Genomic DNA, 72,089 nt, shown 5'->3' with positions numbered 1-72,089 from the left:
CTACGCTAATGTAGTGCTGAATGTTGCATTTTATCTGGAAAGTTTGCAAGAGCAGATAATAGTAAATCAGGGAAAAAGATTCTGTTCAGAGCTCAGTCTCCTTTTTCAAAAGCTGAGTAAAGATAAAACTCAAATAGAAAGTGCTACTGATATTAGAAAACTTTTAGATGTATGTTCAGGACGAACACAGTTTTCTCAAAATGAACAGCAAGATGCACACGAATTTTTGATGTATTTTCTTCAGGTAGTGGAAGAAGAAGGAGTTCCCATTGACATTTTTTTTGGTCTCTCTTATAAATGGGAACATAGTTGTGATAATTGTTATAATATATCTGGCTCTATTGTTGATAATGAAAGGTTTATTTATTTGACATTGCCAGAGAGTAAAACAGTCACTTTTGCAAAATTAGTTAAAGATGCTAATCATAGCATGAAATGTGGTGAGTGTAATTCTGACATGTTATCAACATTAATTTTAAGGGAATACGGACAGTATGTAATTTTAATGATGCAACGATGTAGAGCTGATGGATCAAAATTGGATACTTTAATAAAGAAGTTTACAGGACAGCAATTATCAATTTCAGGAAAAACTTTTGTAACTGTTGCAATAATTTTCCATGATGGACCTACTGTTACTTCTGGACATTACACAGTTTATCTAAAATGTGAAAAAGGCTGGACACTGTGTAATGATTCCCAATTGATTTTCAAACAACGTTTGCCTTTTGATTTAGCAAATTCCTATCTAATCTTCCTGAAACCTAAATTTTAGAGAGATTTGGCAAGATCTGGACAAAATAATTTTACCATTTTACTGGATTACCATTGCAATTTTGTAGAAAAAAGATTTTTAAAATTATCATTTGGCCTAAAGGAAAGATAACCAATTGTAATGTGGACTTTTTTAAATTTTAATGCAATTTTGAAAAACCAATAATTTAGAGATAATCGGTAACTTCTGCACATTTTAAATTATGGAATGCTATTGGACTGCCATTGGAAATTTTTTCAAAAATGATTTAAAAAATTACTATTTGGCCATGTGGAAAAGTAAGCAATTCTATTGTGGACTAAATAAATTATTCAAAAAATTTTCGTGAACCAAAATGTTACAGAGAATTGGTGAGATCTGGACAGATTAAACTTTAGAATTTTAATGGTTTTCCCTTGGAAATTTATTCCAGGAAAAAAAAAAAAATACTATTTGGCCTAAAGGAAATAAAATCAGATGTATTTTGGAGTTATTTGAGATATAATATTGTGATTATACTTCTGAAACAAACATATCAGACGGTATTTTAAAGAAAAAAGTATTGTTTTTAGATGATATTTTTTTAGAATAATATGCATTTCTGTAATGATAAGTTTAAGTGAGAAGAGATTCTGGGCTTTTTTAATACAATCTTTGTGATTGTTAATTTTTTTTGCCCGCTGTAAAATGATGAATGCAATTGCTTTCACAATTAATAGTGAAATGCAATATATTCTGAAAACAGCAAAAATAAGGCAAAAATATTTTTGGGTAAAAAATGTAAATATGTGTACTGTATTATAAAATGGTTTAAAAATATTAATACTTTTTTCTTTATTTTCAGATCGATATAGAAAATTTTCGGAAACTACAACCATTTTAAAAACTATTTTTAAAAAAAACAAATGAATAAATATTTTTTTGAGTGAGTATGGTAAGTTAAAAATAAAAATTGTAGTCTCTCAAGGACTTTGTAATGTGATAAATGATTTTTAGTGTTTTTTTTTAAAAAAATAAAAAAAAGGTACGCTTACCGTACGCGTACGGTAAAAAAAAAAAAGAAAAGTTTTTAAAAAAAAAGAAAAAAAAAGATGAAAGATAAGGTTGGCTCTTAAAAGAACCGTTGTGTTCATGCAGGGACAGAGGAAAGAAAGATTGGGAATATTAGACGGTACGACAAGTGTGCTGATCTATTTTACTGTTCACCAGGGAAACACTGGTCTCCCTATAAGTAATTAGATCGTGACAAGTGGCGCACCGTACTTCAACCCTCGCAAACCGAGGGTTAATTTCCAGAGGGCCAGCAAAAGGAGATTCTCCCCCCACAGATGAAGGGCTCACCTGACCTGCAGAAGAAGGAGTCTGCCCTGCAGATGATGGTCCAGGCTGAGCTGCTGTGGATGTACTGGCTCGTCTTTCTGAAGAGTTACCTCCAAAAAGATGACCATGTGTCCTTCTGTGTACATCCTGGAGGTGTCTCTTCATGGTGTGATTCCCAAAGGAATACTTCCTGTTAGGATTACCTCTAGAAAGTACACGCTTACACAGCTTGCAAGTAACTAAGGGTGCATTCACCTTTTGCTGGCCTTCTGGAAAAGTAAAATAATCCCAAACATAAGAAGGCTTTACTCTACTCGCTCTCTGCCTCAAGACAGTGCTGCTGGTGCTAGCCTCACTCTCAGAAGAGCTCTGCTGTTCTGCCATCGTATCCCAAAGACAAACCAGCTCCTTCTCCCAAGGGATCACAAGCAGAAATGAGGGGAATGGGTGTGGTGTAGGAGAGTTCTAGAACTGAAAGTAGTTTTAACCAATCAAAAGTTGTGTTTCATGATCACATGACCAACCGTACGCTTACGGTACGCTTACGGTACGCTTACGGCAAAAAGTACGCGTGCGCGTAAAAAAGACACGCGCTTGCGCGCATGCGCATAACAGTCACTCCCCGGCACTTCCGCGTAACGTGCGCGTGTTGCGTAAGCGCGCACGCGTCCCACGCGCAGTACGCGCGGCTACGCAAAGTACGTAACTATACGCAAGCAGCGTAGATAGATTACGGACGTTGCGTAAACCGTACGCTTACCGTGAGCTTACGGTACGCGTACTATAAAAAAAACAAAAAAAAAAAAAAACCAACTGGAAATAAATTTTACATGTTTATTTTAAAAAATATATATAAAAAAAATATTTAAGGATTTTAAAAATTTAAGCATAGTCTTTATAAAAGATAAGAAAATTAAATTAAAAATATGTTTGAAAAAAATGAAGAATAAAAAAAAAAATAGCATTTAAAAAACCTTGCAAATTCACTGAAAAAACCATGGGTTTCACACACGTTATAGTTAGGAATTAGCATTTAAAAAACCTTGCAAATTCACTGAAAAAACCATGGGTTTCACACACGTTATAGTTAGGAATTAGCATTTAAAAAACCTTAGAAATTCACTGAAAAAACCATAGGTTTCACACACGTTATAGTTAGGAATTAGCATTTAAAAAACCTTAGAAATTCACTGAAAAAACCATAGGTTTCACACATGTTATAGTTAGCTGGACATTTTACTCGTAAAAAACCAATGAAATTGCCCCGTTATAGTTAGTTCAGCTAACTATAACTCGCGCGCCCGCAATCCACTGCTGATGACGTCACATATTACATCACTCATGACATGGTCAGTGACATCACTCATGACATCACTGATGACATCTCAAATGACATCACTGATGACATCACTGATGACATCATCCTTGTGATAGAGTGGCAGACCTCCTCTCACCTTAATATAAGCTTTGATACACACATTCAAAAATAGAGACTAAAAATTTCAAAACAATGGACATACCAATACCAGTTACAACAACCTCTTCAGTAATTCTAAGATCCACATACACATCCACTCATTCACCAACAGTCCTATACAGTCACTCATACATGTACTCACTCATCATATGTACTCATACATCTATACATCCTGTTACACAATGCCACTCATCCATAGAGTTACTCACACACATAGTCACTCATGCTAATAAAGAATAAAACATACATTTACTTGCATATACAGTAATACACACACCACCATACTTACTTCTACGGAAACTTACACATACTTAGTCTTTTAAACAATCACTTATAGAAACACATACTTATTCATACAGGAACTCTTTCAATCTCTCCCTCTCACATATACTCACATATATACACCAATAGTCACATATACTAGTTTAAAACATATGTAGTTACTCCTGAAGACACTATTGAGACAGTCATTCACTCACTAACACACCCATACACACACTCATCCACCCATACAGTCCTGCACACATGCTGTCTTCAACACATACAAACAGTGAGTCACTCATTCATGCATCTATGCACTACGTAATACCCCCCACCGTACCATACAGACACTCAGACTGATACTCAAAAAAACAACTAATAACCTATATAGACACCCATGTAGCTACTCACCAACCCATGCAGCCACTTATACACAAAGTGAGAGATACACTTAATCAGTCAGTAACACAATCAATTTTTCAAAAACAAATCATCCATTTAGACACTTATATACCCATTTATTCTTCCATCGACCTTGAGATACACATATATAAAACATATTTAATTTTCAGAAAAACACACATTCACTGGATGATGTCATCAGTGATGTCATCAGTGATGTCATTTGAGATGTCATCAGTGATGTCATGAGTGATGTCACTGACCATGTCATGAGTGATGTAATATGTGACGTCATCAGCAGTGCATTGCGGGCGCGCGAGTTATAGTTAGCTGAACTAACTATAACGGGGCAATTTCATTGGTTTTTTACGAGTAAAATGTCCAGCTAACTATAACATGTGTGAAACCTATGGTTTTTTCACTGAATATATATATATATATATATATATATATATATACATATACATATATATATACATATATAATCTACTGGCGATAGTTATAGTTACAACCTAGTTTTCATAGGAAATCTCAAAATTCTATTTTGAATAACTTTGGCGCCGGTTGACAAATCTTCGCGAAATTTTCAAAACTAATGGGGCGCTCCGTTCAGCTCCTACCCTGAAAGTCTCGGGGTCATTCGTCAAGCGGGGGCCGAGAAAAAAGGGGGGTCCCAAAACGCATTTTCCCCATGCATTTTTCCATAGGACCTTTAGACACAGCTACAGCCAGAACGGCTGAACAGAATTACTTGAAATTTGGCAAAGAGGTAGTCCTCAGGTCAGGCATGTGCCTTTTGCATATATGGTGTAAATCCGTTCAGTAGTTCCTGAGAAAATCAAAAGTAAAATCATATACATATCTGGGCGGAGCCTAACCACACATCTCATTGTGAGATCTGATTGGCTGTCAGCACTTCATCCAAGAAGTGTTGGCAGCCATCTTGGGACCAATATACATGATAGCACCTCATTAAAAAGCATTGCAGTTAATAGAAGGTTTTAAGACTTTAGTTACATTATAAATCATTTGTTGATGGTACCATACTCATTTTAGGAATTGTAGTATGTTCTAAGGTGATTTTACCATGTGAAAAAGCCTTCTGCTGGGATATCATGAATCATGTTTGAGAGAAAACTATTTTCACATGCTTTTCCCACAGAGGTTTGGAAGGTGATCTATAAGCTAAACTGAGAGCATATTTTCTGTAAATTCACATTATCTTTCTTTCTCAGTCATGTGAGAATGAAGTCTGACATTCTCAGTAAAACATGTACATCCAACAAGGGCAGAGACTGTCAGTTGATTCCTTTGTGTTCTACTGCAGCTTCCCAGAGTGTTCCAAAGAACAACTAGAGCGCTAACAGTCTTACTTATGGCAAAGGTATGGCACACCTGCAGCCATCTTGATTGGAATAAAGTGGTAACATTTAAAACATTTAATTTGCAAAGGAACAAAATGAGGGGGTTCATTTTGCCATAGAAATTATGACTAGTGCTGCAGAAAGAAAACTTAGGGTACATTTTGACTTCCCTGGTGAGCAGTAGCTTTACTACAGTGATCTAATGAGGAACTAGAGTGCTACCATTCAGAATTTATGGCAAATGTGTCACATCTGAATGCCTTCTTAATGGAACCAAAGTAAACAAGCATTGAAAATGCAATAGGTCTCGCCCTCGTTTAAGTTAGAGCAATTCTGTTTGTAATTAGGTGGCTTTTTAGCTTTGCTTTTATTAGTGTTTTTCAAAATTTCATGTAAATAACATGCATATCTGTATATGTATGCATGCATTTATATTTGTATTTATATCGATATGCAGATTATATATATGTTTATATATGTATGTATATACATATATATACACATACATATATATAAATGCATATATGTGCATATGTGTGCGTGTAGAGAGAGGTAGAGAGAGGTAGAGATGTAGAGGTAGAGACGTAAAGGTAGAGAGGTAGAGGTAGAGGTAGAGAGGTAGAGGTAGAGAGGTAGAGGTAGAGGTAGAGAGGTAGAGAGTAGTAGAGAGAGAGGTAGAGAAAGGTAGAGAGGTAGAGAGTAGAGGATGAGTAATAGAGAGTAGAGAGAGAGTAGTAGAGAGAGTAGTAGAGAGTAGTAGAGAGAGTAGCAGAGAGTGAGTAGGAGAGAGTAGTAGTGAGTAGTAGAGAGTGAGTAGTAGAGAGTAGTAGCGAGTGAGAAGTAGAGAGTAGTAGAGAGTGAGTAGTAGAGGGTGTAGTAGAGAGTAGTAGAGAGTGAGTAGTAGAGGGAGTAGTAGAGAGTGAGTATTAGAGAGTGAGTAGTAGAGAGTAGTAGAGAGTGAGTAGTGGAGACTGCGTAGCAGAGAGAGAGTAGTAGAGAATGAGTAGTAGAGAATGAGTAGTAGAGTGAGTAGTAGAGAGTAGTAGAGAGTGAGTAGTAGAGAGTAGTAGAGAGTGAGTAGTAGAGAGTAGTAGATAGAGAGTAGTAGAGAGTGAGTAGTAGAGAGTGAGTAGTAGAGAGAGAGTAGTAGAGAGAGTGAGTAGTAGAGAGTAGTAGAGAGAGTAGTAGAGAGTAGTACAGAGTGAGTAGTATAGAGTGATTAGTAGAGAGTAGTAGAGAGTGAGTAGTAGAGAGTAGTAGAGAGTGAGTAGTAGGGAGTAGTAGGGAGAAGTAGAGAGTGAGTAGTAGAGTGAGTAGTAGAGTGAGTAGTAGAGAGCAAGTAGTAGAGAGTGTGTAGTAGAGAGAGAGTAGTAGAGAGTAGTAGAGGGTGAGTAGTAGAGAGTGAGTAGTAGAGAGAGTAGTAGAGAGTAGTAGAGTAGTAGAGAGTGAGTAGTAGAGAGTGAGTAGTAGAGAGTGAGTAGTAGAGAGTAGTAGAAAGTGAGTAGCAGAGAGAGTAGTAGAGAGTAGTAGAGTGAGTAGTAGAGAGTGAGTAGTAGAGAGAGAGAGAGTAGTAGAGAGTGAGTGGTAGAGAGTAGTAGAGTGAGTAGTAGAGTGAGTAGTAGAGAGAGTAGTAGAGTGAGTAGTTGAGAGTGAGTAGTAGAGAGTTGTAGAGAGTAGTAGAGAGTGAGTAGTAGAGAGTGAGTAGTAGAGAGAGTAGTAGAGAGGGAGTAGTAGAGAGAGAGAAGTAGAGAGAGAGTAGTAGAGAGTAGTAGAGAGTGAGTAGTAGAGTAGTAGAGAGTGAGTGGTAGAGAGTAGTAGAGAGTAGTAGAAAGTGAGTAGTAGAGAGTGAGTAGTAGAGAGTAGTAGAGTAGTAGAGAGTAGTAGAAAGTGAGTAGTAGAGAGTGAGTAGTAGAAAGTAGTAGCGAGTGAGTAGTAGAGAGTGAGTAGTTGTGAGGAGGTTCATTTTGCCATAGAAATTATGATTAGTGAGGAAAAAAGAAAAATTAGGGCACATTTTGAGTGACTTATCAAATTCTCTTCTATTTCATTAAAAAATTCTGACATGCAGACTGAAACATGCACTTTCAATACCAGCAGCAGACTTGCCTGGTGAGCAGTAGCTTTACTACAGTGATCTAATGAGCAACTAGAGTGCTACCATTCAGAATTTATGGAAAATGTGGGACACATCTGAATGCCTTCTTGATGGAATCAAAGTAAACAAGCATTGAAAATGCAATAGGTCTCGCCCTCGTTTAAGTTAAGTTAAAGCAATTCTGTTTGTAAATAGGTGGCTTTTTAGCTTTGCTTGTATTAGAGTTTTTCAAACCATACCATACCATACATACCATGCATATGTATGCATATATGTATATGTTTGCATGAATTTATATTTATATAGATATGCAGATTATATTTATATGCTTATATATTCACTGAAAAAACCATAGGTTTCACACATGTTATAGTTAGCTGGACATTTCACTCGTAAAAAACCAATGAAATTCCCCCGTTATAGTTAGTGCAGGCAACTATAACTCACGCGACCGCAATCCTCTGCTGATGACGTCAGATATTACATCACTGTATTTAGACACTTATTTACCCATTTCTTCTTCCATTAATCTTTAGCTATACATATATTACAAATACTTATTTTTCATAAAGACACATATGTCATCAGTGATGTAATATCTGACGTTTTTTACGAGTGAAAGGTCCAGCTAACTATAACATGTGTGAAACCTATGGTTTTTTAAGTGAATATATATATATATATATATATATATATATATATACATACATATATATATATATATAATACAAACTCCAAAGAAATGGAATGTCGACGCTGTGTCGTTTGGAAAATAATTTTATGTCAGCTGAAAAGAGTCAGACGCGTTTCGCCTGCCCAGTAGGCTTGCTCACTAACAACTCCAGTGGAGTTGTTGGTGAGCAAGCCTGCTGGGCAGGCGAAACGCGTCTGACTCTTTTCAGCTGACATAAAATTATTTTCCAAACGACACGGCGTCGACATTCCATTTCTTTGGAGTTCGTATTATATTACTGGACCGGGCTTCGGACGTCCATTAACGCCGACGCGCCTTGCGTTTAGGAGGTGGTGGGCTGCAGAAGCAAGTTTGAACCCAATATATATATATATATATATACACATATATATATATTACCTACTGGCGGTCGCCAGTAGGTAGTTATAGTTAGGACCACGTTTCCATAGGAAAACCTCAACATTCTATTTTGAATAACTTTGGCGCCGGTCGACGAATCCTCGCGAATTTCTCAAAATAGGTGGGGCGCTACGCTCCGCTCCTACCCTGAAAGTCTCGGGGGGATCCGTCAAGCGGGGGCTGAGATAAAAGGGGGGTCCCAAAACGCGTTTTTCCCATGCATTTTTCCATAGGACCTTTAGAACGAGCTACAGCCCGAACGGCTGAACAGAATTACTCAAAATTTGGCAGAGAGGTAGTCCCTAGGTCAAGGAAGTGCCTTTTGTAGGTTTGGTGTAAATCTGTTCAGTAGATTCTGAGAAAATAGCCTTTAAATCAATATATATATCTGAGCCCGCTTACGGTACGCTTACCGTACGCTTACGGTAAGCGTACGGTGGCGTGCGCGAGCGCGATTCTGATTGGCTCTTAGATCTTAGTAAACATTCGAATCGGCCAAAACCAGGAAGCGGCGGCCGCCATTTAGTGTATTTCACTCTGAAAAAAAAGAGTGAAAACAAGGAAAGGGGGCAATGAGGAGAGTTACAGACCCCCTAACATTTGTAAGGGGGTCAAAGAAGGACAGAAAAGTACAAAGAAAACATTTATTGATTTTAAAAAAAATCACGGGGTACGCGTACGGTAAGCTTACGGTAAGCGTACGGTAGGAAAAAAAAAAAAAAAATGAAAATCAGATTTAAGTGTTTAGATATTAGGGGGCTCTAAAAAGAGCCGTTGTGTTTATGAAATGATTTTTTAGTGGTACCTACAAGTAAGTACCGATGCAGAGTCTAAGGTTCAAGAGGAAGACTCTGTTCCCTTCATCATTGAAGTGCACACCATCTCCTCTATAAATGTCTTGCATGTCATAACGCAAGTTGTTGTGGTAAATGGCACCCATACCATAGTCACGGAGGAAAGCAGAAACAGATTTGTTGACGTGCTTTCTTGCTTTGTCATCGCACTGCGTGCCCACCGTGCGTGCACGGCACTAACTGCGTAAAGTGGGCGCGCGGTGCGCGAAGCGCACCGCGTGCTCACTGTGCGCGCACGGTGCGCGAAGCGCACCGTGCGCGCACGGAACGAACTGCGTTAAGTGGGCGCGCACGCCACGAATGGCGTAAAGTAACTTAGCATTTAAAAAACCGTACAAATTCACTGAAAAAACCATAGGTTTCACACACGTTATAGTTAGGAATTAGCATTTAAAAAACCTTGCAAATTCACTGAAAAAACCATAGGTTTCACACATGTTATAGTTAGCGGAAATTTTACTGATAAAAAACCAATGAAATTCCCCCGTTATAGTTAGTGCAGGCAACTATAACTCACGCGACCGCAATCTTCTGCTGATGACATATGTGTCTTTATGAAAAAAAAATATTTGTAATATATGTATAGCTAAAAATGTATGGAAGAAGACATGGGCAAATAAGTGTCTAAATACAGTATTAGCATCAGCAGAGGATTGCGGTCGCGTGAGTTATAGTTGCCTGCACTAACTATAACGGGGGAATTTCATTGTTTTTTTTATCAGTAAAATTTCCGCTAACTATAACATGTGTGAAACCTATGGTTTTTTCAGTGAATATATACATACATATATATATATATATATACATATACAATGCATCTATTGGATACGCCCACTCAGGCAGGACTTAAAAACACGCTGTCAGCACAGCGTCACTGCTGTTCACCTGACTTCCCTCCTCAATCCAGCCAGTGAACAAGGGACATTGGTCCAGAAACGCGTATGGCAGAAGTAATTACAGAACGGGGGAACTGCTGAAACTTACCGGCTTGTGTTGCTGCAGTCTGCCAATAAAGAGTTGAACACGCAACGTGTGGCGCTTCCAATTGAGATTCTTTTGCATGTGGGATATACATATACATATATATATATATAGTTATAGTTATAGGGAAAAACTCATTTCCATGGGAAAAGCAATTTTTGTTTTGCAATTTTTTGTTTGCCAATAACTTTGGTGCTGTTTGACAAATCTTTCAGAAATTATCAAACTTGTATGACAGTCAGTTCAGCGTGTGTCTTGAAAGTTTTGGGGTAATTCGTCAAGTGGGAACCGAGAAAAAGGGGATCCCAAAGCATGTTTTCATCATAAAATTTTCCATAAGGATTTTAGAAACCACTACAGCCCAAACCACTAGACGGAAATGCAACAAATTTGTCAGAAAAGTAACTTTTGATCTGGAAAGTGACCTTTTTGTGAACTGGTGTAAATCCAGTCAGTAATTTTGAGATATTAATGAAAATCAAAATTTGTGTACATAGGGACACAAAGGCTTCGCAAACCCTCCCAATCTCGTGCAGAGATTTGATTGGCTCTCAACACTTCAACAAGGAAGTGTTGCAAGCCATCTTGGGACTTGGCTTCAGTTGAATCCCAAAAATGTTGCAAAAAGAGAACGGGGCAGTGTAGGAATACTCTGATCCCCAGGTAGCTGTTTGCTTCTGCTTGGTGGGAGCTGCAAAAACAAACATAACTCCGCTTTCTGCAAGCGGGAACTGTCAAACAGCTCCTGCTTGCAGAAAGCAGAGTTTTCATCTGTTTCCCTGTGTGCAAATACGCATGCAGGGAAACAGATGGTGCGCAGGGAAACAGATGAAAACATTGCTCATGCTTGCAGGGAGCTGCATTTCCAGCTGCTCCCCTTGTGCAAGAGCGAGAGAGGTAGAGAAAGGTAGAGAGGTAGAGAGTAGAGGATGAGTAATAGAGAGTAGAGAGAGAGTAGTAGAGAGAGTAGTAGAGAGTAGTAGAGAGAGTAGCAGAGAGTGAGTAGGAGAGAGTAGTAGTGAGTAGTAGAGAGTGAGTAGTAGAGAGTAGTAGCGAGTGAGAAGTAGAGAGTAGTAGAGAGTGAGTAGTAGAGGGTGTAGTAGAGAGTAGTAGAGAGTGAGTAGTAGAGGGAGTAGTAGAGAGTGAGTATTAGAGAGTGAGTAGTAGAGAGTAGTAGAGAGTGAGTAGTGGAGACTGCGTAGCAGAGAGAGAGTAGTAGAGAATGAGTAGTAGAGAATGAGTAGTAGAGTGAGTAGTAGAGAGTAGTAGAGAGTGAGTAGTAGAGAGTAGTAGAGAGTGAGTAGTAGAGAGTAGTAGAGAGAGAGTAGTAGAGAGTGAGTAGTAGAGAGTGAGTAGTAGAGAGTGAGTAGTAGAGAGAGAGTAGTAGAGAGAGTGAGTAGTAGAGAGTAGTAGAGAGAGTAGTAGAGAGTAGTACAGAGTGAGTAGTAGAGAGTGATTAGTAGAGAGTAGTAGAGAGTGAGTAGTAGAGAGTAGTAGAGAGTGAGTAGTAGGGAGTAGTAGGGAGAAGTAGAGAGTGAGTAGTAGAGTGAGTAGTAGAGTGAGTAGTAGAGAGCAAGTAGTAGAGAGTGTGTAGTAGAGAGAGAGTAGTAGAGAGTAGTAGAGGGTGAGTAGTAGAGAGTGAGTAGTAGAGAGGTCTGGGGGTAGAAAATAAGCAAAATAAAGGCCAGAAACGAGCAATAAGAGGCAGAATATAGGACAGAAATGAGTAGAAAGAGGCAGAATAAAGGTCTCAAATGAGCAGAAAGAGGGAAGATAAAGATGAGAAACGAGCAGATAGAGGCAGAATAAAGGTCAGCAACAAGCAGAAAGAGGCTAAATAAAGGTGAGAAACGAGCAGAAAGAGGCATAATACAGGTCAGAAAAGTGTAGAAAGAGGCAGGACAAATGACAGCACAGAACAGAAAGAGACAGAAGAAAGGTCAGAAGGGAGCAGAAAGAGGCAGAATAAAGGTAAAAACAAGCCGAAAGAGGCAAAATAGAAGTCAGAAACCAGCAGCAAGAAGCAAAATAAAGGTGAGAAACAAGCAGAAAGGAGCAACCTAAAGGTCAGCAAGAAGCAGAAAAAGGCAAAAGAGAGGGCAGCCAAAAAAACGAGCAGGAAAGGCAAAACAGAGCAGAAAAATGAGCACTCAAACACTCACACAACCACTCATAGACCCGCTCAGACACTCTCATACCAACTCAGAGACTCACACACCCACTCACAGACTTACTGAGACACTCATGCACTCACTCACACACTCACTGGCAAAGGTTAATGATTACATTAGGCAATAATTGTTGTAAACTTAGAAATTCTATTTAAAAAAATGAAGGTTACAGGGTCATTATAGTTAGGACAGAACATTTTAAAAAAAAACAAAGGTCACAGGGAAATTATAATTAGGAAACAGAATTAAAAAAATCTTAGAAATTCACTGGAAAAATAGAAGTTTACAGGGACAGTATAGTTAGGCTCAGACTTCACTCGTACAAAACCATTGAAATTCAGCAGTTGTCGTTACCTGAGCTAACTATAACTTACAACCCTGCAATGCACTGCTCATGATCTCACATATTATATCACTCATGACATGGTTATTGACATCACTGATGACATCTCAAATGACATCACTGATGACATCATCCACAGACCCGCTCAAACACCCACACACACCCCTATAAACCCTCTCATACACCCACTCCCACACAACCACTCACATACTCATTTACAGACCAATACAAATACTCACACACCTACCCACTGATTCATAGAGCCACTCACACATCCACTCATTCAAACAGCCACTCACACAATCACTAACCCATACAGCCAATCATGGACCCACTCACTGACCAACACAGGTACTTACGCATCCAGTCATGCAGACATATACACTTACACACCCAATCATACACCCTTACAGCCACTCACACATCCACTCAATCACCTATACTGAAGCATACAGAGCCACACACTCACCTATACAGGTACTTACACAGTCACACAGTGTGACTGGGTGAGTATTTGAGTGGGTCTGTGAATGGGTGTGTTCATCTGTCAGTGGGAGCATGAGTCTATGAGTGGGTGCATAAGTATCTGAGTGGGTCTGTGAGTGGGTGTGTGTGTATCTGAGTGGGTGTGTGAGTGGGTCTTTGAGTGGGTATGTGAGTGGGTGTGTGAGTGTCCAGGCCACATTTGAATGGGTGGGGGACCATGCGGTGGCAACAATAGGGGTTCTTGGCCCCCAAGGACCTTCAGCAACCAAGGTGACATCATCTACCAACCAATGGTGCACTAGGAGTGCATTTGCAGTGTGGTTGAGAAAGGAGGTGGGCCTCCGACGAGGTCTCAGCAATCCCACTGTGTGGGAATTACTGGTGGCAACAATAGCAGTTCTTGGCCTCCAAGGACCCTCAGCAGCCAACGGGAATATATCCTCCATCCAGTAGTACACCAGGAGGTGTGTTTGCACAGTGGTTGACAAAGGGGGTAGACTTCCATTGAGGTCTCACCAATCCCGATGTGGGGGACTTACTGGTGGTAACAGAAGGGATTCTTGGACCCTAACTACTCTCAGCATACAAGGGGACTTATTTAGGGGTGGCACAACAATACTCCGCCCACTCACGGAACCCCGTGGAATTTGGCAGAGTTTTTTCACAACTGTGCAGAATTTCATGGAGTGAAACTCCGCGAGTTCTGCTAAGGCCTAGCAGAAAAAGGAACAATAAAGGTTAGCAATAAGCATAACGAAGCAAAATAAAAGTCATACGTGAGCAGAAAACAAGCAGAACCCACTCAGGCACTCATGCACCCACTCACAGAAAAACTCAGACACTCACAACACACTCAGACACTCTTGTATCCACTCATAGACCCACTCAGACACTAACACACCCACTTACACACCCAGTGAGACACTTACACATGCATTCCCACACCCACTGAGACACTCATGAACTCACTCACATACTCACTCTCAAAGGTTACAGATTACAATTAGCAAATGACTTTAAAAAACACATGTAAATTCACCAAAAACACCAAAGGTTACAGGGACGCTACTGTTAGGAAATAGAATTTTAAGATGGCGGGGGGGAAAAGGAAGATGGCGGACTTGACTCCGCCGCTAAAGGATGCTCCTTAGTGCCTCTCCTTTCCTGGGTGGGCCTTATCATTCCACACTTGTACTCGTACTCGTTATGGCAAAAAACCTGAGGAACTTGGCTACCCCATTTACTTACTCGAAGGGATGAAACGGACTTAGCTTCTGGATTTTTTTTTTTTTTTTTTCTAAAGGAGGCTCTGCACTTACCCTCTTCACTTCAGATGTGCCGCATTGTGCAAATCAGCGGAGCGGTCTACGGCAGCCGCCTTGTTAGTTGGAGCCTGGGTCTAAGCCCTGGCCTTGTGCGCATACCTTCTACTCTCAAGCGTCGATAGAGTATCGGCAGCGCTAAGGGGCTGCGAAGAAAAGAAGATAAAGAACGGTGGGACTTTGACTCAACAATGGCCCCGCCGTGAAACACCCGGCGCGGACGGGCTGGACAAACCGAAGGATCTGAAACCACAACCGTTAATGGCAGTTTAGCGGAGGCAATGGACGGTGTGGGAGGCGCTCAACAACTGGCTTTGGCAGCTAATAGCAGTGATAGCGCATACGGGTTGGAGCCTACCAGTACTGGTACGGATAGTCATAACTATAATACCTCTCAAATGGGCAGACCTATTTTGAACTTTCTTAGATCTGGTGGTGCCTCGACCCTCCTCCATGCTATCGGCTCAGAGTCATCCACTCCGGGTCTTCAACTAGCTGATGCGATGAACGCCACAATTGAGTGTGGAATGGGGCGGCCTGACGCCTCAGTAACCAATACCTCTACGGTGGCGAATCTGGGTCTGGCGGCTGCTCCACATACAGGTGAGCACTCGGCGGATGACGACCGGGATGAGGAGGCAATGGCGGCTGGTCCGATAGGCGGTGAGAGTGCATTCGGCGATCCAGGGGCTACCTTTGCAGACTGTAATTTTGGGTTTGCGGGTGGTTTAGATAGTGGTTTAGATAGTGGCAGCGGGGGCAGTCAAAGAGAAGGACCTGGAACCTGTACCAGCTACTGATTGCCCCGAGCCACATGACAAGCGGAACAGAACTAAAGGAGGCTCTATTAAATTTAATGAGGTTGCACCAGAGGCTGAAAAAGTAATTAAAAGTAAAGGGACAAAAAACTCTGTTGGTAAAGGAAGTAAAGGCCGTGGCTTGGGCGGTGGCGCTAAGGTCCTAGTATCAGGTGCATCAGGGGCTAAAGGAACTACTAAAACTCCCACAACCATTTCCAAATCTGATCCAGGAGCGAGCCCATTGCGTAAGTGGGTGTCGTCAAAGGGCGAGGTAAAATCATTAGTAGCCCGTCTATCTAACATTGGAGGAGCATCTAGTCATCTGAAATCTCTAACACATCTAGAGCGACAAGAGTCAGCCTCAACTTCAACGGCGGCTGAGGTAACTCATTCTGACTCAATAAACTCGAGTGTAAGTTTTGTTATGGATACCTCTAATGTCTCTGCTAAAACATCAAACGCGGCAACTGCCCCCAGAGCCATACAAGATTTGAGTGACTTTACTCGGATATCTCTGGAAAAACTCATCACTCAGGCAGCTGAACTGACCTCTTCTCTTGCTGGTCCTTCTATTTCTGTACCAACTCAAGCAAATACATCGGCTCTAGGTACCTCAAATGTTTTGCACGCATCCTTGCCTCCACTGCTTTTTTCCACTTCCTCTATCTCTGCCAATGGGGGCCCCGTGAACAGTAGCAATGAAAGTCTCCAAACTAAACATACTCTTCAGGATGAACCCACATTATCTACAGTGTTACAAGTCCTAGCTACACATCATGAAGAGGCACAGAGCTTCTTCCAGCAGGCTAAAGCAGATAGCCCAGAGATCAAACAGGCCCTTGCTGAGGTGACCACTAAGGTCTCGAATCTTTCACTTGAGGTCTCGGACCTCCAACAACGGGTGGCCGAAGTGGAGGAAGCTAATGTCTTAACATGTAATTCAAGGCCCATGACCTCCAGATGACAGCCATTCAAATTAAGATCGAAGACCTGGAAAACAGGCAAAGACGCTGGAACTTGAGGGTGTTTGGAGTCCCTGAAGGCAGGGAAGGATCGGATCCACGGCCTTTTATTGTTAGTTTGTTCCAAAAAGCCTTCCCTGATTTGTCGGATTGGGACATGGACACTCAAATTCAGCGGACACACAGACTTCCCTCAATTGTGGCCAATCAGAGTAACCCAAGCTTCTCACGACCAATGTTGGTCTATATAGGGAATTTTCTACTTAGGCAGGCTATCTTTTATAAAGCTCGACCAACAGCTCCTGTCCAATACGATTCAATGTCCATTTTTGTCCGTCCTGACCTCTGCAAACCTACCATGGAAAGAAGATGGCAACTCAGAAAACTGATGGATACTTTTAAAGCGGCTGGTACACAGGTGTATTTGCAGGACCCAGCCCGCCTTAAAGTTATAAAAGACGGGCAGGCTTACTTTTTTTTTAATGAGCAAGAGGCCAGGAATGCTTTTCTTTACTGGGGGGGAACCTTCCTTGGGATTCGGAAGGGAAACTTGCTAAGGCTAAGTTGGTTCAGAATGTTAGGGGGGGAAAAAAGAAAATTGCCAAAAGTTATTTAAAATAGAGACGTCTGGGCATGCTAGGAGGGTACTGTGGGCTCAAGGCGGGGACAATTGGCTGATTATTATGTTTAATCATGTCTAAACTTAAATTAATGAGCTGGAACGTGGCTGGTTTGAACTCTCCCTTGAAGAGGCGATTGGTATCGAAAGAATTGAAAGCTTATAAGCCACAGATTGTAGGGCTAGTAGAGACTCACTTGGCCTTTAAAGACCGTGGTCTCTTTGAGAAAATAGGGTTTGATTTGATTACTTGTACCACACAAACTGTTTCAATACGACGAGTTGCTATCCTCAAAGCTAGAACATTTAAAGCTTCGGTTCTCCGTACATCATGTGATAATAAGGGTAGGTGGGCAATCGCCCAACTTTTGGTATATGGCAAAAATTAACGATTTGTATGATTTATGGACCTAACAACGATTGCCCTTGTTCAGAGCAGTTGGAGTGGGAGGGCGAACTCGTTGTCATGGGTGATTTCAACTGTATATTGAACCAAAGCTTGGATACTACTAATACCTCGGGCCGGTCTAGAATGATACAGACGAGAGCTGCCATAAGGGATTTACTTCATATCCACCAGCTGGTGGATATATGGCGGGCAGTTGATCCAGCAAGCCCTGGCTATACTTTTTTTTCTAACCCACACAGGCATTATTCTAGGATCGATATGGTTTTCGCTAATCAGTCCAGAATCGAAGAATCTTGTATAGTGGTATGTCAGAAAATCACTTCAGACCATAATCCTTTATTATTTACTAATCAGTGTGGTACTGACGCGAGAGGTCCTACAAGGGTTTCTCATTTCCCAAATATCTACTTAAGAACTCAGACTTTGTCCAGCGTATGCAGGGACTACTTGCTGAGTTCATTAATAATAATTCTCTAACTGCACCTTGGGCTATAGTTTGGGATTGCCTTAAGGCTTATGTTAGAGGTGTGACTCAGCAATACCTGTTTGAACAGAACAGGGAAAAGCTTAGGAAGCTGGAGTCTGAACGGAGGGAATATTCTGATTTAGAGCAATTACATGCTAATGCTATTCTTATGAAGGACGTAGGCGAAATTGAGATCTACCAGCAGCTTTTATCAGTCAGGGCTAAACTGAGTCGTAAGCTAAAGGAGAAAGTGGCGAACCAGTACTTTAAATTTAGAACCCAACAGTATGAGTACGGGGAAAAGGTCGGGCGCGTCCTAGCATACCAGCTGGCCGATCAGCGGGCTAACACACATATTAAGAGTATTAAGGGAAGGGACTGCCTAACTTACAATAAGACGACGGACATACTGGAACAATTTAGACAATTTTATACTGACCTCTATAGCGATAATTCAGCTTTCGACCAGCATACAGCTATAGACTACATTCGGGATAGTGAAATCAACTCATTAGAACCATACATAATGGCACTAATGGATAGGGATGTGGGCAAAGAGGAGATAGGGGCTGCCATTAGGGCCCTACCCTTAGGGAAAGCAGTTGGCGAGGATGCTATTCCTCTTGTGTTTTATAGAACATTTGGAGAGATCCTCAATCCGTTTTTTTTTAAGTTGGTCAACGATATATTGGAAGGTGGGGCAGCACCCCCCTCTTGGAAATCGACAAATATAGTCGTTTTTCTCAAAAAAGGAAAACCATCAGAGGAAACAGGCTCTTACCGTCCGATTTCTCTCATTAATCACGATGCAAAGATCTTCTCTAAAATTCTTTCCTTAAGGTTAGCACCATTTTTACATTTAATTGTAACGGATCAACAACACGGCTTCGTCCCTGGGCGGGATACTACGACACATATTAACACCGCAATTGCCGTGTTTGACGTCGCCTGTCAGATGGGGGTAAAATATCAATGGTTTGCTTGATGCCGAGAAGGCCTTTGACCGGGTTACCTGGGGGTCTCTTTGGTCAACAATGGCAGAAGTAGGGCTCGGTCGGAGGTTTATCACCGCAGTTCAGAAATCGTATATAAACTCCACGGCGGCAATTAGGCTTAATGGCTTAACTTCATCTTCTTATAGCATTCAGAGGGGCACGAGGCAGGGGTGTCCTCTATCCCCACTCCTGTTTGCAATTTACATTGAGCCTTTTATCCGTCATCTATTACATAACCCGAGTATTATCCCGGTGTCTTTCAATAACGTAAGTCTTAAAGTCACCGCGTATGCGGACGACATCGCGGTCTACACTATTAATCCTATTGTGGCAATGGGGGAGACGATTGTGGAGGCACGGCGATTCGGGGCTTTCTCGGGGTACAAACTTAATTCTAATAAAACTCAAACAATAACTAACTTTGAAATCATTCCTGACACATTATCTCTAGGCGTCACTCGAACAGCTACATATCTGGTGGGTTAACCTTTGTAGTCAGACAAATAAAATAGTAAAACTAAATTATGAACCCTTACTTAAGAAGGCTGCTGCCGACCTGCGCAAATGGCACCAATTGCCTCTCACATTTTGGGGGGGATGCAATACTGTTAAGATGAACATTTTGCCAAAATTTTTATATCTTTTCAGGGCTATCCCATTGAGGGTCCCCTTTTCTTTCTTTAAAAGACTCGATAGTATTATTGGCAGCTTTATTTGGGGTTACAAAAGGGCTAGACGTGCTATTAAGTTTTTGAAACTGCCTTATGAAAGAGGTGGTTTTGGACTCCCAGACTTTAAGCTATACTTCTGGGCAGCCTTTGCCAGTCGATTGCAGAGTTTGCTTAAAGGGTCTGGTATGTCTCAAATTTGGTTATCATACCAGCTGGCGTGTGGGCTAGAGTACAGGTTTATAGTGTGTAAGATGTCTGACCCGAACTACTTCAAGCGGGTCCGTTTTAAGATAGTGGGACAAGCAGTCCGGATCTGGCACGATATTGTAAGTGCATACAATATTCCGGAATTTCATGAACTTACGTATCTAGGAGGCAATCCGCGACTAGGAGCCCTTTTTGATGACTCAGTCTGGAGAAGCTGGCAGCGTTGCGGAATTACTCAATTAGGGAAACTATATGACTCGGATGGCTTTAGATCCTTTTCTTCCCTCAGAGGCGAATTTGGAGTTCCGTATAATTCATTTTTTAAATTCTTGCAAGTACGGGACTTTTTCATCAATGGAAAAGGCTTAGTTGCTCTTAGTGGACTTAGTAAGGCTGTCCGTTCATTACTACAGGTAACTGGCAGGGGCTGTATAGGGAAAATCTATAAGAATCTTTTGTTGGAGTCAAGGGATGATGGTGTTCAGGCTGTAGAAAAACAAAACTGATTTTTTGGGATAGCTGTGAGTGAAGAAGATCTATATAGCTCTCTGACTACGATCAACACTGCAGTTAGCTCTATAAACTTAAAACTCCAACAACATCGAATGTTGTTTCTTCTTTATTACACACCTGAAGTCATTACAAAATGGGCTACGACCAACTCTTCACCTAAGACACACTGTCCCAAATGTTTACTTTATGCAGCTGATATTAGACACATGTTTATTACATGCCCAAAATTTGAACACATACTGGGTTCAGGTAACTGAGGAACTGTGTAAACTGGCAGGTAGGAATATCGTTATTTCTGAGAAGGAGATACTCATGGGTTTAATAGACGACTCTGGCCTAATATCGAACGCTCTTTTCTCCATTATTATGGCCTGTTGTCGTCTTGGTATTGCAAGGGTTTGGATTGAGACGAAATGCCCGACACTCACGGAGATGCGGCTGATACTGAGGGGGGTTTATGAGATGGAATTGGCGCTCGCCAAAGCCACGGGCACCTCCTCTTGTGCTAAATTTGAACGTACTTGGTCTAGCCTTCTTTGGGACTAATCAAATATTGTTGCATTGTTAACACCTTAATCTGCAAGTCGCTTGCTGGCTATGTTATATTGCCGGCTGTGTGCTACAAACTGTTTATTTTTTTATTTTTTATTTTTTATGTAAAAATGTAATTGTCATTACTGTATTCGCAATGTACTTGCGATTGGTGTCTGCTTATCTGCCCTCATGTCTCCCTGTCTGTTGATACCATTGTTTTCTTTTCTCCATTGGCAAAATAAAGAATAAAAAAAAAAAGGAAATAGAATTTTAAAAAACTTAGAAATTCAATAAAAAGACAAAGGTACAGGGATGATATAGTTAGGAATATATCTTTAAAAAAACCTTAGAAATTCACTGAAAAAACAAAGGTTACAAGGACATTATAGTTAGGCTCAGATTTCAGCAATAGAAAACTATTGAAATTGAGCAGCTATAGTTACCTGAGCTAACTATAACTTACAGTCCTGCAATTTGCTGCTTATGCTTATTACATCACTCATGACATGGCCAGTGATATCACTGATGATATCTCACAAGACATCACTCATGACATCATCCACAGAACCACTCACATACCCATACACACCCCTATAAAACCTCTCATACACCCACTTCCACACAACCACTCACTGATTCATAGAGCCACTCACATATCCACTCACTAATACAGCCACTCATACAACCACTAACCCATACAGCTAAGCATGCACCCACATCAATACAGCGATTCACACATCCAGTCCGACAGACACTAACACACCCACTCATACATCCATACAGTTGCTCACACACTTGGTCAGTCACCCATACAGATACTCATGCAGCCACTCACTCACCCATACAGTCACTCATACAGCCACTCACTCACCCATACAGTTAGTCACCCACCCACTCACTTACTCATATAGTTACTAACACATTTACTCACTCACCTATATAGTCACTGGCACAAGCACACACTCACCCATATAGCCACTCTCATATTTACTCACTTACCCATACAGCCAGCCACACATCCACTCATTCACCAATACACCACTTATGCACCCACTCACTCACCCATACAGCCACTCACACACCCCATCACTCACCTATACTACATCTCACATACCCACTCACTCGCCCATACACCACTGACACACTCACTAACACAGTTACTCACTCACCCATACAGCCACTTAAAGAGCCACTCACACAGCCACTCACTCACTCATATAACCACTCATACACCCAAAGAGCCACTCAGACACTTACTCACACATGAATACACACACTCACACAGCCAATCACATAATATGTTTTATGATAAGTATCCCTCAGTAGTACGCAAACTCTACTCATTTAACTTTTGTAGTATCTTAGTCAATATCTTTAACTCTCAGAAACTTTTAGAAAACACTCAACATCAAGAGATGATGTCATCAGTAATGTCATTTGAGATGTCATCAGTGATGTCACCGACCTTGTCATGAGTGATGTAATATGGGAGGTCATAAGCAGTGCATTACGGGTGTAAGTTATAGTTAGCTCAGGTAACCATAACTGCTGAATTTATATGGTTTGGTACAAGTGAAATATGAGCCCACCTATAATGTCCCTGTAACAGTTTGCTTTTTCCGTGAATTTCTAAGTATAAAAATATATATATTTCCTAACTATACCGTCCCTGCAACCTTTGTTTTTTTGGGTGAATATATATATTACCTACTGGCGGTCGCCAGTAGGTAGTTATAGTTAGGACCCTGTTTCCATAGGAAAACCGCAACATTCTATTTGGAATAACTTTGGCGCCGGTCGACGAATCCTCGCGAAAGTTTCAAAACTAATGGGGCGCTACGCTCCGCTCCTACCCTGAAAGTCTCGGGGGGATTCGTCAAGCGGGGGCTGAGAAAAAAGGGGGGTCCCAAAACGCGTTTTTCCCATGCATTTTTCCATAGGACCTTTAGACACAGCTACAGCCCGAACGGCTGAACAGAGTTACTTGAAATTTGGCAGAGAGGTAGTCTACAGGTCAAGGAAGTGCCTTTTGTCGGTCTGGTGTAAATCTGTTCAGGAGTTCCTGAGAAAATAGCATTTAAATCAATATATATATCTGTGGCAGCTTACGGTGCGCTTACCGTGCGCTTACAGTAAGCTTACCGTATGCGTACGGTGCCGTGCGCGAGCGCGATTCTGATTGGCTGTTAGATCTTAGTAAACATTCGAATTGGTCGAAACCAGGAAGCGGCGGCCGCCATTTTCTCTCTCGCACTCTGAGGGGGGGAGGAAAAACAAAGGGTGAAAACATGTAAAGGGGCAGGTTAGACAGCTCCTAACCACCTAGCCTTGATTAAGGTGTCCCAAAAGAACCCCCAAGGCAAAAAATTAAATTTTATATTTTTTCGAAAAAACGCCGATTACGCTTACCGTATGCGTACGGTAAAAAGTAATTATAAAAAAAAAATTATCCACATTCCCCCCCCCGTGTGCAAAAGCTGCCCGGAGGGCACCTTATGTGCATGTCATATATGACTAGTGGAACATTTAATAGTTTACCTTTCACAACGAAGCGCATAATATGTCCTCCGTGTGCAGACGGTGCGCGAAGCGCATCGTGCGTACATGGCCCATCCAGCGTAACGTGGGCACGCGGTGCGCGTAGCGCACTGCGTGCCCAACGTGCGTGCACGGCACTAACTGCGTTAAGTGGGCGCGTGGTGCGCGAAGCGCACCGCGTGCTCACTGTGCGCGCACGGTGCGCGAAGCGCACCGTGCGCGCACGGAACGAACTGCGTTAAGTGGGCCCGCACGCCACGAACGGCGTAAAGTAACTTAGCATTTAAAAAACCGTACAAATTCACTGAAAAAACCATAGGTTTCACACACGTTATAGTTAGGAATTAGCATTTAAAAAACCTTGCAAATTCACTGAAAAAACCATAGGTTTCACACATGTTATAGTTAGCTGGACATTTTATTCATAAAAAACCAATGAAATTCCCCCGTTATAGTTAGTGCAGGCAACTATAACTCACGCGACCGCAATCCTCTGCTGATGACATATGTGTCTTTATGAAAAAAAAATATTTGTAATATATGTATAGCTAAAATTTAATGGAAGAAGACATGGGCAAATAAGTGTCTAAATACAGTATTAGCATCAGCAGAGGATTGCGGTCGCGTGAGTTATAGTTGCCTGCACTAACTATAACGGGGGAATTTCATTGGTTTTTTATGAGTAAAATGTCCAGCTAACTATAACATGTGTGAAACCTATGGTTTTTTCAGTGAATATAAATATGTATATATATATAGATATAGATTACCTACTGGCGGTCGCCAGTAGGTAGTTATAGTTAGGACCACGTTTCCATAGGAAAACCTCAACATTCTATTTTGAATAACTTTGGCGCCGGTCGACGAATCCTCGCGAATTTCTCAAAATAGGTGGGGCGCTACGCTCCGCTCCTACCCTGAAAGTCTCGGGGGGATCCGTCAAGCGGGGGCTGAGATAAAAGGGGGGTCCCAAAACGCGTTTTTCCCATGCATTTTTCCATAGGACCTTTAGAACGAGCTACAGCCCGAACGGCTGAACAGAATTACTCAAAATTTGGCAGAGAGGTAGTCCCTAGGTCAAGGAAGTGCCTTTTGTAGGTTTGGTGTAAATCTGTTCAGTAGATTCTGAGAAAATAGCCTTTAAATCAATATATATATCTGAGCCCGCTTACGGTACGCTTACCGTACGCTTACGGTAAGCGTACGGTGGCGTGCGCGAGCGCGATTCTGATTGGCTCTAAGATCTTAGTAAACATTCGAATCGGCCGAAACCAGGAAGCGGCGGCCGCCATTTTGTGTATTTCACTCTGAAAAAAAAGAGTGAAAACAAGGAAAGGGGGCAATGAGGAGAGTTACAGACCCCCTAACATTTGTAAGGGGGTCAAAGAAGGACAGAAAAGTACAAAGAAAACATTTATTGATTTTAAAAAAAATCACGGGGTACGCGTACGGTAAGCTTACGGTAAGCGTACGGTAGGAAAAAAAAAAAAAAAAAATGAAAATCAGATTTAAGTGTTTAGATATTAGGGGGCTCTAAAAAGAGCCGTTGTGTTTATGAAATGATTTTTTAGTGGTACCTACAAGTAAGTACCGATGCAGAGTCTAAGGTTCAAGAGGAAGACTCTGTTCCCTTCATCATTGAAGTGCACACCATCTCCTCTATAAATGTCTTGCATGTCATAACGCAAGTTGTTGTGGTAAATGGCACCCATACCATAGTCACGGAGGAAAGCAGAAACAGATTTGTTGACGTGCTTTCTTGCTTTGTCATCGCACTGCGTGCCCACCGTGCGTGCACGGCACTAACTGCGTAAAGTGGGCGCGCGGTGCGCGAAGCGCACCGCGTGCTCACTGTGCGCGCACGGTGCGCGAAGCGCACCGTGCGCGCACGGAACGAACTGCGTTAAGTGGGCGCGCACGCCACGAATGGCGTAAAGTAACTTAGCATTTAAAAAACCTTACAAATTCACTGAAAAAACCATAGGTTTCACACACGTTATAGTTAGGAATTAGCATTTAAAAAACCTTGCAAATTCACTGAAAAAACCATAGGTTTCACACATGTTATAGTTAGCGGAAATTTTACTGATAAAAAACCAATGAAATTCCCCCGTTATAGTTAGTGCAGGCAACTATAACTCACGCGACCGCAATCTTCTGCTGATGACATATGTGTCTTTATGAAAAAAAAATATTTGTAATATATGTATAGCTAAAAATGTATGGAAGAAGACATGGGCAAATAAGTGTCTAAATACAGTATTAGCATCAGCAGAGGATTGCAGTCGCGTGAGTTATAGTTGCCTGCACTAACTATAACGGGGGAATTTCATTGGTTTTTTATCAGTAAAATTTCCGCTAACTATAACATGTGTGAAACCTATGGTTTTTTCAGTGAATATATATATACATACATACATATATATATATATATATATATATCATATAAATATATATATATGTTAATATATAACATTTTCCTCATCATCAAGAGAAAACCTGCATGCGAATCCTTGGGGAATTTCCATTTTATTCACTGGCAACACTCATAAGCAGGAACACATTATGGCTGTTCACACAGCATTTGGGCTGCAGAGTGGTGGAGAAAGGGGCCGTGGCCTGTGTCCAGCTCTCAGCAATCCCACTGTGTGGGGCTTACTGAAGGTAAGAGGCAGGCTAGTTGTCCCCTAAGAACCCCCAGCAGCGAAGAAGATTTCAATCCCCATCCAAGAACGCAACAGGGAGCGCGTTCGCAGAGTTGTGGGCAAAGTGGGCGTGGCCTGCTATGAGAACTTAGCAATCCTGCTGTGTGGGACTTATTGGAGGTTCAGTGAGTCCTACACAGTGGGATTACTAAAACAAATTTGGAGGCCATGCCCCCTTTCTCCACCACTCTGCAAACGCGCCTCTGGCAGACTACGGGATGGGGATGAAGTTCACTTTACTCGTGAGGGACTTTGGGGGCCAAGAAGCCCTCCTGGTTCCTCCTGTAAGTTCTATGCAGCGGAATTGCTGAGCACTGGTCGGAGGCCCAGCCCCCTTTCTCCACCACTCTGCAAACGCGACTAGTTAAAGAAGCATTTGCAATGTAATAGGTATTGCATTTGCGAGAGTTGGAGCTATTGGCATTGTAAATGTACACGTTTTTTCCTAATGTTTTTCAGAGTGGAGTGGATGTACGTTGTGTGTGGTGGAATTACATGGCATGTTGTGCAGCAAAATTATGTGGATAGAAAGTATGTGGTATTTAGTGTATAGGAATTATGTAGAGTGGGATTATGTGTTATGGAGAGTAATTATGTGGTATGGTAGTCTGTGTTGTGGAGTGGTAACCTCAGGTTTAGTCTTCCTCGTTTCCATAGAAGCTCAACTATGAACTCAGTGAGGCAAAAAAAGAAGGAATCACTGAGGAGCACTTGTGGACCTAGTCAGAGGTATGAGCAGGGCCACTGGAATTATGCGACTGTTTAGCTGCACCGACTTTTGCACAATTATACATTTAACGCATTAGCCACATAATCCATCATCTGCGCCCTAATCTGCAGATTTGAACAAAAAAAGCCCTCTTTCTAGCTCAAACGGCTCAAATGTTACCAAAAATGCAGCATCACGTGTTACAGCATGGTGGAAGGCCCTTTGCAAACCTAGAATGGTCACCTGTTACTATTGCTAAATGTAGGTGTTAAATTGACAGTAATGTGTGCAAGCCACTCTTGCTTCTTTTTGTGCCTCTCTTGCCTCTTTCTGCAATTCTGTTGCTTCTTTCTGCACATTTTTCTTTTTTTGCACTTCTCTTGCCACTTTCTGCACGTCTCTTCTACTTTCTGTACCTCTCGTGCCTCCTTCTGCACCTCTGTTACTTCTTTCTGCACTTCTCTTGGTTCTTTCTGCACTGCTATTGCCTCTTTCTGAATCCCTTTTGCCTCATTTTGCACCTCTTTTGGTTCTTTCTGCACTGCTATCACTTCTTTCTGCACCTCACTTGCCTCTTCCTGCACTTATCTTGCACCTTTATACTCCTCGGTTGTTTCTTTCAGCAATTCTCTTGCCTCTTTCTGCACTTCTCTTCCTTCTTTCTGCATCCCTCCTGCCTCTTTCTGTACTTCTCTTGCCTCTTTGTGCACCTCTCCTATCTCTTTCTGCACCCCTCTTGCCTCTTTTTGCACCTCTGTTGGTTCTTTCTACACTGCTCTTGCTTCTTTTGGCACCTCACTTGCCTCTTTTTGCACATCACTTGCTTCTTTCTACACCACTGTTGCTTCTTTCAGCAATTCTCCTGCCTATTTCTGCACTCCTGTTGCTTGTTTCTGCACCTCTCTTGTGTCTTTCTGCACCTCTGTTGCCTCTTTCTCCACTTCACTTGCTTCTTTCTGTACCTCTTTTGCCTATTTCGGCACCTCTGTTGCTTCTTTCTGCACTTCTCTTTCCTCTTTCTGCACCTCTGATTTAGAGGTAGTTTTAACCCCCCTGCCCTATTCTGTACTAGGGCCTTACAGGGGAGGTCATGCCAATCACAGGGGTATCCCAACTCATAGTGTACCCTAGTGTATGTAGGTGTTGTCACTGTATTCTAAGTGTCTTTCAGGATAGCACTGTCTCCGGGCCTGGTTAGTCAGAGTCAGTTACCACCAGTACCAGTCAGCAAAAAGTTGGGGGCACAGGATGACTTTGCAACAAGGCCTCTTTCTGCACCTCTGTTGGTTCTTTCTGCAACTTTCTTGCTTCTTTTTGCACCTTCTTTGTCTTTCTGGGCTTCTGTTGCCTCTTTCTGCATTTCTCTTGCTTCTTTCTGCGCTTTTCTTCTTTTTTCTGCACATGTCCTACCTCTGTGGGAATAGTTAGAAAGTAGCATTTAAAAATCTTCGAAATTCACTGAAAAAAACATAGGTTTCAGGGGCGTTATAGTTAGGAATTAACATTTAAAAAACCTTAGAAATTCACTGAAAAACCCATAGGTTTCAGGGATGTTATAGTTAGAAATTATCATTTAAAAAACCTTTGAAATTTAATGAAAAAAACCATCGGTTTCAGGGACATTATAGTTAGTTGGACATTTCACTTGTACAAAACCAGAGAAATTCTGCCGTTATAGTTAGTTGAGCTAACTATAACTCTTGCCCCCGCAATGCACTGCTGATGGCATCACATATTACATCATTCATGACATGGTCATTGACATCACTGATGACATCTCAAATGCCATCACTGATGACATCATCCAGTGACTGTGTGTTTCTGTAAAGTTTAAAATGGTGGACAAGATGCTGTTTTTAAGAAAGTAGAAATGTCATTGGCTGTTTAAGAATACACTACTTTCTAATATAGGGTGCATTTTACTTTGTTTAGAAAGCATGTTTCTTATTGGTTATTTTGAAATGTTTGAAAGGTACAGCAGAAAGGATAAAGGTATGCTTTGCAAAGCCAACCACACCAGCTGTTGTCATTTGCAACATTCTTTGGTGAACTTGTGACCTGGCAGCTAAGTTGAAAGTTGCATGACCTGTTGCTATGGAAACTAATATAGGACAAGGGGTGAAGATGTCAATTGAAAAGTATTATTCTCTGTGACCAACGGAAAATCATTTTTCAATTTGAAAAACACTGGGAAGCAATGTCATTTGTGGGTTATGTGTATATGTATGGAAAATTAGAGGGAAAGTTTGCCATTAATGGTTAACATTGGAGAGTGTGCTGATCTACATTCTCCGTGACTACAAGAAAATCCTGACTGTGTGAGATTTTTCATTCAACAGATTTATTTAAAAGATGAGTTATATTTTAGAGAGATTTATGTAATATAAATTTGACATTTTTATGAAACTTTGCTGGTTAAATTAATTAATTAAATATACAGATATATATTGGGATAATTTTATTGTACTTAAAGTTTGTTTGAAAAATAGTATGTGCACTAATACATATATATTATTAAGTGTCTTGAAAGGTATAGTTGAATGATGCTTCTTATTTATTAATAATTGGTTTAATATGGATAAAGAATGTGTATTATCAAAAAAGTTTATATAAGGTGCAGTTTATTAGGTATGCATATTGCTTCTCAGTAAAAAAGGTACAGTTTAATAAAATGGCAAAAGTATAGATAGTTTGGTAAAATGAGGTAGAACTGTGCTGTTTGCAAGATGATCATATACGGTATTAATGATTACAATTCTGTTATTAGTTTGTTCATTTTGAGTGGTTTTAGAAATCCTCATAAAAAAGGTGTTGTTTATTCTTCTTCTTAATTAAGCCTGTTGAGCGGTACAGTTTGATGATGTTGCATATTTCTAGATTTAATTGGCAATATGTATTTCAAAAGAAAACCAGTACATTTTACTCTTTCTGGTATGTAGCAGTTGTCTCCTTAAAGAGACTAGTATGTCCTGAGTCATATATTTGTTTAGATGACATTTATATAGTTGTAGCTATATGTACTGAATTAGTGAGAGGTACCTGATAGATTACAGGAGTGCAAATGTAATGAATATGTGACTTTATAAGTGCATGAGAAGTGTTGTTGTGGTTTTATAATGTCTAATTTCGTAGTTAGTATGTAGTTAAATGTGCACAATCTATACGGTCCCATAACTCCCTTCAGCCTACTGATTTACTCCTGCAAAAATCTAAGTAGTAGCCATGTACTTCAGTAATCACAGTGTGAGTTTCTGTCCACTCCTGCTATCATCCTAACAGAAGCATATCCTTATCTAATCTCTGTGTCAAAACACCAGCACTTATAAACTCTCCATGCTGTCAACTACCAGCACTCTACTCAGTCACTGTGTATGCACTTGTAGAATGACTCAGGCACGAAGAGACAATGTGCTACAGTCAAATGTGCACAATCTATGGAGGCTCATAACTCCCTGTACACTACCGATTCAGTCATGAAATAATCTAGGTAGTACTCATGTAGTGCCCCAATCACAGTGTCACTCTCTGACCACTCTTGTAATCATCGTCACAGAACCATGTCCTTATCTAATCTCTCTGCCAAAAGAGAAGCAATTATAACCTCACCCTACTCTCAAATACCAGCACTCTATCTACCCAGTTACTGTCTATGTACTTGTAGAATAACTTAGGCATTAAGAGATACATTGCTACAGTCAAATGTGCACAATCTATGCAGGCCTCTTATCCCCTATAGACTACTGATTCAGTCCTATTGTAATCCTGATAGTACTAATTCAGTGCCCCAATAACACTGTCACTCTCTGTCCACTCTTGCAATCATCCTGACAGAACCATGTCCTTATCTAATCTCTGTACCGAAACACAAGCACTTCTAAACTCATCCCACTCTCAAGTACCAGCACTCTATCTACCCAGTCACTGTGTATGCACTTGTAGAATGACCGTGGCATTAAGAGATATAGTGCTACAGACAAATGAGCACAATGTATGCAGGCCCCTAATCCCCTATAGTCTACTGATTCACTCCTGAGATAATCTAGCTAGTACTCATGCAGTGCCCCTATCACACTGTAACTCTCTGTTCACTGTTGCAATCATCCTTACAGAAGTATATGCTTATCTAATCTCTGTGCCAAAACACAAGCAGTTATAAACTCACCCTGCTTTCAACTAGCAGCACTCTATCTACCCAGTAACTGTGTATGAATTTGTAGAATTACTCTGGTATTAAGAGATACAGTGCTACAGTCAAATGTGCACAATCTATGCAGGCTCCTAACCCCATATAGACTACTGATTCAGTCCTGCTATAATCCTGATAGTAATCATGCAGTGCCCCAATCACACTGTCACTCTCTGTCTACCCTTGCAATCATGTTGACAGAAGCATGTCCTTATCTAATCTGTCTGTCAAAAGAGAAGCACTTATATCCTCACCCTGCTGTCAAATACCAGCACTCTATCTACCCAGTCACTCTATATGCACTTGTAGAATGACTCAGGCATTAACACAAGCAGTGCTACAGTCAAATTTACACAATCTATCCAGTCCCCTAACCCCATTCAGAGTACTGATTCACTTCTGCAATTACCGAAGTAGTAGCCATGTACAACGTTATATACAACGTGTTTATTTAGTAATACAATAGTATATTTTATACATTTATTTTAATAATGTCATATATAATTTTTTTATTTTACAGATATTGTTCACCATCATTTATAAAAAATTACCATGACTAGAATAACAAAAAAGAAGAAACAACAAAAAAAGGAGTATTATTTGAAGAAAACAGGACAGCAATAATTAGATGAACTACAACATGTGGGAAAAAAAGAAAAGGTCTTCTGGTAAGAGAACAAAAGAATTTGTTAAAAAACTTTCAAAGGCTAAAAACAGTGTGCACAATGTGGAACGTATAAAGAAGGCCCCAACAACAAAGAAGAATAAAAAGAAAAAAGCATTCTGAAGAATCAATGTTTGGTAAAAGGAGAAAGAATCAGTTTGCAGAAATTAGAAAGAGAATGTTTTACAATAGAGTTGTTTTTAATTTGTTGAAAGATGTGAAGAAATATAAAAGAAGATCAGCATTTTATAAAAAGAAGAAACAGATTGAAAGTATTGTTGACAAGGCATTTGAATTAAAAAGGAAATTATTCATCTTAGTTTTAAACAGAATTCTATCACTTGATAAGCCAATAAATGTTATGAAGTCCTAAAGTAAGAAGAAGAAAGGTATTAAAAGAAGTAACTTTTGTGATTTTTTTGAGGTGAATGGAAACACTGTTCTAGTTCAGAGCCTTTTTTTAATGAAGAGAGTTATTTTCAAACTAATTCATTGTTGTTTGCAGTTGATACCAGTGGTCGAGCTTATTTTTTTTGTCAAACCATTTTTATTGCAGGACCAAGTACAGCTTACAGCAACCAGGATGCATGTCAATAATGCAGGTTTCCCATCCTCCCCTTAATCATTAATCCGTGTAGTATACACAGCCGTACTGCCCACATCCCAGAGGCCGGGCGGCGTCATATAGAAACATGGCACATTAATACGAAACTGTCAGGAGCATACTTCCGGTGAAGGACCCCGCTGCCCGCTTTTGATCGCTGTCCCTCTGCTCCCCTAACTACCTACAGAACTTACAACCTACTTTCAGCAAACCTTAAACTTGAAAACTCCCCCTCCACCCACCCCTCCCTAGTGCCCTCCCGATTGCGCCTTCCAGTGGTCGAGCTTATGAGGTTAAAAATGGTTGTCGAATTGAGAAAGAGAAGATGGTTCCCAGAGATGTAGAAGAAGTGGTAGCTGATGAAGTTCTAGGGAGACGTCCTAAAGCTCCTGTGTATACTTGGGATTGTAGTAGTATTTGTAGTATACGACAGGAATCTATTGAAATTTTACGCAATTACCTACAAGACTATAGTAAAAAAAAAGTGTTAAACAAAAGATTAAGATGTTGCAAGAACTAGATCCTTGCAGAGTAAGAAAAAATACTGGTTTGTAAGGTCATTCTCTGGCTTGTCCTTCAAGAAAAGTATGTCAAAGTGTTTTTCATCATTTTAGAATGTTAGCAGTACATCATTCTCAAATGCGGAAGTTTGTGAGAAGCTTGTACTATGCTAAAAGTCCAGCACTAATTTTAAATGACTTAAACAGTGCTCTTTTGCATGGAACAGTATCAGATGTTACAAAAGTTTGTCATGAAATAGAGTTTCGTTACTTTGGTCCTGAAGAAGAGAGTGGACAAAGTGAGACATTGATAGAAGTAGATGTTGAAGAAAATGTGGAAAATAGTAGTACAGAGAAGTTTGAAGAACAAATTACAAAGTTTAAGGTAATTTCGTGTGAGAGGCCAAATTACACTTGTATTTGTTGCCGACGAACTCACTACAGAAATCAGACGAGGACTGTTGACCTGTATTTAAAAAGTGAAAATAATGATAATTGAAAGGAATTTGTAACTTATTTGTTGGTAGCGGATTGCTTTGATTTGGGTACTGATCAGCGTATTTGTAAATATTGTTATAACAAATTAGACGATAAGTAAGTAAGTAAGTAACTTTATTGCATGATTTAAAAGAAAACTTTTGCAAAGTACAAAAGATAAAATTATGACACTTATTAAAATATTTAAAAAAAATGGCACTTATTAGATTTGATAAAATGGAACCCGGGTTCCAATATTACAAAGCACCCGGCCCCCTCATGTCTGAGCTCTCTTGTGGGTGCGCTGCACTGCAGATGCCTGTGAAGACAATCCCATTATGGCGGTTGTGGTCGTGGCCAAGGTTGTGTTTTGCGTCCAAAAGTTGTCCAGCCTATACACCCATCCCTTTTTAATATCGGTTTTGTTTTGGTGTTTCCGACAGTTTACGTATATAAGGCAAGACTTCCTACTATTGTAGAGGTCCGTGGATCTGCACCTCTAGCTGAGGTTGGGGGTTGTCATCTCCCCTCCCCTAATTTGTTTAAATTTTTTTTTTTTACTGCACGCTCCAAAAACCCCACCAGTGCGCAGTTTAAGTATGTGTTTCGTGGGTCAAAGCAAGCCAATACTGCAGATCTGGACGATCTAACTTCCTTGTCGTTCCAGGCCCTCCGTAGGAGGATCCTTCTTTTTTTCTGGACACTAGGACACAGGGACAGAATGTTAGTTATGTCTTCCCTATGGTTGGCACAAAATCGACATTGTTCCTGGGCTTGTGCTCTTTTCCATTTGGGAAGATGGCAGGACAAGTTGATTACCCCCAATCTTAGTTTTAAGAAACAGAGTTTGGTATGTGCATTGAAAGAACAAGTTAAGTAACTCTGAGGTGTCAGCTGATCATACGATATGAAGGTCATCCAACCATGGCTTCTTCTTACAAGACTCGCCTTGTCTTCCATAGAGGAGAGCTTTTTTGCACTTATTTTTGTTAGCCTTTTGAACTCACTTTGGCTAACATGTAGGTCCCAGACTTCACTCAGGCCTAGGGTTTTTAGCCCACTTGACAGGTAGCCGTGCCCCGCTAGCCATCATTTTGTATTCCGATTGGACCATAGGTGTTCCGCTGGGCTACCCTCTTTTGATGACCTCAGCTTGTGGCAGCACATTAGAAAATTCATCATTCTGCCCAGCGATTGTTTGTAAATACCCAGTTCCAGCCTGATTTGTGCCGGTGACGTGAAGGATGGTAGCTGGAAGACTGTTCTAAAGATCTTGATTATGATTTTATCTAGTTGGCCGCTGCCCAGTCCTTTTAGCGTCTCATTTCCGTATGTTAGAGTTGGGATGACTTTTGCCTGTGCCACCTGAAGTGCTGGAGCGAATGTTGGGCCAGATAGTTTCTTATGGCTAGATCTGAGAGCAAAAGCTAGCGCTGTTCCTTTCTTTTTTTGCTCTCGCAGATGGCTTTTGTCTCTTCCGTTGTTGTCAAAGAAGACTCCTAAATACTTGTGACTTTTGGATTCTATGATACTTTCCGAATTTTTGACCCATGCTATCTTCTTTGGCCTTCCCGGGCGAACCGCTAAGATTTTAGTTTTCTTGTTATTTATCTGGAGCTCGTTCTTATTTGAGTAAGCGACAGTTGCATCCATGAGCCTTTGTAAACCTATCTTTGTGTTGCTTAGGAGGACCACGTCATCGGCGTATAAAAGGTTTGACAACTGTAGGCTGCCAAGTTTGGGAGCATGAGAGTTGACTGTGTTTAGGGCTTCCGGGAGATCTGATAAAAATACATTAAAAAGTGTAGGCGCCAAGACACATACTTGTTTGAGTCCTTTCGTTGTAAAAATTGGTTGTGACAGTCAGTAACCGTCACCAATCTTTATCCTGACCCATGTGTCCTGGTGCAGTAACTCTAGGGCTCTTAGTAAACCATTTGGGAGGTTCAGTGCGGAGAGCTTCTGCCATAGTTTAGCCCAATTAACCTTGTCGAACGCTGATCTATAGTCTATAAATCCCATGTAAAACGGTCTGGAACTAGACTCCGCCTGGTCTATCAGACACGAGAGAGTCATAAGGTTAACTGCAGTGCCAGTTTGGTTTGGAGGGATTATTGAGTGTTCCTCGGCCCATTCCCGCAATGAATTCAGCAAGATCCCTGCAAAGTACTTTGCTTCATTATCAATGAGAGCGACCAACCGCTAGTTTCCTGGGGAAATTTTGTCCCCTCCATTGAAGATTGGAACAAGAATTGATCCTTGCCAAGAGGGTGGAATGATGTTCTTTACTAAGATGGAGGTAAAAAGTGGAGCTAGCTTAGAGGCCCAGAAGGACGGATCCTCCCTAAACAAGGCCGGAGGAATACTGCCTGGACCTGGGCCCCATCTTTCCGACCCTTTTTTATCAGCCTTTCAATTTGGCCCCCGGGACATTACTGTGCTCAGTGCTGTTATCCTGATCTTGTCTCTCTATTTCCTTTATGGTTATAGGATTTTTATGGAAAAGTTGTTAGCCCTTTGTTAAAGCGGTCTGGAGATGAGTTCAACTCTGTCGGAGCGTTGGTGCGCTTTGTGCCAATGACCTGATTCGGGAAGTGGTCTTGTCGATCGTTAAAGTGGCTGTGTAGGAAGAAATACCACTCTGACTCCAGTATGTTTGACGAGGCAACTTTCGGGACTCGACCCCCAAGGCTATTTATGGTACGCCAGAACCTCGCGGAGTTATTTGACCTTATATCTTGATATAACAAATCCAATTGGCCGCTCTCTGCTCGTCTACCAGCAAGTTGCCCCAAGAAACTATGGTCCATGTAGTGGCGACGGCGAGTACGCCTGTGCCACAGTGTTAGAAAAAAGTAAGTGTCGCATTAGCCATCCCTGGACACGTGTTTCGAAGTAGTTGCCTCTCTTCAGCAGGGAGTAGGTGAGTGTAAGGGGGTGCCACGTAGACTGCCAAAAACGTATTAACAGGTGACGTACCACTCATGGCGCGCAGGTGCTGGTCCAAGGCCCGTCGGCCCAATGGCTCAAGGGAGCCTTAAATACAACAAATCCAATTGGCCGCACTCTGCTCGTCTACCAGCAAGTTGCCCCAAGGAACTATGGTCCATGAAGTGGCGACGGCGAGTAGGCCTGTGCCACAGTGTTAGAAAAAAGTAAGTGTCGCATTAGCCATCCCTGGACACGTGTTTCGAGGTAGTTGCCTCTCATCAGCAGGGAGTAGGTGAGTGTAAGGGGGTGCCGCGTAGACTGCCAAAAATGTATTAACAGGTGACGTACCACTCATGGCGCGCAGGTGCTGGCCCAAGGCCCGTCGGCCCAATGGCTCAAGGGAGCCTTAAATACAACAAATCCAATTGGCCACACTCTGCTCGTCTACCAGCAAGTTGCCCCAAGGAACTATGGTCCATGTAGTGGCGACGGCGAGTACGCCTGTGCCACAGTGTTAGAAAAAAGTAAGTGTCGCATTAGCCATCCCTGGACACGTGTTTCGAGGTAGTTGCCTCTCGTCAGCAGGGAGTAGGTGAGTGTAAGGGGGTGCCGCGTAGACTGCCAAAAACGTATTAACACCAGGTGACGTACCACTCATGGCGCGCAGGTGCTGGTCCAAGGCCCGTCGGCCCAATGGCTCAAGGGAGCCTTAAATACAACAAATCCAATTGGCCGCACTCTGCTCGTCTACCAGCAAGTTGCCCCAAGGAACTATGGTCCATGTAGTGGCGACGGCGAGTACGCCTGTGCCACAGTGTTGGAAAAAAGTAAGTGTCGCATTAGCCATCCCTGGACACGTGTTTCGAGGTAGTTGCCTCTCGTCAGCAGGGAGTAGGTGAGTGTAAGGGAGTGCCGCGTAGACTGCCAAAAACGTATTAACAGGTGACGTACCACTCATGGCGCGCAGGTGCTGGTCCAAGGCCCGTCAGCCCAATGGCTCAAGGGAGCCTTAAATACAACAAATCCAATTTGCCGCACTCTGCTCGTCTACCAGCAAGTTGCCCCAAGGAACTATGGTCCATGTAGTGGCGACGGCGAGTACGCCTGTGCCACAGTGTTAGAAAAAAGTAAGTGTCGCATTAGCAATCCCTGGACACGTGTTTCGAGGTAGTTGCCTCTCGTCAGCAGGGAGTAGGTGAGTGTAAGGGGGTGCCGCGTAGACTGCCAAAAATGTATTAACAGGTGACGTACCACTCATGGCACGCAGGTGCTGGCCCAAGGCCCGTCAAGCCCAATGGCTCAAGGGAGCCTTAAATACAACAAATCCAATTGGCCGCACTCTGCTCGTCTACCAGCAAGTTGCCCCAAGGAACTATTTATTTATTTATTTATTTATTTATGAATTTATACCGCGCTAGAATCGACTCTTGCATAAGAGTATCTCTGCGCACAGAAAGACAGAAGAAGAGAGGTTGGCAGCTACAGGTGACGGGAGAAAAGAAGGCACACCACAAATACAGCGAGTTTCCAGCTAACGTAGTGAAAAATTACTAAAATAAAAACGTTTTGAGTTTTTTTTGAAAACTCAAGAATTCGGAACATTGCCTTAACTCATAAGGAAGATTGTTCCATAGGGTCGGGCCTGCCACCCTTGTCTACTCTTCTTAATGGTTGGTACTTTAAGGTGAAGTTTACTGCTGGATCTGAGGAGTCGAGTAGGAATGTAAGGAATGAATTTATCTTTCCAACAAGGAGGACCAGTGCCATATATGGTTCTATGGATAAGACAGCATGTCTTAAACCTGATCCTTTTATAGACTGGGAGCCAATGTAGTTTGTCGAGAAGAGGTTTAGAAGGAGTTCTTGGGGGGGCATTCATCACCAGTCTTGCCGCAGTGTTTTGTATTACTTGGAGTTTAGCTAGGACTCCCTGATTGGCCGATAGTAGGAGTCCGTTGCAATAGTCCAAGCGACTCAGCACTAGAGCCTGAACCAAAGTTTTTCTGATGGAATCAGGCAGTAGTGGAAACACTTTACGTAAGAGCCCAATAGCATGAAAGCATTGGCCAAAGACCCAGTTGCCATGTTGCTTGTAGGTAAGTTCACGGTCAAGACGGACCCCTAGATTTTTTACGACCATTTTGGGTTCAGGTACTTGTCCCAGTTCACTTGGCCACCACTCTGAAGTCCACAGATTTCTAACCTCCCCAAAGAGCATTACTTCAGTCTTGCTTACGTTGCATTGGAGATAGTTCGCTTTCATCCAATTTGCAACAGCTTTCATGCCGTTTGAGAAGGTCTCCCTCACTTCGTCGGTCAGATGTTTAAAAGGGAATATAAGCTGCGTGTCATCAGCGTACGAGACAGGTACAAACCCGAATTCTCTCAATATGTTGGCCAGGGGTGCCACGTAGATGTTAAACAAAGTAGGGCTTAGACAGGAGCCCTGTGGCACCCCCTTGGTGATATGGGTTTCTGTCGACCTAAATGTGCCCATGCTGACAGTTTGGGTGCGGTCAGACAGAAAACTCTTTAGCCAGGTTAACGCTGTGCTTTCTATTCCAATTGCGGTCAGATGTTTGATTAAGATGTTATGTGATATAGTATCGAACGCCGCCGATAAGTCCAACAGTACCAGGATCGCAGAATACCCTCGATCCTGGTACATGTGAAGGTCATCTGTCACCGACAGCAGAGCAGATTCAGTACTGTGTCGGGGTCTAAAACCGAACTGAGAACTGTCAAGCTTGCCATGTAGTTCTAGGTACTGAGAAACCTGCTTATTGACATGCTTCTCTATGACCTTCCCTAAAAAAGGGAGTAGCGAGATAACCCTCAGATTGGATAAATCAGTCCAAGGAATGGAGGAGTTTTTTCTAATAGGCCTTACCAGTGCTTTTTTCCATTCCTTAGGAACTTGCCCATTGGTCAGAGAGAGGTTGATGAGGCTTTGAATCTGAGGACTCAAGCTTTTTCCTACAATCGGAAAAATTCTTGCTGGAATAATATCAGAAGGGCTTCCGCTTTTAATCTGCCCCAGATAACCTTCTGTCTCACTCAAGGAGATAGAGGAAAACGATTGTAGGTTTGTATCTGCTATCTCTTTATCCAATTCTATAGGTGATAGAGTATCATCTATAATGGGTGGCTGAGAATTTAGGATATTATCGTGAATCTTGTTTATTTTGTCGTTGAAGAACTGTGCTACTTCATTACAGAGTTGTTGTGAAGCCAATTCCAAAGATTCACAAGCTGTTGGTTTCACAAATGATTGTAAAGTTTGGTATAATATTCTAGAAGAATTTCCTGCAGCTAGGAGAAGGCCCTGTAAGTGGGATTTGCGGGCACTATGGTCCATGTAGTGGCGACGGCAAGTACGCCTGTGCCACAGTATTAGAAAAAAGTAGGTGTCGCATTAGCCATCCCTGGACACGTGTTTCGAGGTAGTTGCCTCTCGTCAGCAGGGAGTAGGTGAGTGTAAGGGGGTGCCGCGTAGACTGCCAAAAACGTATTAACAGGTGACGTACCACTCATGGCGCGCAGGTGCTGGTCCAAGGCCCGTCGGCCCAATGGCTCAAGGGAGCCTTAAATACAACAAATCCAATTGGCCGCACTCTGCTCGTCTACCAGCAAGTTGCCCCAAGGAACTATGGTCCATGTAGTGGCGACGGCGAGTACGCCTGTGCCACAGTGTTAGAAAAATAAGTGTCGCATTAGCCATCCCTGGACACGTGTTTTGAGGTAGTTGCCTCTCGTCAGCAGGGAGTAGGTGAGTGTAAGGGGGTGCCGCGTAGACTGCCAAAAACGTATTAACAGGTGACGTACCACTCATGGCGCGCAGGTGCTGGTCCAAGGCCCGTCGGCCCAATGGCTCAAGGGAGCCTTAAATACAACAAATCCAATTGGCCGCACTCTGCTCGTCTACCAGCAAGTTGCCCCAAGGAACTATGGTCCATGTAGTGGCGACGGCGAGTACGCCTGTGCCACAGTGTTAGAAAAATAAGTGTCGCATTAGCCATCCCTGGACACGTGTTTTGAGGTAGTTGCCTCTCGTCAGCAGGGAGTAGGTGAGTGTAAGGGGGTGCCGCGTAGACTGCCAAAAACGTATTAACAGGTGACGTATCACTCATGGCGCGCAGGTGCTGGTCCAAGGCCCGTCGGCCCAATGGCTCAAGGGAGCCTTAAATACAACAAATCCAATTGGCCGCACTCTGCTCGTCTACCAGCAAGTTGCCCCAAGGAACTATGGTCCATGTAGTGGCGACGGCGAGTACGCCTGTGCCACAGTGTTAGAAAAAAGTAAGTGTCGCATTAGCCATCCCTGGACACGTGTTTCGAGGTAGTTGCCTCTCGTCAGCAGAGAGTAGGTGAGTGTGAGGGGGTGCCGCGTAGACTGCCAAAAACGTATTAACAGGTGACGTACCACTCATGGCGCGCAGGTGCTGGTCCAAGGCCCGTCGGCCCAATGGCTCAAGGGAGCCTTAAATACAACAAATCCAATTGGCCGCACTCTGCTCGTCTACCAGCAAGTTGCCCCAAGGAACTATGGTCCATGTAGTGGCGACGGCGAGTACGCCTGTGCCACAGTGTTAGAAAAAAGTAAGTGTCGCATTAGCCATCCCTGGACACGTGTTTCGAGGTAGTTGCCTCTCGTCAGCAGGGAGTAGGTGAGTGTAAGGGGGTGCTGCGTAGACTGCCAAAAACGTATTAACAGGTGACGTACCACTCATGGCGCGCGGGTGCTGGTCCAAGGCCCGTCGGCCCAATGGCTCAAGGGAGCCTTAAATACAACAAATCCAATTGGCCGCACTCTGCTCGACATAGTTCCTTGGGGCAACTTGCTGGTAAGACGAGCAGTGTGCGTCCAATTGGATGTGTTGTACTGAGGCTCCCTTGAGCTATTGGGCCAACGGGCCCTGGACCAGCACCTGCGCGCCATGAGTGGTACGTTACCTGTTAATACGTCTTTGGCAGTCTACGCGGCACCCCATTACACTCACCTACTCCCTGCTGACGAGAGGCAACTACCTCGAAACACGTGTCATGGGATGGCTAATGCTACATTTACTTCCTTTCAACACTGTGGCACAGGCGTACTCGCCGTCGCCACTACATGGACCATAGTTCCTTGGGGAAACTTGCTGGTAAGACGAGCAGTGTGCAGCCAATTGGATTTGTTGTATTTAAGGCTCCCTTGAGCCATTGGGCCGACGGGCCTTGGACCAGCACCTGCGCGCCATGAGTGGTACGTCACCTGTTATTACGTTTTTGGCAGTCTACGCGGCACCCCCTTACACTCACCTACTCCCTGCTGACGAGAGGCAACTACCTCGAAACACGTGTCCAGGGATGGCTAATGCTACATTTACTTCCTTTCAACACTGTGGCACAGGCGTACTCGCCGTCGCCACTACATGGACCATAGTTCCTTGGGGCAACTTGCTGGTAAGACGAGCAGTGTGCGGCCAATTGGATGTGTTGTACTGAGGCTCCCTTGAGCTATTGGGCCGACGGGCCCTGGACCAGCACCTGCGCGCCATGAGTGGTACGTTACCTGTTAATACGTCTTTGGCAGTGTACGCGGCACCCCATTACACTCACCTACTCCCTGCTGACGAGAGGCAACTACCTCGAAACACGTGTCCAGGGATGGCTAATGCTACATTTACTTCCTTTCAACACTGTGGCACAGGCGTACTCGCCGTCGCCACTACATGGACCATAGTTCCTTGGGGCAACTTGCTGGTAAGACGAGCAGTGTGCGGCCAATTGGATGTGTTATATCTTGATATAGTTTGGCTCAAAAGAGATTCCAGTGTGCCCTTCGATGTTCTTTTTTTCCTTTCTTTAAATGACAGCGAGCTTCTCTCAGTTTGGTTATAAACGATGTATCCATTGGCTTTGTTTTTAATTCCCTCCATAGCCGGTTCATGCTTCTTTTTGCCGATCGTATCACCCGATCCCAGGAGATCGATTGTTAGAACCCCGTCGCTTTTGCTTGCCTTATTGGCTTTGCGTGTCTGGCTGTCAACTTGCTTACAAAGCTTGTCCAGTTTACAATTTGATCTACAGTTGTCCTACAGGTGCTCGCTATCATATGTTTTGCTTCCATTGATACGTGCTGTAGGTTATTGACCGAGCACTTGATACGTTTTAGATTAATTGAAAAGTTATCAAAAGCTAGTGGCCCAAACCTCAGCATGTTGCACCAAACTGGTGCTAAGCGAAATTTCCTTAGGACTGTGGTCGCTTTCTGGTCGGTTGCCAAACCCGAATGCTGTTACTTGATTCAAAAGAGAAAGCTTGACGAAGGTATAATCAATTAAAGATGCACCAGTATTCAATAAAAATGAGAGACCAGGTGGCTTGTCAGGAGAGAAGCGCCTGTTAAGGGCTCTGAGGTCTAGATGTTCTAGATTTCCTCCTTATGCCATCCGGGACGATCCTGCGGTAATATGGCCCAAACGCTTTCCTGTGATTTTGTTACCTCATGTTTTTTGTAGGTCCGACATAAGCCACATGTTAAAGTCTCCAGATAGTATGATGTCTGGGTTTGAGAATCCTGTTCTCATTCTTAGCACTGTCTCTAGCAACTCGTCTGAGAGGGTTTGCTGGATACGGAATTTGGGCGAATGTACACATTCAATATGATTAGGGTGCTTGGCTGGCCTTGGTGGGTGCTGAAAGAGATTCCCACAGACTGGAGAGAATGGGAAGGGCTTGCGAGGTCACATGATGTAATTGTATTGTTTGTTGATATGTAGATAGCTAGGCCACCACTGCCTCGTCCTGATGATTTCGTTTTAATAGCTGGGGTGTGGTGAGTTTTAAACCCTTCCAAGTGCAGCGGCTCCGCGAGCCATGTCTCTTTTAACATTATGATCTCAACTGGCCGTAAATAAGAGAGCATGGCATCATCTCCCAGTTTGTTTGATAGCCCATTGATGTTCCAAGAACAGATCCTTAGTGGGCAAACTTCTTGTGCCTTCCGATTGTTGTTTTGTCAGCGTAGCAGCCAGGTTAAATTTAATGATCCCGCCAACCATGACCATGTGCAGGCCTGATCCAGTCCCCTGTTTAATGTATGCTGGCCATCTCTTATTTTTGGTTCTTCCGAGTCGGGGGTGGGAGTTTTGTCCCGGGCACCCCTCAGAACCGAGTAGACCTTCTTCTGCCCTGCTCGCGGGCACTCAGTGGCTTGGGTTTACTGCAGAACATGAGGGTATCTGGGTTCCCTGCCGGGGAGTATGGTGATGCCCCACTGATTGAAGGTTTACAAGTGACTTAGGATTTTGTTCATTGCCTCGCTCGAGCGCCAGGTGACCTTTGTGGCTTTGTTAGTTTGACCCTGGCTTGGTGCTATGAATTCTATTGAAATGATGTCTTGCGAAGTTACAGCATTAGACAGGCCAATGGCTTCTATCAGTTTCATGATGTTCCCACGATTTAATATGTTGCAGCTGCCTTTAGACTTGTACTCTGGATAGAAAAGCGTGAAGGTTGTAGCTAAGAAGGGGCCTTATCAGCCCCAGAAGATGGCTCAGGTCTTAGCACACAGTGGGTTAAGACAGGTCCTGTCGAAAGCCCGAGGGTTACCTCCTTCATTGCTTTGTTTGCGGGTGTGAAAATCGACCTGTTCAGTACTCTTGGGCTCTTTTGGGATGCACCACGTCCGATTTGTGCTTTTCCCCCATTGTCCTGCGCCGATGTAGAGAGATTGCTCTGATGATCATTGAGCAGGCTGCTGGCTTGGGATTGATTGGGTGAATTAATACTACCAGGCAGCTCTATAAGCCTGGGGCACCTTTGGCCTTCTTCCCTTGGCAGAGGCGTGGGGTCCGGGAATGCCAATTGAATGTTAGAAGTTGGCTCAGTTTTCCCCCCTTTTCTTGAGTGCTCCTGGTCTACCCCTGCAGTTTCCTTTTCCTTCTCAAAAGATAGGGAACCAGTCTGGTGTTGTTTGGCGTGGTCGGATGAGATTGAAATTAGACGATAATAAAATGCCTGCTAGAGCTGTCCATAATAATCTAGAGTTAGTAAGTATTCCTCCAGAACTGGTAGATTTAAACACGTATGAGTCTATTCTGATTCAATGTGTGCACCCATTTCAAGCTATTGTTTGCATGGAGCCTAAAACAGGTAAATTGCCTGATACAGATTTACAACGAGGATTAAAAGGTAGAGTTGTATATTTACCTCTAGATTTAAAGAAAAATATTGAAACTATTGGTGTAGAAAATGTAGAAAGTGAACCACTAGTTATTCTAGTTAATGGTGTTCCTACTAAGAGTAAGAAAATTTGGCAGGGATTAGTTGATGTTAGGAAAGTGCAAAAGGCAACATTATATCTTATAAAAAACAATGATTACTACAAGAATGTTTATGTAGAAGAAGAAATAGTTTTAGGAGATGATAGTGAAACGTCAAGTGGTCAAATTGAAAAAGTTGACATGTTCAAATGTGAAGAAATGTATGAACATTATAGTGTACATCCACTTCATTCAAAAGAGTGATGGGAATAGTATTGAATTATTCCAAATGAAGGAAGCGAAGGGGACTCCCATGAGTGTATAGGAAAAAAGTTTGGAAGCTCGTTGTTTGCCCCAGCTGTTCCCAACTTGAAAAGGTGGACGTTATGATGAACGATCAGTACAGATTCCTGCATCAGAATATAGGACAACAAGATTGTATGCAGAAGATCCAAGATTTCGACAATGTATCCCATATATATTTCATCGGTTGTTTGAGAGTGACTTGTCTGGACTTTCATATGCAGTCAACCACATCTTAAAAACAGGAGTACATCTTCATAATGTTTCTGCAAAGGAATTCATGGATAAAGTACATCAGAGAGACGATCATTTAGAATCTCAACTGATTAATTTGATGGCATGTCAGCGCGGTACTAATGAGTATTGGTATCGTCATCATGAAGAATTTAAATGCATGCTAAGGAACTTAGGAACTCCTACGTGGTTTGTTACCCAAAGCTGTGCTGAATATGCTTGGGATGATTTACTTGAATTTCTTCGAGAGGCAAATTCAAATATTACAGATATTGAACACAAGACACCTGGAGAATTGTGCTCTTTGGATCCTGTAAATGTATGCAGATATTTCAACCATAGGTTTGAAGCTATGATGTCTTTTATCTGCAATAAAAAGAATCCTCCTCTTGGAGAAGTTATTGATTTCTTTTGGACAAAGGAGTATCAAGCTAGAGGTGCTCCTCATATACATATGCTTTTATGGATCAAGGATGCACCGAAATTTGGAACTGATTCAGATGACACTGTTTTATCTTTTATTGAAGATTATGTCACATGTGCTATACCAAAATTAACAGAAGAAAACACCTCAAGGCAACAAGTGTTACGATTCCAAAGTCATCGATGTGGCAAATACTGTAGACGGAAATACAAGTCAAAGGAAAAGTTTTATACCAAATGTCGTTTTGGATTTCCACGTCCAGTAATATCCAAAGGAAGAGTAAACAGTTTCATGTCAGCAGTGAGACATACCATCATTAGAAAATCACCAAAAAATACGTACAATTTGAGAAGAAGTGAAGAATCAAAGTATATCAATGATTATAATCCTGTTATTCTCTCAATGTGGAATGCTAATATGGATATTCAGTATGTTGCGGACAATTCCATTGCTGTTGCTCGGTATGTAACATCATACATAACAAAATCAGAAAAGACGGAGTTGAAAGAAATGTGGGAAGAAATTTCCCACGAGAAGAGTCTTAGTAAGAAATTGTACAGTTTTAGTTTGAAGATGTTATCCCATCGAGAGGTTGGAGCGTACGAATGCTCGGATCGGTTGTCGTCTACAAGTTTATATTCAAAGTCAAGAGGGATCATTTGGGTGAGTCTAGGTCTTGCTGCAACGCGAAATTGAGTACTTAAACCTATACAAGAAATTGAGTATTTAGCAGTAAATGAACCGGGAAGTACAGATATTGTCGATACAAACATGTTGGATACATACTATCCAAATAGAAGTCGTCATCTTGAGAACATATGTCTCTATGAAGTGCTGCAATTTTACAGTTTTAAGAAAAATACTACAGAAAACATAAATGAAGGAAAATATGTAGTGATTGGTTCAGAAGGATGTTTGGTGAAACATACTAAAGGAAATCTAATTAATCACAGGAAACTGAGTTGTGGTACTGCTCATAAAAGATAATTTTACTATTTAGCACTTTTACAACTGTTCAAGCCTTGGCGTACGGAATTGGAATTACTTGGAGATTTTCAGTGCTATGAAGATTCTTTCAATGCATGTAAAGATAGCATTGAATGCCCAGTTTTTGCAAATTATCTGAAAATGTTAAATGAAGAAATTGATCAAGAAGCTACTATTGCAGCTGAGATTGCTAGAGACAGTTCTGGACCTCTGAGTCAAGATCCACTAGGACAACCAATTCTTGAAAATGAAGCAGCAATCGCCATGAATGAAGTGGAAACAGCAATGCATCAAGCTCAAGAAGATATTATGGACTTAGAAAACTTGGAAGAACAACTAAATATTGAACAGAAAGAAATATATCAGCAAGTTAGACAACAGATCGACCATGGTTTTCTTCATGAAAAGAAAGAATGCACATGCACATCATTTTAACCTATCCGAATGTATATCAGTGGTCAAGCTGGTACAGAAAAACATTTCTTGATTAAAGTTTTGACCACTTATCTATGGAAAATAACTGATTCACATTTGTCTTATGGTGTAACTGCTCCAACTGGATTGGCAGCACACAACATTAACGGAATTACATTACATCGTTTAGTAATGCTACCTGTGGAACATGAAAATAAATTGGAATATCACAAGCTATTTGGAGAAGCTTGTCATGAAGTTTCAAGAGTGCTAAAGAAAATGAAGCTTCTGATTATTGATGAGGTGAGCATGGTCTCAAACGTAATGCTTGCCTTTGTGCATTTAAGAATGCAGCAAATTTTCAAAACAGAATACGATGTCTTATTTGGAGAAAAACATGTGATAGTTTTTGGGGATCTACTGCAACTTACTCCTGTAAAAGGGCAACCAGTATTTAAAACACTTGTGCACAAAGATACTAGAAAGTCTTTGGGAAGTGTTGTCGGATACTTACCAAATTGTTTCCAAATGAAAATATAGATCCTGCAAAAATATACAAAAAAATTGCAGAAAATAAATCTATAATCTGCCTCATGCCAACACTGCGAGAGTGTTGTACATTTAATGAAGAACTTTTACAGCTGGAAAATGAACAAATAATAAAAATGGAAGCCATTGATAAAATAGAGCATGAAGGAATTACTATTATTTTGACAGAAAAACTGAAAACAAAATTGGATTATTTGGGAAAATCTATATCTAAAACTGCTGGTTTAGAAAATAATTTATATGCATGTGTAAACTGTTGGGTTATTTTATGGCGTAATTTGTATGTAGAAAAAGGTTTAGTAAATGGAGCGATGGGAAAAGTTGTTGATTATGTTAATTATCAACATAAAAAATGGAATTGAATATTTGAAAATCAAAATTGATCAGATTGAAGAAGTAAAACAAATTGGTAATTGTTCTGCTTGTTTTCTGCTTGTTAAAGATTTGTATGTTCGTAAAAAACAGTTTCCTCTTTCTTTGGCATATGCGGTGACTATTCATAAATCTCAAGGTTTAAGTGTAGACACTGCTTTGGTAAATATTGGAAGTAACATATTTAAAGAGGGTATGGCATATGTTGCTTTGTCCCGAGTCAGAACTTTATCTGGATTGTATTTGATTGATTTTGATGAGAGAAATATTAGTGCAGATGTAAATTGTGTAAGAGAGTATAATCAGTTAAGGAGACTGTATGCTCCCAATTTAGGTGTAATATCCAGTATATGAAAAGCGTGTAGTAGGTCGAAAAAGAAGGTGTGAGAATATCTGTAGTGAAGTTAAAGAGAAGAAAAAAAACAGGATAATGTTGAAAATCCAAGCAAAAAGACAAAGGACACTATTGAAGAGATTGTTGGATATCAGTTAGAAAATAGTTCAGGTATCAACTGCCATGCTAATGTAGTGGTAAATGTTGTATTTTTTCTCGAAAATCTGCTACAGCAAATTATAGAAAATTGAGAAAAAAGGTTTTGTTCCTTGGTGTATTCTATTTTTGAAAAATTGATAACTGATAAAAGTAAAATCCGAACTGAGTGTGATATTGGGAAGCTTTTGGATATATGTTCTGGTTCTACGCACTTTACACACAATGTGCAACAGGATGCTCAGGAATTTCTAATGTATATGCTTGCAGTATTAGAAGAAGAAGGAATACAAATTGAAAATCTATTTGGACTTTGTTATAAATGGGAACATGAATGTGAAAATTGTACGTTTACTTCTACCACAAACATAGACACTGAGAGATTTATATATTTAACAATACCAGACTGTAAAACAGTGTCTTTAAACAAATTAGTTAAAGCAGCAAATCAAAACATGGAGTGTAGCCAATGCAAATCAGAAATGTTATCAACACTATTTATACAAAAACTTGGACAATATATAATTTTAATCATACAACGTTGTACAGCTGATGTTAGAAAATTGGAAACTTTAATTACAAATGTTGTAGCAAGTCAACTATCAATATCAGGAAGAACTTTTGTAGCAGTAGCAATTATTTTTCACGATGGACCTTCTACAACATCTGTACATTACACTGTCTATTTAAAATGCAATAAAGGATGGACATATTGTAATGATGCTAATTTAGTTTTTAGATATCATTTGCCAAACAAATTAGCAAATTCATACCTAATATTCTTAAAGCCAAAGTTCTAAGAACATAATTCGACCTACTGGGTATATGTTAAACTCTATTAATACAATTACTTTGGACAATTTCAGTGTTAAGGATTTCAGGAATATCATTTGGCCTAGAGGAAAGATATTAATGTGAATTAAGCACTTTTCTGGGATATTCTGACAGCACATATTTTAAAGAATATCATTTAAAGTATATGTAAATTATGAAGAATTATTTATTGAATTATTGTCTTGTAGTAACAAAATTCTCTTACAGAGAAGCATTTTATATATGTGTTATTTGTATTATATGCTATGTTATTGAGGATGTTATTTTTATACAATGTGCAGACATAGTTCACTATGTTGAAGATATTTTTGACACAGATTTGTTTTTTTTAAAAACAATATTCTTGATTGTTTTTTGTTGCCCGCTGTTATGTGATGAGTAACATTGAAATCACTATTTATAGTGAAATTCAATATATTCTGAGAACAGCAAAAAAGGCAAATAAAATATTTTATGTTATGCTTAAATTATGTTGTATTTATAAAATGATAATATTATATATTATAACAATTTTTTCTTCTCTTTTTCAGATCCAAATTCTGAAGATAAAAAGTTTTTAAACTTTAAAATATTACAAACAACTGCAAAAAAAGTTACAATATTTTGATATCTACCACTATAAAGGTAAGGTTAAGTAATCCAAACACTATCCATCCACTACTACATTCACCCAGGCAATATTCATACACACCTTTAAACAGCTACTCACTTGTTAGTAATGTCTAAAATACCTCAGGTACTAACCATACAGTCCACCAATCACTTTGTTACAAGTAATGCAGTTTTTAAGTTATTTACTACTAGCATGTACTAATTCAATACCTCTGTCAGTACCCAACAAGTTATGCATTTTCTCAGATGATCTCTTTGCAATACTCTAATCATTCACTAGAACTATGTCCTTATGTAATCACTGTACCAAAACACATGCACTTATAAACTCACCCTGCTGTCAACTACCAGCACTCTACCTACTCAATCACTGTCTATGCACTTGTACAATGATTCAGGCATGAGGAGACACCATGCTACAGTCAAATCTGCACAATCTATGCAGGCCCCTAAACCCTTGTAGACTACTGTTTCACTTTTGTAATAATTTAGGTAGTACTTATGCAGTGCTCCAATCACACTCTCACTCTCTCTCCACTCTTGCAATCAACTTCACAGAACCATGCCCTCATCTAATCTCTGTGCTGAAACAGAAGCACTTTTAAACTCACCCTGCTGTCAACTACCAGCACTCTATCTACTCAGTCACTGTGTATGCACTTGTACAATGTTTCAGGCATGAAGAGACACTGTGCTACAGTTAAATGGGCAACATGTATGCAGGCCCCTAACCCCCAGTAGACTACTGATTCACTTTGCAATAATCTATGTAGTACTCATGCAGTGCTCCAATCACACTCTCACTCCACTCTTGCAATCAACTTCACAGAACCATGCCCTCATCTAATCTCTGTGCCGAAACAAAAGCACTTTTAAACTCACCCTGGTGTCAGCTACCAGCACTCTATCTACTCAGTCACTGTGTATGCACTTGTACAATGTTTCAGGCATGAAGAGACACTGTGCTACAGTTAAATGGGCAACATGTATGCAGGCCCCTAACCCCCTGTAGACTACTGATTCACTTTTGCAATAATCTATGTAGTACTCATGCAGTGCTCCAATCCCACTCTCACTCTCTCTTCACTGTTGCAATCATCCTCATTGAACCATCCCCTCATCTAATCTCTGTGCCGAAACACAAGCACTTATAAACTCACTCTGGTGTCAACTACCAGCAGTCTATCTACTCAGTCACTGTGTATGCACTTGTACAATGTTTCAGGCATGAAGAGACACTGTGCTACAGTTAAATGTGCACAATGTGTGCAGGCCCCTAACACCCTGTAGACTACTGATTCACTTTTGTAATAATCTATGTAGTACTCATGCAGTGCTCCAATCATACTCGCACTCTTTCTTCACTGATGCAATCATCGTCATAGAACCATGCCCTCATCTAATCTCTGTGCTGAAACAGAAGCACTTATACACTCACCCTGGTGTCAACTACCAGCACTCTATCTACTCAGTCACTGTGTATGCACTTGTACAATGTTTCAGGCATGAAGAGACACTGTGCTACAGTTAAATGGGCAACATGTATGCAGGCCCCTAACCCCCAGTAGACTACTGATTCACTTTGCAATAATCTATGTAGTACTCATGCAGTGCTCCAATCACACTCTCACTCTCTCTCCACTCTTGCAATCAACTTCACAGAACCATGCCCTCATCTAATCTCTGTGCCGAAACAAAAGCACTTTTAAACTCACCCTGGTGTCAACTACCAGCACTCTATCTACTCAGTCACTGTGTATGCACTTGTACAATGTTTCAGGCATGAAGAGACACTGTGCTACAGTTAAATGGGCAACATGTATGCAGGCCCCTAACCCCCTGTAGACTACTGATTCACTTTTGCAATAATCTATGTAGTACTCATGCAGTGCTCCAATCACACTCTCACTCTCTCTTCACTGTTGCAATCATCCTCATTGAACCATCCCCTCATCTAATCTCTGTGCCGAAACACAAGCACTTATAAACTCACTCTGGTGTCAACTACCAGCAGTCTATCTACTCAGTCACTGTGTATGCACTTGTACAATGTTTCAGGCATGAAGAGACACTGTGCTACAGTTAAATGTGCACAATGTGTGCAGGCCCCTAACACCCTGTAGACTACTGATTCACTTTTGTAATAATCTATGTAGTACTCATGCAGTGCTCCAATCATACTCTCACTCTTTCTTCACTGATGCAATCATCGTCATAGAACCATGCCCTCATCTAATCTCTGCGCCAAAACACAAGCACTTATACACTCACCCTGGTGTCAGCTACCAGCACTCTATCTACTCAGTCACTGTGTATGCACTTGTACAATGTTTCAGGCATGAAGAGACACTGTGCTACAGTTAAATGGGCAACATGTATGCAGGCCCCTACCCCCCTGTAGACTACTGATTCACTTTTGCAATAATCTATGTAGTACTCATGCAGTGCTCCAATCACACTCTCACTCTCTCTTCACTGTTGCAATCATCCTCATTGAACCATGCCCTCATCTAATCTCTGTGCCGAAACAAAAGCACTTTTAAACTCACCCTGGTGTCAGCTACCAGCACTCTATCTACTCAGTCACTGTGTATGCACTTGTACAATGTTTCAGGCAGGAAGAGACACTGTGCTACAGTTAAATGTGCACAATGTGTGCAGTGCAGGCCCCTAACACCCTGTAGACTACTGATTCACTTTTGTAATAATCTATGTAGTACTCATGCAGTGCTCCAATCATACTCTCACTCTTTCTTCACTGATGCAATCATCGTCATAGAACCATGCCCTCATCTAATCTCTGCGCCAAAACACAAGCACTTATACACTCACCCTGGTGTCAACTACCAGCACTTTATCTAGTCAGTCACTGTGTATGCACTTGTACAATGTTTCAGGCAGGAAGAGACACTACGCTACAGTTAAATGTGCACAATGTGTGCAGGCCCCTAACACCCTGTAGACTACTGATTCACTTTTGCAATAATCTATGTAGTACTCATGCAGTGCTCCAATCATACTCTAACTCTCTCTTCACTGTTGCAATCATTCTCATAGAACCATGCCCTCATCTAATCTCTGTGCTGAAACACAAGCACTTATAAACCCATTCTGGTGTCAACTACCGGCGCTCTATCTACTCAGTCACTGGTATGAACTTGTACAATGTTTCAGGCATGAAGAGACACTGTGCTACAGTTAAATGTGCACAATGTGTGCAGGCCCCTAACACCCTGTAGACTACTGATTCACTTTTGTAATAATCCATGTAGTACTCAAGTAGTGCTCCAATCACACTCTCACTCTCTCGTCACTGTTGCAATCATCCTCATAGAATCATGCCCTCATCTAATCTGTGCCGAAACACAAGCACTTATAAACTCACTCTGGTGTCAACTACCAGCAGTCTATCTACTCAGTCACTGTGTATGCACTTGTACAATGTTTTCAGCATAAAGAGACACTATGCTACAGTTAAATGTGCACAATGTGTGCAGGTCCCTAACACTCTGTAGACTACTGATTCACTTTTGTAATAATCTATGTAGTACTCATGCAGTGCTCCAATCACACTCTCACTCTCTCTTCACTGTTGCAATCATCCTGAGAGAACCAAGCCCTCATCTAAACTCTGTGCCGAAAAGCACGCACTTATAACCTCACTCTTCTCTCAAATACCAGCTCTCTATCTACCCAGTCACTGCCCATGCAGTTGGACAATGACTCAGGCATGAACAGACACCGTGCTACAGTCAAATATGCACAATCTATAAAGGCCCCTAACCCCCTGTAGACTACTGATTCACTCTTGTAATAATCTAGGTAGTACTCATGCAGTGCTCCAATCACACTGTCACTCTCTCTAAACTCTTGTAATTATTCTGACTAAAAATATACATATAGAGTGGCCTAGCCACTGACACAAGTACACCTACAGCATTCATTGCACTATGCATGCACACCTCTAACCACAGACATACTATTTGAACACTCCTGTAAATACTAAGGTACTACCCATGCAGTCTAGCAATCCTCCTGTTACTGCTATGCACTTTCTCAATCATCCATCCAGCACTATGTACTTATCATATTACTCTGCCAATCCGTAAGCTCTTATGGAGCAGATTTACAAGCCCTCTGCGCCACTAGTACATCACTCTTTGTGACGTAGTGGTGGTGCTGGGGGCAGCTCCATGTTTACAAGGAGAGGAAAAGCCACCCTGCATGGCTTTTCCTCTCCTTGTAAATACAGCCCCATCATACGCAACACTTTGTTTTCATTTGTTCTCGTTTTTTCCTCTTTCAATGCGTGCTGCATTCTACACCACCCATTGAAGGAGGAAAATGTCTTTACTGATTGTTTTTGTAAAGGAACGTGTCCCTTTCTGCACAAAAACAATCTTCCCATGATGCAGGCATCCTTCCACCATGGTGCAAGGGTGACTGTGCCAGCACATGGCTACAGTTTGTGCACCAGTGCAGAGTGAAGCATAGAGTTGCGACATATTCATGCAAATATGTTGCATCTCTGTGCTTCAGAAGTGCTGCACGGCAGTACAGCAAAAAGGCTTGCAGTGCCACACTGCAGCACTTCCTCATATATCTGCCCCTATACATTCATCATACACTACCAATGCATTCTTTCAGTCAATCATGCACTACACATATAGTCAACCAAACTTTCACACATTACCATGCAATTATAGCTCTTTTTTTAACCAGATAATGTAGTTCTGACAAGAACTTTTTTTTCTTCTTTTTTGGCGTTTTTTTGCATTTTATGAACAATTTTATATTTTTTTGGTGTTTTTTTCAAAAAAAGAACAAACAAATGAACAAAGTAAACAGTTAATTTTTGGGATTCATTTTCATTCCCAAAAAATAAATAAAAAAATAACAGTGGTGGTTGCGTTGTGCAGCACAAACTGCATCCACTGACTGCTCGCCGTAGCAGATAATTTTTTTGCACTTCACACAGTGCTGTTCTAAAAATGCAAACTCTGCCCGAATGTCCATTGACTGTGTTGGCTGAGATGCTCCGGAGGTACTAGCAACTGCTGTTGGTGGATTTTCTGCAGCTCGCCTCATTTCCTCCCGAGCAAGTTTCCATGGGTGTATGGTACGCAAATGTTTGTACATACTTGCTGTACCACACGAGTATCTTTTGTCACTGCCTCGCGACAGGACCCTCCCACACAGCAAGCATGTCACCTTCCTGGCATTCACTTTTTTCTCTCCTTCTGGAAAACTGAAGAATTTCCAGACAACAGACTCTGGTCTCTTCTTGGGTGGGTCTTCTTCCAAAACATCTTCTTCAGGATGTAGGACTACCTGCTGCTGTCCAGATGCCATTTTGGAAGAGAGTTCTGAAAGAAACACCCAAAAAAACCAAAAAGGTTCTAGTTGGAGAAGAGATGCTTCACTGAAGATGGTCCAAGAAGAATTATTAAAATGGGTGGAGTCCTTCAATAGTTACAGTAGGAAATGTTATAAACCAATCAAATCCTTTTTTTAAGGTCACATGGGAGTCGCGCACCCTGCGCTTAGGAAGCACGTACCCAACGCGACTCCGCGAAAATATATTTAAAAATAATATTAGTTTATTAGAAGTACAAATATATTATTTTTATGAATACCTTAGATAATCTCTTCCCCTAATATTTACATTAAAGACTCTTATATATCATTTTAATATATAAAAAAAAATAGCGGGATCCGCGCACCCAGTGCGCCCCACATATGACGTCACGCTGGGCCCGCCACCGCGCAAGCGTCGCGTACCGTAATGCGCATGTGTCGCGCATTAGAGGTAGCAGGAGTCGCGCATCCGTCGCATACCAATCGCGCACAACACGTAATATTATACGTATACCACGTAACTGCAAAACACTCACCCATCGCACACCGTACGTGGTTTCTTCACGACTTTTCCAATATGGCAGCTGTAATACTTGCACCCATCGCATTAGGTACGCTTTGGGTGTGCGACTACAAAAGTTCTTTTTTTTTTTTAACGAAAATATTATAAATATATTCAAATTAAAAAATAAAACCAAATAATTACAGTATATTTCAGTTTTAATTAAAAAAAAATTAAAACAATTTTCTGAAAAGTATATAATATTGTTTCATAAATAATATATTTTACACATTAACCGTTTACAAAAATCTTCAAATTCTGTACAAAAAACATAGGTATAACTAATTTTATAATTAAAAACTAGCATTTAAAAAACTTTAGAAATTCACTGAAAAAACCATAGGTTTCAGGCACGTTATAGTTAGAAATTAGCATTTAAAAAACCTTTGAAATTCACTGAAAAAACCATAGGTTTCAGGCACGTTATAGTTAGAAATTAGCATTTAAAAAACCTTAGAAATTCACTGAAAAAACCATAGGTTTTAGGGAAAGTTATAGGTAGTTAGACATTTCACTCATATAAAACCATAGAAATTCCCCTGTTATAGTTAGTTCAGCTAACTATAACTCACGCCCCCGCAATGCACTGCTGATGACGTCACATATTACATCACTCATGACATGGTCAGTGACATCACTGATGACATCATCCATGTGAAAACTTCATGCATCTTCTCACACCCTAATATAACTTTTGATACACCCACTCTAAATTACAGACTGCCATTCTCAAAACCATAGACACACTAACACCAATAACTACATACCCACTCACTGATTCTTAGGTTTACACACACATCCACTCACTCGCCCCTACAGTCACTCATACTTATGGTCACTCAGTACAGGACTATCATATGCACTCATACACCTATGTAGACACTCACACACCACCACTTATCCATAGAGGTACTCACACACCTGGTCTGTCATGCAAATAATTAATCACACTGCCATGTACTCACCAATACAGTTATACACACACCAGCTCACTTACTCATACAAATACTAGCACATACTTACACTCTTATACAATCACTGATACAAGCACAGACTTATCCATACAGTCACTCTCACAATCACTCATTCTCACTTATAGCCATTTATATACTCCAACACACATATATACTGCCTTTCACATATGTAGTTACCCACACATATACAACTGAGATATACATTTACTCACTAACACACCCATTCAGTCCATCACAGATGCACTCTTGAAACCATGCACCCAGTGAATCACCCACTCACACATCTATGCACAGTCACACACCCCTCACCCACACAAACACTCAGACACCCATACAGATACTCAGACAACAAATTAATAACCCATATAGACACTCATGTAGCTACTCACCAACCCATGCAGTTGCTTACACACCAACTGAGAGACTAATACAGACTTTGACACAGTTTAGTCACCAACCCATGCATTCAGTAAGACACGTTCAATCACTCACTTATACAGTCAGTCACACATTTACTAATAATCCCTTCAGGCACTTGTAAAGCCACTCATTCTTCAATACACCTTGTCATAGATATATATAACAAATATTTAAACTTTACAGAAAAACACACAGTCACTGGATGACGTCATCAGTGATGTAATTTGAGATGTCATCAGCGATGTCATCAGTGATGTCACTGACCATGTCATGAGTGATGTAATATGTGACGTCATCAGCAGTGCATTGCGGGGGCGCGAGTTATAGTTAGCTAAACTAACAATAACAGGGGAATTTCTATGGTTTTATACGAGTGAAATGTCCAACTAACTATAACTTTCCCTAAAACCTATGGTTTTTTCAGTGAATTTCTAAGGTTTTTTAAATGCTAATTTCTAACTATAACGTACCTGAAACCTATGTTTCTTTTAGTGAATATATATATCAGCTCCGACGCTTGCAAGGATTTTGCACGCAAAGGCACTCACAGGGGTTGCTGTAATTTTAGCAGTCATTTGACTGCTGCCAGCGGATTCACCCTGATTACAGACAGAGGCTTGGCAAGGGGATTGCAATGCACGACGCAATGGTGATTAATATTTGAACATTTCTGAATAACAGCAGGCACGCCTCAAGTGTAAGAACTTTTGACTTGTGCATATCACTAATTTCATCTTGCATAAAAGTCGATGTGGCTAAAGACTATCATCTATTGGAATATTATTTTACCAACATGGCGGCCAGAGGAAGGGAGCACCATTCAAGTCCTTCTTCATTTTTCACCATTTGTAAAGCACCAATTACGAGAGACTATCTATGTTTAAAAATGACACGCCGCACATTCTGATACGGACATACTTTTTAAGCACTGAAGAAAGGTACTGCTGAAACGCGTCTGCTATCAATAAAAGTGTACTTTCAGCAACCCCCGCGAGTGCCTTTGTGTGCAAAATCCTTGCAAGCGTCGGAGCTGATATTTACACGTGAGTCCCATCATCTCGTTTTACATGGCACCCGCCTTAAGAGTTCAGCGTAACCTGTTTTTTTTTTATTAACAAGGTAGGAAGAGGGCCTGCAGGTGTTGGTCTCAGGGAGTCTTGATGAGGTCTTCGGGTCTCCTTTTGTTCCGCTGTGTCTGGGCTGTCTTCGGTGGATGGTGTTTCTTGGATGGGCTCAGTGGTTCTCCCAGGGAGGCTCATGTGAGAGAAAAGAGAAGCAAGAAACCATCAGGGACTCCAACCTGTCTTGCCCATAGGCAACCATAGGTCCGTCACCACACATGGTCGGTGATAGGGAATGTGCAGGGAGTATCTTCTTCTTGCCAGTGCAGGGGCTCGTGAGGAAAAGGGGGGGGGGGGGGTTATGTAGAAGGATTGACTGGATGTTACAGTGCCCGGTAGCAGTTAGAAGGAGATCAGACAAGACCCCCGGAGCCTCCCTTTTTGTACAAGGGCGTGCTCTCTTAGAAGGGTTGTAATTTGAGGAAGGGGAAAAACCAAAAGGAAGAAGAAAGAGACAAGAAAAATTAAAACCAATCTTCGCCGTGTTCCTTTGACCACACTCCACCCCGTTATCTCTCTACAAACCACCCGCCGCCCTGTCCCGTTTTTCCCGTATCTCAGCCACTCACCGGCCCCGCCGCAACTCTCCCGAGTTGTGGCCACTCTCCAGCCTCCTCCTGTGGGGCCAACCAGTCCTCGCACCACGTCTCATCCTGGGCTTCTTCTTCGATACTCCGCCTCTCCTCACTCTCTCCGCGCCGCTCCTTCTCCGCTCCGCTCCACCCCTTCTCCTCTCCACTCCTTCTCTCTGCTTCGCTCCTTCTCCTCTCTGCTTCGTTCCTCCTCGTTCTCGATCTCTCCGCTCCTTTCTTCCTTCACTCTGGCACATCTGCGTCCGTTTTCAGTCTCGGTGCCCCTTTTCACCTGTGACGGAGAAGTACATCCGGTTTTAGTCCCTCCTACTTCTGCATTTGACATGGATGCGTCACGGCCTTGCCAGAGCGCGAGGGGGCGGGGTCAGTGTTTGGAACGTTGCGGTCATGCTCCGGGAGCCCGCGAGGCTTTTCTCCCCGGGTAAGTTCCGTTTCTTGGTTTGTTGGGATGGTGTGGGTAGTGGCATGTCCGGGGCCCCCTCACAGTGGGCAACTCTGTGAAAATGGAAAAGGTGTTTTTCCCGAGTCATGTGTGGTGTCATTGTCCAAGCAGTATTTGTTTCTTTTAGTTTCTCCTTTTGGCTCAAACCACTGCAACAAGCTAACTGAATGTTTTTTTTGACAGTGTGGTTAAATCTCCCTACAGACCATTTAGACTCAGGATGGTGTAAAACACATTATTTGTGCTTGTTACCTCTAGTACTCACAAATCCCTCCATTTATCTTGAACAATATGAACTTCATTATCTGCAAGTAGTACGTCTGGAAAAACTTTGGTTTTGAATAATTCTCCCAAAAAATATTACTCCTGTTGTAGATGCATCTCTCACACAAGCCACTTGAGGCTACCTGAAATATAAATCGTTTAGTACTATTAGTGGTATTAAACAAGGAAAGTTTTACTCTCTCTCTTGACAGTAGGCAGTGTCAAGTGCATGACGCATGCTGGACAGGGGTCACCAAGGGCACCAGATTTGACAGATCTCATAAACTGCAGACGTCTTCTGGTGTCAATGGATTAAACTCTGTTAAGATGTTAGCAGGTTCGGGAGACTTCTTAGAAATGAATGTCAGTTCATCAAAGGAGCTTGACCGATAGTCTGACCTTGGAGGAAATGACTTCTATACAGATTGAATTGTGTCTAAAAGGGTACAGAGAAACGGGTTTGTGCACTCAGTGGACTGGAGAACTCCTTAATAATTTTTAAAGTTTCCTGAGAGGTGTAATTTCTTACCAGTAGACACTAAGACCAAACTGAGAAAATGCCTAAGTATTTCGCATTAACTTTTACGGCTGCAGCATGTTTATCTGCAACTTGCGACAGTGCCATGGACGCTTCAGCAGCTTAAAAACCATTTAGCTTTAGCTAAAGCAGGGTTATACCAAGGAGTTGAGCGTCTGTTTCGATGGGAAATCGATATCGTGATAGGCGCGAGTTCATCGCAAGCTGAGGTAATCGAAAAGTTAAAATACCCTCTGTTCGCTCCCACATCATCCATTGATGTGCATGGAACCTGCTCCAGTGGTAGGCAAAGATTCCTCTCATTAACCTTTGAGAATTTACACCTAGGTATGGACTGGGGGGGGGGGGGGGGGAGCACACTGGTCGTGTACCTGATTCTGAGAGAACTAAAGAGCTATGTGGTTGGTTAAGTCGCTAGTTAGTAGGAAAGGTCTGACATAAAATTTTCAGAGACGAAATGGGATCAAGGGAGTGTTCAGCAACATGTGTGGGCACAGATACCGATCGATTGAGGCCATCGGTAGCATAGGATCTGAGCAGACTGCTAGATGCTGGGAACTCCAGGCACCCATCCACTCATTACAGACCCCCAGAGAACGTATAGAAATGCTGCGTGAACCAAAGTAGTAATCAGATTAGACAATGATGTTCTAAACTCCGGAGCACCTAGAGGAGGACGATATACAAAATTGCAAGACCGAGTAATTGAGGTGTTTAGTGACACATGAATTTCACAGTCCGATGCCAGCTTTTGGCATGGGCGAGCCAGGCTCAGGGTGCCAATCTTAAGGGGGGCGCAGGAAGCTCTTTGCATTAAGGCAATGCAAATATTAGCGTCACCTACTCGTGGATCCAGTAATTCAAAATAAGCAGCTTTAATCATTTTTGATTTGCTGCTGGGGCTGTTTTTAATAGCCCATTAACACCCCTGCTTCCCCTCCCATCACCCTCTCACCTGCTGCTGCACGCACTAAAATCCCCATCTGCCCCACCAACAACCTGACACCACAGCGTGATGGAGTTAAGCTGTGAGTGAATCAGCGGAGATAGGGAAGGTGCCGAGATGTACTTGTTCAGATGTCAATCACTGCTTTGATGTAATCACTTAGGTCCGGATTACGATTTTGGCGGTCTTCCTGTAGAATCTCAACCGCTGCGGTCCCAGGAAGACCGCCAAGCCCATGGTGAACCCGCCTGCCAGATTCTGAGTTGAATTCACGGCTGGTAGTGTGGTGGTGTCATGGCAGCACATATGTTTGGCTCCTAGGAGAGCTTAAACAGCATACCGCCACTGTGACAGCTTCTCGAGCATGTCAGTGCACGGTGCGGCATGCACCATGTCCTGCATGCCACACAGTGAATGCCCGACCAAGCACATTTGGGGAGCGCCATTATGTGCCCCCACGCAAGCACCCCATAGGCAGATTTGCCCCGGGCCCTGTTAGGGGCCCCTTTCCATGCCTTTCTGCCACGTATTTCATGGCAGGGTTTTGCCATGAAATGTTTAGTGTAAAGGCAGGTCGGAATCTGCTCAGCGATGCCAGCATCAGCACCACCACAATTCCGTCTGCTTTCCCCACTGCCGTTGTGGGATCCTGGATCCTGGTGGCGGTCCCACCGCCACCATTGTAATACAGTGGTTGGACCTCCGGGGTGGTGGCGGTCTGACCGCCACTGCAAGTACCGCAGTCCTAGGACCGTCGTAATAAGGCCCTTAGTGACTGACCTGTGAACGCAAAATTATTCAGAGGCAACAGTGAGGGTGGCAATTATTTTCCACCCGGGCCACTATCCCAACAAGGGGTGGCTCTACATAGACCTATTTGGCCTGTATACCTTTTTCAGGATTCGTATTGCACCATGAACACTGAGAACAGGGCGAAAAATGAGTCAAAACTTCGAATGCTGAGAGCAGTCCCAATTGCCTTGACCAATAACTAATGCCCAACCATAAGGCAATTATTGCAAGTCTATAAAGTGCAAAAACATCGGGATCTACTTGGATGAAACTCATGAAGAGTGACATTTCTTCCAGATCAATAAACAATATTAATGGGAGCGATAAAGGCCGAATTTCAGAATGTTTTAGGCTTCAAATTAGCTTGTTATACATGATCTTAATTTGTGCTCTTCGGCCTTGGAGGCAGGCTGCAGAATATGGCCACACCTAGTGTACCATCCAAGTATCCCAGAAGTTGCTGCAACCATTCTTCGACCATTGCCCATCAGGCTCAAGGTGCAGGTCGTAACCTTAAGCCATTCTCTGTGGTCATATCCATCACCCACTCACCTTTTACCACAGAGTCTACTGAGAATGACCATTGTTCCTGCACACTAACTATGGATCAGGCCTCATGCACTGCAGATTCTGTGGATTCAGGCTCTCAAAGCACACAGCCAAAGGTCGTGCCAACAGGGTTCTGTGGAACTGGGGTGAGGTAGAAGGCAAATTGAAAATGTATGTATGCATGTCTGTTATGGTGCTTGTATACCATAAACCTTCATGTGAAGCAACAGAATAGTGAACAAGAAATCGAGCCCTGGGCTGGATTGATTTGTGTACAAGGATGAAGTCAACAGCAAAGTTTTACTTTATGAGGGGTAATTCTGAATGAATAGATGTATCCCTACTGGCTTAAGGTCATGCCCTGACAGACAGGAGAATGAGCCAAACAAGTCCTACTAAGAAAACGAAAGCTGCCAGGAAGAAATCAGCAAGAGGAACTGGGCAGGAAATGGAACGTGGGCCCTGCAAGAAGGAATTTGAGTCGGTAACAGAGGTAAAAAAGAGGAGATTGTCTGAATTATTGATATTTTGCTATTCATCATAGACCGCTGTAACTTTTATTTTTATTTCTTATTTCTGTATTTTGTTTCTATTTCTGTTTCTTTTTTCTTCTTTTCAAAAAACAACCAATAAAAATTATTTGAAATACAAAAAGAGGAGAGTGAGTTGTAGTGAAAAAGATGAAAGAAAGCAAGTAAGATACCCAGGACCACTGGAATTATGCGGCAGGAGAGGGCTAAAGTATGCGGAAGGGTTGAGCAAATGATGCTGCAATTAAAAGGCAAATTATGCAGCATAATGTGGCACATTTTGTCATAGTATTACCTCATTACTTTGTCATTTTTAAACTTGGTGACACTGTCTGTTCATTGGTTGCACCTCATTAGTACCAGTTTAATACACCAATATAGCAATAAGCCACATAAAGGTGACCAGTCCAGCTTTACCAAGAGCCTTCCACTGCGTGGCAAAACGCGTCACTGCATGTTTACTAAACTATGAACCATTTGAGCTGGAAATATTTTTTGTTGTTGTTAATATCTGCAGATTGTGTGGCAGATGATGGATTATGTGGCAAATGCGGCACATCTATAATTATGCGAAAATCGCCACGGCTGCACATAATTTCAGTGGCCCTGATCATACCTGATCAAACCTGTCAATGCATATGGAGTTACTGTGTGTCACACGATATCGGCTCTCTTCACACTATGACCCGGTGAAGAGCGAAGAGCCAATGTAACAGGGTATGGACATAATAAACTGGAAACCCCTTCGGAGAGCCGGTTTCTCAGTTCATTAATGGAGGCTCTGGGCAGCCGACGCCCATTACTAGTTTTACAATCATTCCAGTATGTTGGTGGCAGCCTCACAAGCCTCTGTAGACTGGTTCGGAGGAGACTGGGAGGGTCTTCAAGGGAAGGGGTGGCTTCTAAAGCCCAGCTTCTTCTCTTTGGCTCCCTAACCCCTCCGTGGTTGGCAATGTGCTAATGGGTGCATAGACCCCACTTAAGACCATGTCAAGGCACCACCCCCTCTCACATAGTAATACTAACTACATATTTGGCATTTGTGAAGTATGCAGGGAAGGATGGTTTGTTAAATAAACAAGAAATAGGGAGAACGTGGGAGTGATTACACATGGTCTCTCCCATAGAAAGCCAGAAGAAATTAGAAACATTGAAATCAAAAATAAGTATAAGATCAAAATTAAACACATGAACAAAATATTTAAATTCATTCATGTTGTGCATATACTAAATAAAATCCATGCAAATACAATTATACTTACTTAACAAACAGGCCTGTGTGAGCTATTAGTAATTAAACTCATACTTTTTTTTAAATGTACACATGTACAGCTACACATTGCAGCATCATTTGTCCATTACATTTAGAGCAGGGCAATCTATGGAGGGCTCTGGCATCCCCGCTTATATTTTCTGAACTTGAAACATCCACAGAAGGCTTAACTGAAGCACTACATGTACCCCAAGAATGCTGACAGCACATCTGTTGCATCAGTGTATTTCTCATTCATTTTGACACAGCAAGGTACGTTTTCCATAACACAAGATATATGCGCCTAGCGTTTAACTCATAATGCCGACCGAGATTATATATTGTTTCATAATCTTTTACAGAGCGACAACAAAAAATAAAGCAGCTGAATTTGCGTGTAGAAGAATTTTCTAGGGTTTGGGAGAAAAATCCAACTGGCCATTTGAAGACTCCAAAGTGATTAATATCCGATTAAAGGGGGCTGGTGATTTATGTTGAGGTGGGCATGCTGTGATAGGGGTGTGTTCAGGTTGAGAGTATTTTGATTGATAGTGTTGGGCGGTGAGTTTCCCCTGAGAGAGGTGTACTCAGGTTGAGGGTTCTCCCGTGCAGCTCTAGCTGGTTACAACAGACCTAACAAGTGGAGATCAACCGACTTTCTCCTCTATTGTGGTCACATCATTTTATAAACTTTGAGGAGGCACAGAATTGGATCACTACTCTCAAATCTGAAAACTTTTTTTTTGTCTTGACTCAAAGGGATTAAATTAGGAAACTGCCTTCAATTCAGTACCACCTCGGATGCCATGATGTGTTTGTCGCTTCAAACACGACACCTGTTCTCTGTCAGAAGCATTGGATGCTGACGAAATTATGAGTCCCATTTTTGGTCCATGCAAAGGCGTAAAAGCACCGCACAGGCCATGCCAGGTCCAGAAAATAGGTGAAACATACTATCTTCCCAAACAACTGGAATTTATACTTTAAGAATCTCTGAATCAGGACGTCTTATTTCCATTTAGGTGTATGAATCAACATTTGGTGGTTATATTTATTCAAGTATGCCACATGCTTGCCTAATGGGCTGAGTGTTAAGTGCTTTCAAACCCCATACAAAATTAATGTTTTGTCTTTTTTTTTTTAAGATTGTAATGATTATTGCTAGGATGGAAAGGTCCCTCACATAGTGATGGACGTGTACCTCTGCCCTCAGTGCTTCAGCTGCAATGACGTCTGGATCTCTGTTACTGATGTTTGTTGTCATAGGGGAAAACAGATCATGTGTGTATGTCCTATGACATAGGACATGGGCTGGGGGGGGGGGGGCAATGCACTCCGCTCATAGTGGTGAAAGGCTACTGCCTTTGTCAGGACTTAAGCAACATGAGCGCAGTGGTGGCAGCATAGCTTGTAGTGATCAGTAGAAGTGAACAGGTCATTTTACCTGTGTCACTGGGGAGAGGTCCACTAGTTTACACATTTGCTGTAGGCATTTGCTGAGTGTATTTGGGCCTGTTAATGGTACAATGCATGAAAGATTCTGTGTTCCATTTTGGGAAATCGAGGGCTGACTCGAGGTAAAGGAATCCCCTCAGGCAGATTTGTGGATTGCTGCATTCTTGTGAGCTGTGTGGCACACACACTGGAGGAAGGAGAGCCAGGCTCTCCAGCACACTTCAAAGGGTGAGTCAGAGAGAGGTCCCTGGGAAGGGGCTGGGCACATCTCAGGAAGGAGATGGAGCTGATAATAGAATCATAAAGAGTAGGGCTAAGGCCCTGTTGTAACCTTTTGATACACAAATCACTGTGGCAGATATCCAGCTGTGAATCTCTAGTCACTCCCATGGCTGTGTTGTGTGGCTATTTAGATTTGGACTCCTTCCTTCTGGAGGAAAGCCAAGGTAGAGAATAGGGTACCCCAACAAAACCCCCCAAAAACTCAAATCCTAAATCACATTTCGGGCCGTATTAAAATAAATGCCCCAGGGACGCAATGGGGGTATGTGCACCCACAGGGCACTATGGTATTATGGAAGGAGACGCAGATGTTTGTGCGTCCCCTTCACTAATACCAATAGCGCTGATGCTTTACACCGCTAGCGGTTACGCACTTAAAGTGCCAGCGCTACCTTCAGAGGGTATTACCTCATATTCATAGAGGCGTGCCCTATGCAAATGAGGGAATTCCTTCGACTCTGTACCTGCGCCATATTACAGACGCGGGCGCAGAGGCAAAGAAGCCCTCAGGAGGTGCACTGACAGTGGGCTATTTAAAAGGTGGTGCACTGTCAGTGCGCCTCCTGAGAGCAGCCCTCTGCAGGGGTAAAGGGGGTCCCCTTGCAGGCGGGTGCAGTAACTGACTGCACCCGCCTGCAAGGGGATCTCTATTCCCCTGTAAATGTGGAGGCAGGTGCCACCTGCACTGTGAAAACACAGAGCAGCTGCTCCGTGTTTTCACATGAATGCGTTGCCCGGAGGCAGCGCGAGTTCGCGACTGCCCTGGGGGCAGCACATACATCCAACTAGGGAGCATTGTTATTGTTTGTGCCCGGCGCACCTTTTAAAAGGTGCACCGGACGCAAGCAATGACAATGCATACTATGGCCCCTGGTGTCTAGAAATGAAATAGAAGAAAAGGAGCTCGTCGCCCTCCAAAACTGTAAATTGTCAAGCAGCAAGATGGGCTGTGTGAGGAAGAGAAGCGCTGCAAGACTTCTGCCTGTGACCAGGGCTGGAGGTTAAGGCCTACCAGTCTCCCAGCTAGGTGAGGGGGCATCCCCCAGGGGCATTCAAGACCACCTGCCACTCGCGCCTGAAGCACCAGTGCCTGGCTGCTTGCTGAGACCAATTAGCCTTGAGTGGAAGAGGAGAACGTTGCAGGGAGTATGGTCCCGTAAAGGATTCTGTTGAGTGTATCCCTGCAGTGAGGTGTGGAGCGATGGCTGCTGCACCAGTCGGGCCATTGCTTGTGTGAAGGTACAAGCCAGTGATCCTGTACGCCAGAGGTAGTCGACGTGAAGTTAGCCATGTAGTTTGCTGTGCTGATCAAGCTGTTGTGCATGTGCATTGTTTACGTCAGAGACCCCTTATGCCAGAAGGGGCTGCCATGAAGATTGTTGTACCAACCAGTCCATTCCCTGTGTGTGGTGTGTACGTCGGTGACCCTATATGCCAGAGGGGGCCTCCGTGAAATTGCCGTGGTTATTGGGCTGTCGCCAATGTGCAGTGTTTAAATCAGCTACCCTGTATGCAAGAGGGGGCCACTGTGTAGCTTGCCATGCCTATTGGGCCATTGCCAGTGTACAGTGTGTAAGTAGGCAGCCCTGTATGCCAGAGAGGCTGCCCTAAAGAGGGACCTGCTGCTGAGCCAATTGGGCTATTGCCCCAGTGAAAAGCAAGTGTGGTGACCCTATATGGCAGAGGCAGTACACCGGAGTAAGACAAGTATTGAAGACTGGTGGATGCCATTATCATGAGGAGAGGCCACCCTGGTGACACATGCTAGCCCGAGCCCCAATTGAGGATAGCAACCAGAGGCAGCTGAAATCCCTCTCCCCTTTTGTGTGAAACACCAAACTTACAGTTGAATAGGAAGAGCACCGAGGACACCCAGCCGTGGCGCCTGCAAAACAGCATGTGTAATATCTGCAGCCGCTGCAGCCACCGTGCCCACCAGAGAGGCGCTATTCAAGATTACAGTTATACAGTTACACTGTCTATTATAAATATAGCAGCCCGACGATAATTTCTGGTACTGCCCTTTATAAATCTAGCAGCCATACTGAGACGTGCTGTCACTCTCCATTATAAATATAGCAGCCCTGATAAGATGTTCTGGTACTGCCCTTTGCAAGCCTAGCAGTCATGCTGAGAAGTGCTGGCACTGTCCATTATGTCCATTATAAACATAGCAGCCCTGATGAGATATTCTGGTGCTGCCCTTTGCAAGTCTAGCAGCCATGCTGAGAGGCATAGGCACTGTCCATTATAAACACAGCAGGCCTAACGAGATGTTCTTGTACTGCACTTTGCAACTCTAGCAGCCATGCGGAGATGCGCTGTCACTGTCCAAAATAAACATAGCAGCCATGAAGGGATGTTCTGGTACTGCCCATTGCAAGCCATGCAGCCATGTTGAGACGCGCGGACACTGTACATTATAACCACAGGAGCCCTGATGAGATGTTCTGGTATTGCCCATTGCAAGTCTAGCAGGAACGCCGAGAGGCGGTGGAACTGTCCATTATAAACATAGCAACCCTGATAAAATGTTCTGTTACTGCCCTCTGCAAGTCTAGCAGCCATGCTGAGATGCGCTTCACTGTCCATTATAAATGCAGCAGCCCTAATGAGATGTTCTGGTACTGCCCATTATAAGTCTAGCAGCCATGCTGAGACACGCTGGCACTGTCCATTAAGAACATAGCAGCCCTGGTGAGTTGTTCTGGTACTGCCCTTTGCAAGTCTAGCAGCCATGCTGAGACTTGCTGGTACTGTCCATTGTAAACATAGCAGCCCTGATGAGATTTTCTGTTACGTCCCTTTGCAAGTCTAGCAGCCATTCGGAGACATGCCAGCACTGTCCATTATAAACATAGCAGCCCTGATGAGTTGTTCTGGTACTGCCCTTTGCAAGTCTAGCAGCCATGCTGAGACTTGCTGGTACTGTCCATTATAAACATAGCAGCCCTGATGAGTTGTTCTGGTACTGCCCTTTGCAAGTCTAGCAGCCATGCTGAGACTTGCTGGTACTGTCCATTGTAAAGATAGAAGCCCTGATGAGATGTTCTGTTACTGCCCTTTGCAAGCCTAGCAGCCATGCTGAGACATGCCAGCACTGTCCATTATAAACATAGCAGCCCTGATGAGTTGTTCTGGTACTGCCCATTGCAAGCCAAGCAGCCATGCTGAGATTTGCTGGTACTGTCCATTATAAACATAGCAGTCCCAATGAGATGTTCTGGTACTGCCCTTAATAAGTACAGAAGACTCACTAAGAAATGCTGGTGGAGTTCCACTGAAAGTGTAACAGTCCTTCCAAGAAGCACTGGTAAACGTAAACGTTTAGCACACTTCCTTTGAGAGGTGCTGTCCACTACTAATATTACACCCTGCTGAGAATTTCTGTTCTAGTAATATTAACAGTAGGGCAGCACTGTTGCCAGTAACAATGTTTTGGTGAGGGCTCTGCTTCCTCTAACCTGCCCGTGCTTTTTCAGCAATTGATTATTTCACAGCAGGAGTTCTTGTTATTTGTATGGTATGTTCTTTAGATATTTGTAAATGTCAGATATGTTTCACAGTCAATGACAACGCTATACATAGCTGAAAATAAATAAGTACATTTCATGACTATAGCAGCTGTTATTTTCTACCACAGTCCCCTTCACCCCCCTTTTTGGTGGGTGACCAGTGCTAAAATGGAAAGTATTTACTCCAGGAACCCATAAATTTAGGGTCAGGGTGTTGCAGCAGGAAGGGATGGAGTCATACAAGGCAGAGTCATGAAATAGCATCTGATAGTCAAATTATGCATGTATTTCCAAAACCTCGTCTGAAAATAAACAGGCAATAAGGACATATGTGACAGAAAATCTGCTCTTGCTTCTTAATTGTTTCCAAAGAGATTGCATTTTAAAATAAAATATCTGAGGGGTGAAGGCATCTGCTGCAGAGATCTTTGGGTGACTAGCAATTTTCAGGAGATAATAACAGTAGGATAACTCTGGGGGTTAACGCACTTCCTGGGGTGATCTGTGTTTTCTCTAGTCACAGTATTGACACGTAAAGTAGCATAGAGGGTTAATGTGCCTGTTGCAGAGTGTAGATGACAAATTGGTATTTTATGTAGATAGCTCAGTGGGTTACTTCTCTTGCCACAGAATTTCTTTTGATACTTGCAGTTCATAAATTGCAGTAAATTGAAACATATCACAGTGAACTATGAAATAGCATCATGGAGCTGCGTGCAAACTGCACGGCATCGGTTTAGTTGCCTATTGGGTTTTTTGTCACTTATTTGTTACTCTAAAATAAAGGTTGCTATTAAGAGTTCTTTTGGGTAATATTGAAGTCCTATTAGTATAGGTAATCTCAACCACGGTGTTGTGTTATAAATCCTACCTTTGTGTTTGTACAGAACGTGCACTCTTACATATAATGCCTACTAGTGTAGACAACATGTGACTCCAACACCCTGTAACCCTCATTCCGTCAAATTTCCTACACATTGATTTACACACTTGTAGGATTTATTGTCTCGATATTATGTGTGTGCTTGATGTAAAGTGTTTTGACACCCTACATTGGGATGAGTAGCACTATAAAATATATTGAATCAAAAATAAATGAGTATGTGCTTTTTAAATTAGTAGTGCAATTACTCTTAGAGATTCATCTAACACTCTTCCTGTGCATGGATATCTCTTTCATACATGAGTTGAACAGAGTAACAGCCCGCCTCCAAATCATAGTTTCTCCTAAGTGCTTGTGTAGTGATGAGCTGTGTGCCTTTGTTTCCCTGTATGGCATTATCTTCTAGGTGTTAGGCCCACTGACGGCCCTTTAAATGAGGCCTTTGTTTTCAGCCCAGCTGGAAGAGAAAATATGAACGCCCCCTCGTTCATCGAGGGTCGCTGCTTCAGACAGAAAGCTCAACGCGCGGGCACTGCTAAATGTGTCCCAGTGCTGGCAAAATACACCTGGACAAATTCATCATATTTCACTAGGGCCAGACTGGATCCCGGTTCCGGCTCAATGACAGCTGCTGGGTCCAGGGTCCTGCCGGATGCTACGCAGTTCCTGCACTCGGGGCCGCCGTAAATGGGTGTGCCCTTTGACTCGTCACAATTGCCCTTGTCTTTGAAATCATTTCCCCTCAGGTCGTTCCAGCGGCGTTCCTCGTGTATTCACAGCACGCCCCGTCTGCTGAAACCTTCGGCGCCAGACATGTCGTTTCACCCCTGCTCTCACCCTCTGTTAGCACGTCGCACCAGCTGTTAATTAAGTGACAGCAGTGTACATGGCTGAGGTCATGAGCAGCCTCAGTGGAAGGAGGGTCTCAAATGCCTCAAACTCCTCCTTGCAAAAGCAGGGCCTTTACTATTCGATTCGGCCTCCTTTAGCACCGCCAGTCTCACTGCTCCCCCAGAACCTCGTGGCCGCGTCCATCCTGCCGCCATAAGGGGTAGGGTGAGGTCCCGACACAGAGCGTTGAGGACGGAAGTGTCTCTGTCGTGAAGAGGCGGAGGGTGTGCCAGGCACAGAATAACAGCTGCTCTTTTGTCTCTATTGTAAGAGAGATGATTGGCCAATAGAGTGTTGAGCCATGCACTGTCCATGTACCGTCATCAGCTCCATCTTTTCCTACTTTAATTAGTGGTATAGGTATCTGGTGTTCACTTCCACCCCTGTGTGCATGATATAATGAGACATGTAGAATATAGAGGCTAATATGGGAAAGAACCTACGGTGGGTTAACACACTATGGGGAATATTCTCAAGAACGTGTGCTAACCATCGCAAAAGTTACTTAACGCAATCTCCAACATCGCAGTCGATTGCGGGAATCCAACGCCATGTTAACCAGGAATTCACAACACGGCGGTACCATGAGATAGTCACCAGATAACGCGTCAACTGAATGCGCTAAAAACAATGCCACGCTGCAAAAATGCGAAACGCTAACACAAATAAATCCTGTGATGAGGCCAATCGCGATAAAAAAAGGCGCAAAAACCAGGCTCAGGCCTGCAAATCCCACACGAGAAAATGCACTATAAAAGCTACAAAAACTACACACCAGAAAGAATCCAAAGTGCGTAGCAACATGGATGCACCCTGACCCAGCGCAGAGGCCAACGCGAAC

This window comes from Triturus cristatus, chromosome 1_2 (genome assembly GCF_964204655.1).
Source record: "Triturus cristatus chromosome 1_2, aTriCri1.1, whole genome shotgun sequence".
NCBI lineage: Eukaryota > Metazoa > Chordata > Amphibia > Caudata > Salamandridae > Triturus > Triturus cristatus.
This window is presented reverse-complemented; position numbering follows the sequence as displayed.